The 72089-nt window shown below is 42.1% G+C and overlaps 1 long non-coding RNA gene across 1 annotated transcript; it reads left to right on the forward strand.

Moving 5' to 3' along the window:
* The first annotated feature begins 7724 nt into the window (after window positions 1-7724).
* On the forward strand, window positions 7725-17698 carry LOC138748207 (uncharacterized). Its single transcript, XR_011347869.1, has 3 exons — window positions 7725-8072; window positions 15370-15485; window positions 16638-17698. It is a non-coding gene; the product is annotated as an uncharacterized lncRNA (long non-coding RNA).
* The last annotated feature ends 54391 nt before the right edge of the window (window positions 17699-72089 follow it).

Genomic DNA, 72089 nt, shown 5'->3' on the forward strand with positions numbered 1-72089 from the left:
AGGCATTGCACTAACCGCCAAGCTAACAGTGCTGCTCATTTAATACTTCCAAAGCCAAGCTTGACTTTGTTCTACAGGTTCATTCAAAATTATGCATCCCTGTAAAGAAGTCCACACACTGTCCACTGAGGGCCCTATTCTTATTAGAGTTTCCAGATTCTCTCGGGAGCTTGACAGTGTCATTGCTGAGGATGCTTTCCTCTCAGAAGAATAAGATTGTGATATTAGTCAATATGTGGAAAGTTAAAATTTTCTAATATCACAATCTTATGTTTTCTTCAACTGTCTGCTGTCTCTCTACAGATTTGCTCCTCCAAATCTCGAATATTGGGCGGTCTATAATACAACCCCAGTAGATAAGCCCTTAGGTCTGACTTGCCTGAGCACAGCTGTAATATTTTCCCTGACAAGCAATGCCTTTCCAACAAATTTTGTTGCACTGTGGGGTAAAATGACCGGATCCCTCCCTTCACTAATTTCTTTCCCCCACTGACTGTGCCACCAGTCTGGACCCCAACACAATGGTTTCCCCAAAGACTACAAATGGAGATGTCAAACTCCACCCATGCCACTTGAATGATGCATACACCCTTGCCATCCCCACCTCTATATCCTTGTATGCAGATCTCCTTCCACTTCCACTGCTTTGCTTAGGCCCTGATCCTTAGCTCACATCCTTACTCCTGGACACCTGACCCAATGTGTGATCTTTCAGATATCTTTCTGACCATTTCCATTCTCTCCTCATCTTTGGTCTTTGGCGATTATCCCCTGAGTCATTTAATCACAACTGATTATCCCTGATCTTCCCTTTCATCCTTTCCGACCCAACGCATTTTCCCTCTTTTAATAGTTTAGCACTAGTGGTTCAGTTCGGAATTATTGCAGCAAAATTGAAAAGGTGCCCAATTTTCTGATTGCCATAACAGGCTTTAATCTTGGATGAATCATTGTCATTTGATTTCTGTGGTGATCACTGAGGAAGACTTCTTGCTGCAACCCACCAATTAAGGTGGCCCTTATATTCTTACTCTCTTTATCACTTCCTGTTCAATCGATTGCCTACCCATCAACTAACCTCATCTAATTGCAAACTTGATCCACTGCATTAGGTGTATTCAGTGAGGTGTCCTCTTTATCGAAGAGAGCAAATGCAGATTGGGTAACTGCTCCACCAATGTTTCCCTTTCCTCTATAGACAACATTTGCTGGGAGTTGGCGTAGCAGTTAGCGCAATGCCTTTACAGCACCAGCGATTGGGTCCAAACCTGGGTTTGAATCCTGCAGTGTCTGTAAGGAGCTTGTACGTTCTCCCCGTCTGTGTGGGTTTTCTCCGGGGGCTCCGGTTTCCTCCCACCCTTCAAGAACATGCTGGGGTGTAGGTTAATGGAGTGCAAATTGTGTGGCACTGACTAGTAGTGCTGTATGTCTAATTTAATAATTTTAAAAAACATCGAGGGACAAAGGGCTTGTACTGTCCTGTCTCGTTCCCTAATAGGAGATGAGGAGATCCAGTATTGCACTCTCCCTAGTTGGTACATCTATATATTGATTTAGAAAATTTTTCTGAACACATTTGTCATACTCCAAGCCATCCAGTCCTTTTACAGTCTAGGAGTCCCACTCTGTAATGTGCTGTAATGTTTGATGCTCTAAATCAGCTAATCTCAACCTATTTTAGCTATGGCCTCTTTCGGACACTGGTCAAGGTTTATGGGCCCCTTCCCTGTGAAGCAATTAATTTTGGTTGGTTTCTTCTGTACTTTTCTCCTACCGAATATATTTAAAAATTTAAATATTTTATGATTTTAGTCCAAAAATGTGCTGTATCCCCATGGGATTTGGGGGTGGGGGGGGAGGGGGGTTGCATTCATCCTCCCATTTAGAATGGCTGGTCTAAATCAAAGAATTATTGTGGACCTGTTCCATCCACTGCACAGTATCTTTAACCAACTACCATTTATGGAAAATGGCATGTCTGGGAGGAGTGTACATCATCTGTTCCATGAATTTCCATACTTTTATTCACTTGGTCACTGTGCTGCATGTCTAAATAATAAAAAAAGATCATTTGAATGGAGAGCTGAAGTATTTTAATGCTTTCCGACCCACTCCCACTGACTCTTTATTCTTTTACACTGAACTGACACACTGTAAAAAGCAAGTTAGAGGAACAACATCTCATCTTCAGACTTGTCACATGATCATCTTTGGACCCCCACAGTGGATTGAATAATTTCGGCTGAATGGCCTTTCTAGTTAGTATCAGGACTGGGCAGTTTTGATGAAAGATCATTCAGTTGCAATGTTAGCTTTAGCTCTGTTTCTCAATCCACAAATGTTTGTCAAGCTAAGTACTTCCTGCACTCTGATGGCACTAACACATAATCCAGGGATGGCTTGACTAATTTCATCCACTCTCTGATGGAGAGTTACAAAGGAAATAATGTCCTGCAGTTGGGTCATCATCCCAACTCCTGCATGCTGACCAAGGTGTCTACCTGAACATAGGCCTACATTTGGTTCCTATTTGTTTACAAAAGTTTAATCAAACCACAACAGTGCAAACTATATCCAGAACAACATTGAACACATTATTTACATTGTTGGAAATTCACAATAAGCGATAAATCAATGTTGCAGACAAAGTTATTGTCCAGATGCGATAACCGTCTCACAATTTACATTTTAAAATTAAATTCCTGTTGTTACTGTTCACAATGCACTTGATCACCTGGGGGGCCTGCACCATTCCCGGAATTCACCTACCACCCTCTCAGATACCACATGTTCCCAATCTAAAGCTCCGCGGCCCCGGACAAACATTTGGCCTCCTATCGCTTTAAACTTTTCTTGTCTGTGACCCTGTCAAAATGTCTTTTACATATTGTGAATGTACCAGCCTTGACCACTTCCTCTTGTAGCTGCTTCCATCTACCCACCACACTTGCGACACCTTGTGTGCCAACATGGAAAATTGTGCCGCATGCTTGGCTGAATTTCTGCAGAAGTGCCAAGTCAAATTTTCAGAGTTCCCTGACACCAACCACAAATTATTTCACTCAAGGCCTGTGATCACATTTCACTCAAGGCCAATTTTTTTTTAATCGCAGTACACAAAAACTGTGATGCAATTTTAAATTTAGACATACAACACGGTAACAGGCCATTTCAGTCCATAAGTCTGTGGCGCCCAATTACACCCATTTAACCGACAATCCCCTGGTACGTTTTGAAAGGTGGGAGGAAACTGGAGCTCCCGGAGAAAACCCACAGACACAGGGAGAATGTACAAACTCCTTACAGACAGCGCGGGATTCAAACCCCAGCCCCAATCGCTGGCGCTCTAATGGCATTGCGCTAACCACTAAACTAACCATGCCTCAATCTAATATGCAGTTTTAAAGCAGCCATTTCTCAACTTCTTTTTGAGCTACACCCCCCCACCACCAATTAAGACTCTGCTCAAAGTTTATGAGCCTCTTTCCCTGTAAAGCAGTCAAGTTTTGGTTTCTTCCATACTTCTTTCCTATGTTACGTGAGATGAAAAGAATACAAGGCTATTACTTAAACAGGCTATGACCCCCAGCAGGGTGGGGGGAGGGTGGCACAAATAGCACGGGATTTGAACCCCAGCCCGGATCACTGGTGCTGTAACAGCGCTACGCTAACCGTGTTATCCTTTAAAAAAGGTAATCCTGCAAATTATAGACCGGTGAGTCTTACATCAGTGATGAGCAAACTATTGGATAGGATTCTTACTGATAGGATCTATGCGCATTTGGAGAAGTATAGTCTACTCAAGGATAGACAGCATGGCTTTGTGAAGGGAAGGGAAGGGAAGGGAAGGTCATGTTTCACGAGCCTTATTGAGTTTTTTTGAGGAGGTAACAAAAGAAATTGATGAATTTAGGATGGTAGATGTGGTCTAGTAAGAAATTTGACAAGATCCCTCATGAGTGACTCATTCAGAAAGTCAAGAGGCATAGGATCCATGAAACCTTGTCTGTGTGGATTAAACATTGGTTTGCGTGTAGAAAGCAGACATTAGTAATGGGCAGAAAGTATTCTGCTGGAAGTCAGTGATTTGTGGATTCCGCAAGAATCTGTCCTGGGACCCCCAGCTCTTAGTAATTTTTATAAATGACCTGGATGAAGAAGTGTAAGGATGGGTCAGTAGGTTTGTGGATGAAACAAAGTTCAGAGGAGCTGTGGATGAAGCTGAAGGTTGTTGTAGATTCCAAAAAGATATAGACAGGATGCAGAGTTGGGCAGAGAACTGGAGCTTAATCCGGATAAGTGTGAGTGCAGGGTTAATGATCAAATGCTTAACAGTGAAGAGGAACAGAGGGACCTTGGGATCCAAATCCATACTTCTCTCAAGGTTACCGTGCAGGTTGATACAGTTAAGAAGGCCCATGGGATGCTGGGTTTCATTAATAGAGGAACTGAGTTCAAGAGTAGAGAGGTCATGTTACAGCTCTACAAATCCCTGGTGAGCCCACACTTAGAGTATTATGATCAATTCTGGTCACCTCATTATGTAGATGCTATGGAGAGGCAGCTCAGGAGATTTTCCAGGATGTTGCCTGGATTGGGAAACAAGTTTTATGAGGCAAGGTTAGCAGAGCTGGGACTTTTCTCTTTGGAGCGAAGAAGGATGAGAGGAGAGCATAGATAACCTTTGGTGGATAACCAAAAGCTTGTTTCCCTGGGCAGGAGAGGCAAACACCAGAGGGCATCTGTACAAAGAGAAGGGAGGTAAGTTGACGGGAGACATCAGGGGTGTTTTTTTTTTAAACGCAGAGAGCTGTGGGTGCCTGGAATGCCTTGCCAGAGGTGGTGGTAGTGGTGGAGGCTGAAACATTAGGGGCATTTAAGAGACTCTTAGGCAACGGATGAAAGAAAAATAGAAGGTTGCGAGGTTGGAAGAGTTTAGTAGTATTTGGTATGAATATATAGGTGGGGTTGAAGGGCCTGTATTGTGCTTTTCTATGTTCTATTCCTTCCTTTGTTTACATTTCTTTCTTTTCCATGTTTATCTTTTTCTTGAGTACAGTTTTCTTTTACACTAATCAGTAAGTAGAAATTCTGCTTGACCTGCAGGATAAAAGAATCTCAGGTTTGTATGTGATGTCATGTATGCACACTGACAATAAATCTGAAGTTTTGAACTTTGAAGGTTGTTCAGGAGACACATAATTCTGGTGCCACTCATAAGACCCAGATTTATTGGAGTGATTTTGGAAGTCTATAATTTGAAAGGATGATTTTGAGATTAGTAGCAACATTTTAAAAGATGGGGATTAGTTGGTAACAATAACGGTGCTTGTGCTATGAGTCATGCAGAAGGCTGAACTAATCATCTGGAGACAGATTTGCCTGGTAACTGAGGAATTTAAGTTCAGTTCATTAAGTTAACATCTGGAATAAAAAGCCATTGTCCATAATAATGACCAAAAAATAACTGGGTGATAGTAAAACACATTTGGTTCATTTCTGAGCTTTGGAGAAGGAAGTCTTCACTTCTAGCCACACAATCTATGAAGGAGCCCAGACCATTGGCAGCATGGGTCAATGACAAAACGAAACAGCGAAATACTGGGCATTATGGATGGCCCAGAAAACAACTTAGTGGTAAAAATCCTCCACAAACTCTAATAATGGTGGTGGCAAAACCGAATGGGAAACCATGCATTGACATGGGTTTTCACAGGGCAAAGGCTCTTCAAAGCCAGTTCAGTCTGTGGGAGGTGGGCCAACAGAGGCATAATAGTGTACATTTGGGAAGGATTGGGCCTAAAATGGATCCTGGATCCCAAGAAATCTCTTTGCATGAGGTTAAATCTTGTGGTGCTGAATTTACACTTGTATTTGAGACTTTTCACTGATAAATGGTGAATGGTTTACTTTGGCTTTATTGAACTTTTAATTACAAAGACGAACTACAAGGTAAAAGCTGTATTGCACAGAAACAGCCTCTTTGTCCCACCATGTTCACGCTGATCTGTATTAGGTCCATATTCTTCAATGCCTTAACCATTTAATTGACAATGTATACTCTCAGACACAGTGATTGATGAATAAAGGACCTTGTGCAGGATACACTTAAGGTAAACTTGCAGGTTGATTCGATGGTGAAAGAGGCAAATACAATACTGACATTCATTTCAAGAGGAATAGAATACAAGAGCAGGCATGTGATGTTGAGACTTAATAAGGCACTAGTGAGACCTTAGTTGGATCATTGTGAGCAGTTTTGGGGTTCTCATTTAAAAATGGATGTGTTGTCATTAGGGAAGGTTCAGGGAAAGTTCTCAAGGATAATTCTAGGAATGAAAGGCCTATCATATGACATTTGACAGCCTGCACTCGATGGCATTTAGGAGAACAAGGGAGGATCTCATTGAAACATTTTGAATGTTGAAAGGCATAGACAGAGTCGATGTAGAAGGTTGTTTCCCATGGTGGGAGAGTCTTGGACAACAGGGCACAACTTCAGGATTGAAGGGGATCCACTTAGAACAGAGATGCGGAGGTATTTCTTCAGCTACAGTGGCTACCCTATGCCTGAAGAATTTCTTGCCACATGCAGTTGTGGAGGACAAGTCATTGAGTGTATTACACTTGTATTTGAGACTTTTCACTGATAAATGGTGAATGGTTTACTTTGGCTTTATTGAACTTTTAATTGCAAAGTTCATGATTAGCCAGGGGATGATGAAGGCCGGACAGTGGGAACGAGTGGGAAAATGGATCAACTCATGATTGAATTACGGCGCGGACTCAATGGTCTGAATAGCCTATTTCTGGTCCTATGTCTTATGGTCTTAATGGTATCTGATTCCACTACTTCCTTTGACAACACATTCCAGAAAACATTTGCTCCCTCAAATCCTCTTCAAACTCCTTCTGGTCACCCTCAACATTTACCCTCTCGTTTTTGGGAAAAGGATTTTGCTTCTTGGCCCTTATTGTGCTGCTTATAATTGTATATACCTCATGCTCCCCTGCTGTGAACACTCAGCAGGCCAGGCAGTAGCTATGGAAGGTCAAACAGTTAATGTTTCAAGGCTTGGTACCCTGCTTCAGAACTGGGAAACAGAAACAAATTTGTCTTTCCAGCCGCCGAGGAAAGAATGAGCGAAACCAAAAGCCATCGGGTGAAACCAAATGGATTAATGTGGCAGCTCGCACCAGATCATGCTGCTTTGATTGTGTTACGAGTCATTTTCAGCAGGGCTTATGGGACATCCGCAGCAAACCCCTGTTACAGCGCCAACGGCCCGAATTCGAATCCGGCACTGTCCGTCTGCGTGGGGTTCCTTCCGACCCTTCAAAAACATATGGGGATTGTAGGTTAATTGGTCAGCACGGACTCATGGGCTGGAAGGGCCTGTCACCGTGCTGTTTGTCCACGTTAAAATAAATCAAAAAGAAACAAGCTGACATGATGAGAGAAAAGCTGATATACACTGTGTGTATATATATTTTGCACCACCAGTAAGTGGTAATTCTGCCTCGCCCACAGAGAATGAGAGTGTCAGGTTGCAGGTGGTGTCTAGGACAGGTAGCACCCGATTTACGGCCGTGGCGGGAACTTCCCCGCGGAGTACCGCAGTCCTTAAAGCAAACTTTTAAAATCAAATGTTGCATTTGACAAACGAGAACAGGGACACGGGACACGTCAGAGGCCAAAATGTGCGCGCTTACTTCGGTTCGTCGGCGTCCCGGGGTCCAGTGGCTGGGCGCGGCCATCTTGAGTGCCGTGCGCATGCGCGAGTCTCGGGTGGGCGCCTGCGCGGTGGGTTCGCGTAGTGGAGTTTGGATGCGCGAGAGTTAAGTGCCTTGAAGGGACACGGGCTTAGTCTAAACACCTCTCTCCCGCAATGTGTGTGGGCAGGGGAGAGTTGCATCCGTGTCAAAGTCGGACCCCCCCCCCACCCCACCTGCCCTTCAGACCTCCCGGAGCCCCCGGCTAACCGGAGCAACGGACGCCCCCGACCATCCGAGCCCCTGACACCACGAATCAGGTCCCGACCGCCCATCCCCTGACGCCACGATTGACACAGGTACATACCCCCAACCAAGAGTAGTTTGCGTGTAATAGTCGACCTCCTATATTTTATCCTATAACTTGGTCCATAAAATTCAATTTGTCCACATTTCTGTGGGAGCTTGTCACAATTACAAATTAAATGTATTGGGTGCATTGTTGAGTTCTGCATGTTCATCAAAGTGTAATACACAAAGGTGCTGGAGAAACTCAGCAGGTCATGTGTCATGTATCAGAAGGGTAATACAACATTTCAGGTCTGAGCCCCTTGTCGAGGTATGAGCAGAAAGCAGACGGGCACCTGAATAAAAAAAGGTCGCTTTGTAGGTTTGGATTTGAACCTTGGGTTGCCCATGACTGAAGTCAGTGTGGCTGCAGAAGCACTGGAGGCAAATCCATGGATGCTCAGGGACTTTGAAGGGACTCTCTTTTGCTTCTCTTTCTCGCACAGTAAAGGGCGCTGAGCAATTTCTTCAGATGGTGAAACTTTGCCCACCTTACTGCAGACTAAATACATTAATATTACATCTGTTTTATTACATGTCAATAAAAGAATCTTGAATGTTAATTTTCTCCAACACTTTTGTATATTGCACTACAACCACAGTGTCTGCAGACTTTCCTGTTCCACAGCATGTTCATCCAACTATCATTTTTTAATATATTATTTCATTATTGCTCCAAGCTCCCAAGTGCTCAAGTAGAACTTGGGCTTTTTTTTTAGTAATTCACTCTTAATGCAGGCATTTTGATATAATTTATTTTACAGTCACGGAACTGGAATTTCTGTTTCAATCTCCTTTTTAAATATTTTAGATGTGTTTCTCTCATCAGCTTATTTACTTATTTATTCTGCCTCCTGTTCTTGTTCACTGTAATTTTCAAAGTCTGGGGAACCATTATTGTGATTATGGTTAAACAAAGGTATCCATGGCAATGCCATGTCTTAACAACAAGTCAATTAACTCAATGACAACTGTGACATTAATTATCAAGTTGGTGCACCAAATTGCACCTTTGTGATTAAGAGCTAATCAAGATATTTAAGGAGTGTTCAGCAGTAAATGAGCACCTCTCCTCTTGGCCCAGTTTGTGCTGCCAAATATACATATATGCCATAAGTAGAGTTTTTAATGGCTTTCTTTTGCAGGCTTCAATATTTATTTCTCCCAAGGTACAAGGAAGTTATTTGCATTAACCTTGTGCAGGTTTTCCTGAGATCTAATTGTTGAACTCTTGCTCAACTCCTTGAAGCATCTGCAGTGTCTGACAGACATGGGCTCAGCTGGGAGGAGGCACACCATTTTTTAAACAACTAATAATGTTTGGCAGAACATTTCTGTCCTGTGCACTGATATTGCTTTTGGCTAAAGTACATCCTTCTTCATTTTTAAAATTTAGACAGTAATAGGCCCTTCCAGCCCACTAGTCAGTGTCTGGCCAAATACACCCAGTTGACTTACAATCTCCTGTATATTTTTGAAGGGTGAGAGGAAACTGGAGTTCCTGGAGAACGCGCGCACAGACATGAGATGCTCATTGATCAGTTAAGTTCTTCTTGTATCCTGGAAACACACGAGAAAGTATAGATGCAGGAAGTGGGTAGCACAGTTGGTGTAGCGGTTAATGCAATGCCTTTATAGTGCCAGCGATCAGGACCAGACAGGGGTTTGAATACTTCACTGTCTGTAAGGAGTTTGTACATTCTCCCCGTATCTGCATGTGTTTTCCCTGGGAGCTCTGGTTTCCTCCCACTGTTCAAAAACATACCGGGGGTGTAGGTTAATTGCGGGTAAATTGGGCGGCACAGACTTGAGAGCCGAAATGACCTGTTACCGTGTTGCATGTCTAAATAAAAAAAAATCTGTAGTTCGAGCAGTAGTCGTGGGAACAAAAGAGTAAGCAGCGTTTTGGGTCAGAGCTCTTCATCAACCCTTCCAGCATTCTGCTTTTTGTTTCACTCCTCACTCCGTTGTACAGGCACAGACTTATTACAGTAGAGAAAAAGTCTTGGAGCAGCAAAGAGCTAGAGGAGATTTCAGAGATAATGATAGGCAAGTAATGAAGGTTCCTGACAAAGGGCCCAGACCTTCCTATGTCCCTAAGGATACTGCTGGGTTTCCCCAGCATGTTTGTGTACTGTACTTTGTATCTGCAGACTTTCTTGTTTAAACTTCAGGATGGACAAGATGTGGTGTGAGTTAGGGCACCGAGAGTGGAGCTTTGGCTGCCTTGAGACTGAAGAAGATTTTATCACATGTATGAAGAGAAATGAATGCTCAGGATAATGAAGGCAAAATTATTAAGGCTAGTCCCAGCTCAAAATGTGGGATGGCATGTTAAACTTCTGGATCTTCAACAGATCCCTTCTTTATTTTTAGGTCTGCACATTTGAGTCCATACTGGTGGTTTCTGGATGCAATGTGAATGAAATACAGCAGGTGGTGTTCAAAGACCAGTTAATTTGATGTTTGCTGCCTTCCAAGTGGGTGAGATGGTTCTGCTGCCATCAGAGAGCCACAAGACTCGCACCACCAGGTTCAGGAACAGTTGTTACCCCTCCACCATCAGACTCCTCCACACAAACTCAATCAGATTTAAGGACCCTTACTTATGTACTTTTATTTTGTCTTTATATTGCAGCTTGTTTACATATTTGTTTTAGATTTCTCCATTTTAGACACATAACTTTTCTTGAGTACGTTTCTTCTGCACTGTAGAAATTCGGCTTAGCCTGCAGGAAAAAAGAACATCAGGGTTTTATGTGATGTCATCGCCTTCCCAAGATCGTGTTATATGGCGAGCTCTCCACTGGCCACCGTGACAGAGGTGCACCAAAGAAAAGGTACAAGGACTGCCTAAAGAAATCTCTTGGTGCCTGCCACATTGACCACCGCCAGTGGGCTGATCTCGCCTCAAACCGTGCATCTTGGCGCCTCACAGTTCGGCGGGCAGCAACCTCCTTTGAAGAAGACCGCAGAGCCCACCTCACTGACAAAAGGCAAAGGAGGAAAAACCCAACACCCAACCCCAACCAACCAATTTTCCCCTGCAGCCGCTGCAATCGTGTCTGCCTGTCCCGCATCGGACTGGTCAGCCACAAACGAGCCTGTAGCTGACGTGGACTTTTACCCCCTCCATAAATCTTCGTCCGCGAAGCCAAGCCAAAGAATATATGTACTCTGACTGACAATAAATCAGAACTTTGTACTTTTTAGGTGGCAAACAAGGGAAAGTATGGGAAGACTTTTAATAAAAACTTCTGGAGGCCCATTTAGCCAGATGAGATTGACTGGCTTATACATTGCTTGTTATCACTCATATTAATAAAATGTGGACACAGCTTTTTCCTGAATGTCAATCTGGAATAGTGGTTTTCAACCGTTTTCTTTCCATTCACATACCACCTTGAATAATCCCTATGCCATCGGTGCTCTGTGATTGGTAAGGGATGGCTAAATGCAGTTTATGTGGACTTTCCAAAGGCACAAGAGGAGCAAAATATGAGCTGCTGGTGGAACTTGGTCAGATAGCATCTGTGTGGGGCAATGACAGTTGACATTTTGAGTCAAGACAGTAGGGTTGGTATCTCAGAGTTTCTACGAAGCAGTCCCTGAGGAAAGTGGTCTTTGAGGCCTTTGACATTGATTTTATTGCAGCACCCCTCTGCTACTGCTGTCATTTTGGGGGTAGAGTGTTGGAGATAACAGAATGTTCAGTCCAGCAGATATTATCTTAGTGCAAGGTGATGTGCTTATTCCCAAAAGAATATGGATCTTTCCTGAAGCCAACACACTAATGGAATTGTGAAGAAAACATGTCAGTGCCTCTGTTTCCTCAGGAGTTTGTGAAGGTTTGGTATGACATAGAGACCCTTCCAAATTTCTTTAGATGTGTGCTGACCGGCTGCATCATGGTCTAGTACAGGCCTGAGCATAAAGCCCTGCAAAAGGTAGTGGACACAGCCCAAGACATCACAGGCAAACCCATTCCCACCGTCAAGAATATCCACAGGGAGTACTACAGTTGGAGAACAGCAGCAATCGTCAACGATCCACACCACCCAGCACATGCTCTGTTCTCACTACTGCCATCAGGAAAGATGTATAGGTGCTACAAGTCTCGCACCACCAGGTTCAGGAAGAACTGTTACCCCTCCTCAACAACAAACTCAATCAGGGACTTATTAAAGGGCTCTGACTTGTGCACTTTATTGTTTATTTTTTACTTCTCTCTGAAATGCACAGTCAGTTGTTTACATTTGTTTCCATGTGTACATTGTGTACACTTTTATTTTTGCATTACCAATAAGTGGTAATTCGGCCTGGTCCACAGGAAAAAGAATTTTAGGGTTGTATGTGATGTCATGTAAACACTCTGACAATAAATCTGATATCTAAAAATCTGAATAAGGAATCTCACAGGGGCCAGTGCAAGGATTAATGTTATCATGAGACCATGTGGTTGTTTCTTTGACATGGGAAGTTGTTGATGATGACAAGAGAGGATATCCTTTGGAGTTAGTTTTCCCTGCTCCCTCTGCCTATCATGTTTTCTGACCCTGGCATTGAAGTAGCCTGGTATTAGATTTTCTGCCACTGGGACGTGGAGCAGAATTTTCTTGAGGTCTGTGTGGAAGTCCTCCTTCATCTCTGCTGCTCCTCTCAGGTTTGACAGATTGTGATGACCACAGTGTGCTGGAGTGAGCCAAATTATCTTGCTGAAAATGGCTGCATTGCTGCTGTAACGGCAGCGCTGCCCCTGTTGTGGACCTGGGAAAGTAGAGAGTAGAGATGCAGTGCTCCTCTGAGGGGTTCAACCACCTGTTAGAGGAGCCGACGGTCTTTCTAAACTAAAATCCTGCAACCGGAGGGCCTGCGTCCACGATGCTGGCGACTATGCTTGGCAGTAGCCATGAGAGGTTGCAGACTCTGGAGAGGTACTGGACCCAGTGCAGGGCACCAGAAATGAGAACATCCCCCTCCATTGAGAGGGAGATAAAGAGGAGGTGACCCTACAGGATGGTGACCTCGGCAAGAAGGGCTCCCGAAGGGCCTCGGGTGCTGAAGGCTTCCTGATTGTGTCAGAGGTTTGGATCTGGAGCTCGTGTCTGGTGTCTGTTCAGCTGTAGAGGCTGTGTGAGCACCGGAGGTGAATGCACGAACACTCAGTGTCTCCCAAGGGACTCTCTTTTCCTTCTCATTCTCTCGTACTGTAAGGGGCACTGGGTGACAATAATGGCAACTCTGCCTTATGATAGGCAGGGGCAAGTTCGTGTAATATTACATGTTTTGTGCTATTATATGACAATAAAGGAATCTTGTCACCTTGCTTGTCACTGACAGACTAGCTCAGTGTTGATGGCAAAGTTCACCTTGTTCAGTTGAGTTGTGGAAAGGAAGAGAGTACATATGCACTGCAAAAACCTGTTGTTTCCATCTGTATATGAACATGTGGTTTAATTGAACGACCACCCTATAATTCACACTATTTTAATAATGACTTCTTTCTTTGGCTTGGCTTCGCGGACGAAGATTTATGGAGGGGGTAAAAAGTCCACGTCAGCTGCAGGCTCGTTTGTGGCTGACAAGTCCGATGCGGGACAGGCAGACACGATTGCAGCGGTTGCAAGGGAAAATTGGTTGGTTGGGGTTGGGTGTTGGGTTTTTCCTCCTTTGCCTTTTGTCAGTGAGGTGGGCTGTGCGGTCTTCTTCAAAGGAGGTTGCTGCCCGCCAAACTGTGAGGCGCCAAGATGCACGGTTTGAGGCGTTATCAGCCCACTGGCGGTGGTCAATGTGGCAGGCACCAAGAGATTTCTTTAGGCAGTCCTTGTACCTTTTCTTTGGTGCACCTCTGTCACGGTGGCCAGTGGAGAGCTCGCCATATAACACGATCTTGGGAAGGCGATGGTCCTCCATTCTGGAGACGTGACCCATCCAGCGCAACTGGATCTTCAGCAGCGTGGACTCGATGCTGTCGACCTCTGCCATCTCGAGTACTTCGACGTTAGGGGTGTAAGCGCTCCAATGGATGTTGAGGATGGAGCGGAGACAATGCTGGTGGAAGCGTTCTAGGAGCCGTAGGTGATGCCGGTAGAGGACCCATGATTCGGAGCCGAACAGGAGTGTGGGTATGACAACAGCTCTGTATACGCTTATCTTTGTGAGGTTTTTCAGTTGGTTGTTTTTCCAGACTCTTTTGTGTAGTCTTCCAAAGGCGCTATTTGCCTTGGCGAGTCTGTTGTCTATCTCATTGTCGATCCTTGCATCTGATGAAATGGTGCAGCCGAGATAGGTAAACTGGTTGACCGTTTTGAGTTTTGTGTGCCCGATGGAGATGTGGGGGGGCTGGTAGTCATGGTGGGGAGCTGGCTGATGGAGGACCTCAGTTTTCTTCAGGCTGACTTCCAGGCCAAACATTTTGGCAGTTTCCGCAAAGCAGGACGTCAAGCGCTGAAGAGCTGGCTCTGAATGGGCAACTAAAGCGGCATCATCTGCAAAGAGTAGTTCACGGACAAGTTTCTCTTGTGTCTTGGTGTGAGCTTGCAGGCGCCTCAGATTGAAGAGACTGCCATCCGTGCGGTACCGGATGTAAACAGCGTCTTCATTGTTGGGGTCTTTCATGGCTTGGTTCAGCATCATGCTGAAGAAGATTGAAAAGAGGGTTGGTGCGAGAACACAGCCTTGCTTCACGCCATTGTTAATGGAGAAGGGTTCAGAGAGCTCATTGCTGTATCTGACCCGACCTTGTTGGTTTTCGTGCAGTTGGATAATCATGTTGAGGAACTTTGGGGGACATCCGATGCGCTCTAGTATTTGCCAAAGCCCTTTCCTGCTCACAGTGTCTAATACGATAAAAATCCCCTGTATCCAGCATCTATGGGCAGTGATAGATGCTGGATAAGTGAATTTTCTGGTTGCTTGAGATTGCATGTTGCGTGATTGGCGAACTAATTGCTGGGGGCGCCCATTTTAAAGTTACGTATCTTTTTACCTATTTATTTTCTAATTTTTTTTTGCTAGTTGCTGAATTCTAGATAATGAGGATTTTACTGTACTCCTTTAACAAGGAGAATCATTCAATGGATTTTGGCTTCCAATACATTGTAAATGAAAGTGCTCTCTAAAATGCATGATTCTTCACAAATACCCAGCTAATAGCTCATTTAATAACACCATGTACGCAGTGGTTATCTGACTGTGCAATTAATTCTGTGGATCTGTTTGCCACACAGCTGAAATAATTGTCAGTACACTGGTTTATAAAAAAAACTGTCTGCTGATTAATTAGCCATAATTTGTTTCATCCTATAGAACCAGCTGCTGCAGAAACAACCTACACCACCAGTAGATGATGAAATAAACTCAGTCTTTTATTGTTTAACTGAGCTCAGCCATTTATAGAGTGACTCACACATGTACAAGAAGCAGTAAGTTGCAGTCAGTTTTTTAATGAAAGATTTATAACTCTGGCCCTGTGTTTCCAGATACTATACACAAATTATTGTATAATTAACACATCTGCAATGTCAAATTTTTATTGCCCTCCTTAACAGTGATCGCAAATTAATCCCATTAATCTATGATTCCTCTCTTCAGAGAGGGATATGGCATCTGGAAATGGGAGGAATTACTGATCTCTACTGAGCAGGCAGTTTTGTATATTTTCAAACCTTCGGGAAGTCCTTTTTTGGGGTAGGATGTTCTATGCATCAATGGATATCCTTGCTACATTCATCCTTGTTCCTGCATTGAAATATACTTCAGGTACATTAAAAACAAAGACTAAAAAATTGGATACAATAGCCATCACCTCTTTTAATGAACAGGAACTATGCAAGGTGGGGTAGAGGGAGGGAAGAGAGAGTGAGAGAAACAGAGAGGAGGGAGAGAGAGAGGGGAACAAAAGAGAGAGAAATGCTTTGTTCCACAGTGCACTAAGTACAGGTACAGTACAATGAAAACACTCTCAAGGGTAAAATTTTCCCAAGACATCTTCTGCTTTAGCATTTGTTATAAAAGTACTGATTGGATAATGTGCAAAGCTCATGAGATGTTAGGAGGGCAAACAACAGCCAATGGTATTTTGGCATGGGGCGAGGAAAGGAAGCATACACCTATCTTCAGAGAGGCATATGCATCTGCAAATGGGAGGAATCAAAGTTCAAATTTATTGTCAGAGTACATACATCACATCACATGCAGCCCTGAGATTCTATCTCCTGCGGGCCAGGCAGAATATCTAATTACCGGTACCTGTAACTTATACTCAAGAAGAAATAAATGTAAAACTGATTGTGCAAATACAGAAAAAAATAACATGCAAATTAAGAGTCCATAAATGAGTCCCTAATTGAGTTTGTTGTTGAGGAGTCTGATGGTGGAGGGGTATCAACTCTTCCTGAACCTGTTGGTACGAGTCTTGTTTCACCTACACCTCTTTCCTGATGGTAGCAGTGAGAAATCCAGGATCCAATTACAGTGGGGTATCGAGGCCCAGGTCTTGGAGTTTGCTGATCAGTTTTGATGGGATGATGGTGCTGAATGCTGAACTATAGTTAACAAGCATCTTTGCTGTCCAGGTGATCCAGGGTTTTGTGCAAGAGGCAGTGGGATGGCATCTGCTGTAGACCTGTTGCGATGGAAGAAACATTGGAATGGACTGGAACCAGAATGGAATGAACCCTGGAGGATAAATAAGAACAGGATATCGGGACGAGGGAAGCTGGGACATGATGGGCATGGAATGGCGGAGGTGGATGAATGAGGATGAGAAGGAAATGGCATTAGTTGACACATAAGAGATTGAAGATATTGGAATCTGAAGCAAAACACAATCTTCAGCAGAGAGCGTTATACTATATTAGGTGAGCTTAGGCCAAATGAATCCTCTCTTAGTGACTGTTATATTGAATATTATTAGAGGTTTAGCGCAATGCTATTACAGCACCAATTACCTGTGTTTGAATCTGGCGCTGTGTGTAAGGAGTTTGTACATTCTCCCTGGATTTGTGTGGGTTTCTTCCTGGTGTTCCAGTTTCCACCTTCCAAACAGATGGGAGTTGAAGTTTAATTTGGGAATAATTGGGCAGCGTGGGCTTAAAATGGCCGGAATCGGCTTCTACTTTGCTGTAAATAAAAATAAATGAACACTTATCAACTGATCAACAAAACTTTCTATGACTTCCTTGCTGACACAACAGCAAGCAGACATGAGCAAGTTACAAATATCAGGAAACTTCTGGTGCTATGGTGGGTGGGAAAGGTCACTGGAGAATCAGGCTGTATGTAGTTGAACCAAGAATGCAGCCCTGCAGTAACGTGGAACTGTGTGGTAAGTACAGCCCAACAATAACAGTCACCAACTCTGGTGCTGTCCACAGAAGCTTTATCCCCAGATACTATGAATGGCAGTTTTACTGAGGCTCCTCGATGTTGTCCAGTTGTCAGAACCCAAACTGAGAACTGCTTCGCAGTGTCGTATCACAGTTAGCTATCAGGAGTATTATCAGAATTGCCATTGGTTACTGGTACAATTGCCATGAATTATTTTGAGTTAGTAATAGATTGAAAGGCTCCCAACCTGTGCATTCCTCCCTCACCTCTGGTCTTCCTTCCTTCCGTCATTGGGTGATGTCTGAGTTCTTGGAACTTCTCACACTGCCACCTGCTGGCAAAAACACTTGGACGCAACAGAGCCAATGGATTTTAAGGTGCTTGCGGGAACTTTTGTAGATCAAGATGTCTCATTGTCAAGCCTCCAAGAACACCTATTCTCTGGAACAGCTTAACATCTGTTCTCTGAAGCAGCTGAAACTAATCCTGAGGTAATCAAAGGTGCTACCTTCATTTTTATTCCTGCATTTCCTCTAAAAACATAAAGCAAATGAGAGATCATGCAGGGAGTCCCTTCATTATATGCGATTTACTGCTGATCATTGTCCATTGAGAAGCAGACACATTCAAGTCAAGTTTATTGTCATGCTCCAAGTTGCAGTGAAAAAATTTGTTTTGCGAGCAGTCTGGCGAGGCATCCTAAACTTTGCGCAAAATCCAAAACACAGTGCAGAAGTGCATATAGAGCGAGAGCTCAATACTATAGAACAAAGGCAACACAATTTTACCAGCACAATGAGCAAAGGTGTAAGTCACCCTTTTAGGTTAAACTTTTTTGTTCCTATTTTCTCACTTCCTGCTAATTTATCCATGATCCTGTCAATCTCAGAGCTCATGGGTCAGTGATTGCAAGGAAATAGTAAACTGAGACATTGAATTAGTATGATATTTTAACACATGCATTGCCCCCCCAACCTCCAAACGTGAACACAATCATGAGCACACATGCTAACACATGGACGAACATAATGTGCAAACTCGAACACACCTATTTGTGCACACACATAAACATCAATATGCATCCACACAAATGCACTAATAAACACCAGACAACCTTATTCCAATGTGGCCACAAACAAATTACGGTCAATTACTCCAAAGGTTCAAGTAATAATACATTAAACATACCTGGTAAATTTTACCTTCTAAACAAAGGGTCGCGATTAGCATTGTCCGGCATCCCTTACATTAAGAAAGAGAAACAAAGGAGAGTCACTTCAGAGACATTGAGTGACCATGGATTTACCTCCAGCTTTCCTGCAGCCAGAAAAACTGTTTGATCCATCCATTGGCTACCCAACTCCATATCCAAACCTCTAACCTGATCAGGAAGCCTTTAGCACCCAAGGCCCATCTGAAGCCCTTCTTGCCCTCTCGAATCCTGGTTCTGATTCCTGGTTGCCCTGAGCCAGTCTCCAGCAGCCCACAGCCTGTGCAGTTCCCCCGACCACGTTGCCCGCATCCTGTGTGGGTTCCTCAGCCACTGAGCCCTTTGGTGATCTGCTGCTGTGGTCACTGTCCTGTAGGGTCGTCTCCTCCTCTTCTTCTCAATGGGGGGGGGATTGTTTTTCCCCGTTACTGGTGTCCTACATTGGTCCGCTGCTCCTCCCAGAGTCTAAAAACCTTCATGTCCACTACCAAACACAGGCACCGCCATCTTGAACACATTTGCAAGATTTTACTTGCAATCGCCGTCTTCTCCTTTTACTACGGGTCTATGGAGCTGCCAGCATTAGGATCGGGCATTTGAACCCTTCTGTGTCTCCATTCCCTGCTCTCTTGGGTCCACACCAAAGGAAGCTCTGTCATAACAGTAGCCCTGGCAGCTCCGCCATTTTTTTCCACTCATTTAGTCAAATATCTTGCTTATTTATAGGTCTCGTGGCATAGACACTATCATGAGGAAAATAATAGCAGCTCATTATGAATCTAACAGAAGAAGAATTAGTTTTATTTTCTGTTTCTTAGTGAAGGTCTTTTAGAAGAAACACATTATGTTCTTTTGATTGTATCAACTCTGTTGCCCACATCTCTAACACATACTATTCATGGTAACAAAGCCTGCACCTGTGAACTGCACACAGGAGTCTCAGCAGCTGTGATTCATAATTGGGAAATATCATTTCCTGTGCCTCACTGGAAGCTCTTGTTACATATGGTTGATAATGGCTCATGTCTGCAGAACCATTTGTTCCTACATGCTGAAAACTGCCTGCTGGCTATCTCCAAACGCCACATAACACACTAAAGTACTGCAGTAACTCTCTCTCTCTCTCTCTCTCTCTCCCTCTCCCTCTCTCCCTCTCCCTCCCCCTCCTTCTCCCTCTCCCTCTCCCTCCCTCCCTCTCCCTCTCCCTCCCTCTCCCTCCCTCTCCCTCTCTCTCCCTCTCTCTCCCTCTCTCTCCCTCTCTCTCCCTCTCTCTCCCTCTCTCCTCTCTCCTGATGGCCAGTCCTGAATTAAATGAGTTCAAATTGGATTTTTCATTTTGTAGCTTTGAAATGTCTGGCTGCACCTGTCGCTTGTATAGATGCCAGTAGCTTTTATTTAAACAACAACAATGGTTAGTGCAACATTGTTAAAGCACCAGTGTCATGGGTACGAATCTGGCACCATCTGTAAGAAGTTTGTACATTCTCACTCTTTCTACGTGGGTTTCCTCGGGGCACTACAGTTTCCTCCAACCCTATGGGGGTTGTAGTTTCATTGGGGTATTTAGGCGGCACGGGCTTTTGGGCCTGTTACTGTGCTGTATGTCTAAACTTAAATTTAAAAAAAATACGTATCACAACACAAACTATACATAGAACTACATGTAAACACACTAATTACATTGTTGGAAATTCACGGTGTTAAATCAGTGCAGCCCCTCTGTTAGATACTATTTACATTTTTAATTAAAATCTAGAGGCTTTGATAGCTCAGTGGTTAGAGCACTGGTCTTGTAAACCAGGGTCACAAGTTCATTCCTCTCTGGGGCCTCATTCTCAAGTGGCAACTCTTTCTTCCTTACAGTAGACAAAGTTAAAGAATTTAATGTATGTTACATTCTAAATGTAGTATTAGGTGACAATAATGGAACCTTTACCTATATCTTGTTATTCATGCAATCCCCTGGGGAGCCCACCATTTCTGGAACTCGCCCACTATCCTCCCGAGTGCCATGTGTTTCAACTCTAACATCACATGGGCCTGGACGTAACCTTAAAGAGGGGCAGGCAGTTGGCTCGCCCTGAACCCTTGACTGCTCACCTCATCAACCTGTGAACGACCAGCTTGACAAGGCCCAGCAACAACCCCACAAGGAGAACCTTTGAGCTCCAGATCCCTCTGTGGTGATTCACCACTAGCCTAATTCAGGGGGTGATCGCTGTACCTGCAGGAAGATAACCGGAGGACAGAACACACCTGGTCGGCTGTCAATCAGCCGACTTGAATAGACCTAACTCCACCCGGCCAGCTGTCAATCAACTGCCCAGGCTATAATCCTGAGCTGGCCCCTCCTGAGCAGTCACTCCGGAGTTACCAGTGCAGCTACCACTGTAGCAGAGACTTTTAACTGATTAAATTGTGATGTACTGCTGCAGCAGTAAGCAGACACAAAAACTCAAGAAAGACTGTAGAACAAGCTTCGGCATTAGGGGCTGCAATCCCCAAGGAGTGGACTACCTCTATAGTTCAAGCCAGGGAGTAGAATCCAGACACACTCCGATGTGGTAAACACGAATCAGAAGAAACTCGTGGTGCTCCACACAAAGTTGGATCCCCGTGCCTTCCAGGCCCTCAAAGGCTGCACAGAGTACCCGGAAGCGATGGCTACCCTGGAGGCCATGTTCAAGCCCCCAACAAATGTGGTCTACGCCAGATCCCTCCTGAATATTCGGGCCCAGCAGCCAGATGAGACAGCCAAAGCCTACCTGGGAGCCCTGCGTGAGCTAGCTCGTCCGTGCCTGGCAGAGCCTGGGGTGAACGAAAAGGAAGTCGAGAGATTGGTCAAGGACGCCTGTTCTCGAGGTCTGTGCTCGAGAGCCTCCTGCCAGAAGTTACTATAAGACGGTATCTACACCCTGGCCTGAACTATAGAGGTAGTCCACTCCTTGGGGGCTGCAGCCCCCCATGCCGAAACCTGTTGTACAGTCTTTCTCGAGTTTTTGTGTCTGCTTACTGCTGCAGCAGTACATCACACACTCCACCCCTTCTGCACTGGGTGGTCGTAGATAAGTGCAGCCCAAATTTGAGGAGCACCCCTTTTAAGGTGGGCGAAGAGGAGCTGTAACCTCTCACACTCCATATACACGTCGCGCACAGTCTCTTCCCAGCCACAGAAGTGACAGGAGGCCGGGGTGTGGGTGAACTGACTCAGGCACCACTCGGTGCAACACTCTCCATCTCAGTCCATGATGTAAAGGGAGAGGACTCCCACATACAGAGACCTTCACTGAAGACTCCGTTTGCCACCTGGTGGTAAAACTGACTGCCACAGTTTGTCCAAACAGCAGTCAAGGGCAAGGAAGTGGAAAGTGTGCAGGAGCAGCCAGAACAGGGACCATTTCGGCATGCCCTGGAATGGCATGGCACGGATCACCGCTAGGTGGTTTATGTTGTACCTGACTGTCTCCCGAAAAAGACATTGGGTCTTGGGTCCAATGAACATCTCTAGCTAATCTGCGGTCAACAGAGCAAAGATCGCTCCACCCCTATCCCCCCTCCACTAAGGCCAGAGCCCCCTCTACACCCATCACCATGGAATGGGAACCAACCCCTCCAGAATAGAGCATGCCCCAAACCTGCAACAGATCATGATACAATGTGGATAGCTCCTGCAAAGCAGCACGGCTGATATTCGCCACCAGGGCTCAGGTGCTCTCCTGAAAGCAGCATTCCTGGCAAAGGAAATAAGTAGCTAACGTGCCATCGAGGAGGGGGTTTAGTGTACATGTATCTCTGCAGCGCCCTGAAGCAGAGAGCCGGCAGCTGAGCACAAACATGCACTAGCGACTGCCCGCCATCCACGATCGACAGACTGAGGACCATTGTAGAAATCCAGTGCCTACTGTTTCCCCAGAAGAAGTCCACCAACTTACTCTGGGTCATGGCAACAAAAACCATGGCTGGGACCCAGGGTGACCAGCACCCAAATCAGTAAGAGGCCATTACCTCTATGTCCTGCCAGTTGGCTAGACTCTTCATTGGCACTCAGGTAGACTTCCAGGTACAGGAGACATGTAATGCTCCTCTCAAAGATTCTCATCTCCGTCAGAGAGTTCACTTGCCACTGTCTCACCAGAAGGCTGGATCATTCTGCAGAGGATATGGCTGAGAAGACCTTCTGGCACTCATACATCCTCTGCCAATCATCGGGGTCAGTGACCAAGAGGAGGAAGTCATTGGCGTAAGCCAAGTGGATGACTTCCAACACTGGCTTGAGCAACACCAGACCTGTCATCCACTTCTGAAAAAGGCACAGGAATAGAGTACAGCTCCAACATGGGTCATCCCTGATGGATCCCATCTGCTGAAGCAAAAAGGCACCTTCAAGGATCTGTTGACCTGCTTGGTCTAGTTTTGCTATTTTTGGTACACAGTCAGCCAATCTGTTTGCTAATAGTTTAGCTATTATCTTATAATCTGTGTTAAGTAGAGATATTGGTCTATACAATGCTGGTGTTAGTGGATCTTTCTCCGTCTTTGGTATTACTGTAATTATTGCTGTTTTGCATGAATCTGGTATGTTTTGTGTTTTTTCAATCTGGTTCATTACTTCCAGGAGAGGAGGAATTAATAATTCTTTAAATGTTTTATAGAATTCTATTGGGAGTCCATCCTCTCCCGGTGTTTTATTGTTTGGTAGTTTTTTTAATATCTCCTGTATTTCTTCTATTTCAAATGGTTTTATTAATTTATTTTGCAGGATAAACTGGATTTATTAAAAAAAGATGAACAACGGACAATATCTGTAAATTCATTAACTTAATCCATGCAGTACAAGGAAAAAAAACTCCAACAATAGTGGTTGCTTTAGATGCAGAGAAAGTCTTTGACAGAGTAGAATGGAATTATTTATTCAAAGTACTACAAAAATTCAACCTACCAGAGAAATATATTAATTGGATTAAAGCATTATATAAGGGACCAATGGCGAAAGTGACAGTAAATGGATATATATCAAAACAATTTAACTTAAGCAGATCAACAAGGCAGGGATGTCCACTATCTCCCTCACTATTCGCGTTGCTATAGAACCACTAGCAGAACTGATAAGAACAGAAAATAAAATAAGAGGGATAAAAATAAAAGAAAAGGAATATAAAATCAGTCTATTTGCAGATGACATTATAATATACTTAACAGAACCAGAAATATCAATAGAAGAATTACATAAGAAATTGAAGGAATATGGAGAAGTATCAGGGTACAAGAGCAACGCAAATAAAAGTGAAGCAATGCCAATGAATAATGCGATTTCACAAAGTTTAAGAAAGAATCACCATTTAGATGGCAAACACAAGCAATTCGATACCTAGGTATACAACTAAATAATAATCTCGGCCATCTATATAAACTAAATTATCAGCCATTAATGAAAAAAATACAAGACGACTTAGAGCACTGGAAAGACCTACGACTAACACTGATAGGAAGGATAAACTGTATTAAAATGAACATCTTTCCAAAGATAAAATACCTATTTCAATCATTACCAATTCACGTAAAAGAGAAATTCTTCAAGGAGCTAAAGAAAATAATAAGGAAATTCTTATGGAAAGGGGGGGAAACCAAGGATAGCACTAGATAAATTAACAGAATGGTTCAAACAAGGAGGCTTACAACTACCAAACTTTAAGAATTATTATAGAGCAGCACAATTAAGATACCTATCAGATTTTTATCAAACAAGGGAAAAACTAGATTGGACCAGATTATAACTGGATAAAATAGGGGAGAAGATACCTGAACATATACTATACAAGTGGGATGATAAATTGGTGCAACGTAGGAATTCACCAGTATTGCACCATCTGCTCAACATTTGGAAGATTATTCACGTAGAAAGGAATAAAATAAATGATCAACTACCAAGTTAATACTGACACAAAATCAACTAATTCCTTTCACAATAAATAACCTTTCCTTCAGAGAATGGGAGAGAAAAGGGATCAAAAGAATAGAAAATTGTTTTTCGGGAAATAAATTATTATCTTTTGAACAAATGAAGGACAAATATAATATAACTCACGATACAATGTTTGCATACCACCAACTGAAAACCTACTTGAAGGACAAATTGGGAAACAGTCTGAGGTTACCAGAAGGAAGTAATTTTGAATATGTGATAACAGACACAATGATAATTTAAAAATCTATAACAAACATGTACATCAAACTGCAAGAAAAGGAGAACGAGGAAACCAACTGTAAACCTAAACAAAAATGGGAACAAGATCTAAACATAAAGATAAAGAATGAAACATGGGAAAAGCTATGCTCCGGAACTATGAGAAATACAATAAACATGAGGTTACGCATGATACAATATAATTGGTTACACAGGCTATACATCACACCCCAAAAGTTAAATAAATGGGACCCAACAGTATCAGACAGATGTTTTCGCTGTAAAAAGGAAACGGGAACAACAATACATGCAATTTGGACATGTGAGAAAGTGAAAAAATTTTGGGAAGATCTAAACCAGATATTAAATAAAATCACAAAAAGCAATATACCAAAAAAGCCAGAGTTCTTCCTTCTAAGTAATATAAGAAATAAAGAATTTGGACTTGATTTAGATGGAGCATAAAAAAGATTTATTATGATAGCCTTAGCTGTAGCAAAAAAATGTATTATGTCAACCTGGAAATTAGAAGACAACTTGAGAATACAAGAATGGTACATGGAAATGAATAAATGTATTCCATTAGAAAAAATAACATATAATTTAAGAAATAATATCACAATATTTGAACAAATATGGGAACCATACATGAAATACAATAGAGAAATCCTACCACGGACCTCCAGCACCTGAAATGACAGAAGGAGAAGACAACGAAATGAACTGACTCAGTATATAAAAGTAAAAGACAAAAATTTCTGTTTATTTTTATTAAGTGACGACATTGTTTAACGGGTTTAATGTATCTTATAGATTGAACTTTAAATACATGGGAAGGGGGGTGAGAGAGGGAGGGAAGGGAGGGGGGAAAAGGGGAGAAAATAACACTGTATATACTCAAGAGAAAAAATGTCTATGTATTTTGGTCAGTATGGTTTATAGTGTGAAAAATAAAAAAAATTTAAAAAAAGGATCTGTTGACCTTGTGCTGTGTTCAGAGAAGGTTTGATGAGTTCAAAGAGAATCAGGCTTGATAATGCGTTATTCACAAACTGTGGTCTTTATTTATGCACAGAGCATCTCATTAAAGGGCACTCAACCTAGACTAACCCACAATAATACACAAATAACTACACATCGGGTGGAAATAAATCACTGCTAAACATTTTCAATTCCTGATTGGAAATGCAAGGATTAAACATGCAATACCCACCATCCCTCTCTATCTCTAGCAATCATCACACACCATTTGACACTAAATTATTTACAATGAACAAGTATATCAAATGAACCTGATCTCCAGTGTCGCCGCTGCTCAGGATCCAGGACAGGCCCATCGCAGTCGGCCCTCCGGAGCTGCCTGTGGTCCACAGCCTGAAGTTCAGTGAAGGTTTTCATGCAGCAGCAGGAACAGAGAGTAAACTCTGTATGCTGCTTTTTCAATGTAGGGCCCATCCACGTGACCTGTGAGGGCCAATTGCATGCCAGTCTCATGTGTGGGTATTTCTAACTACTGATTGACACCTGGAGGACCAATCACAAGGGCCAATCATGCATTAGCCTCATGGTGGGCAGATCTAACTCTTGATTGGCAATTGAGGTGACTACCAACTAGATTCCCCCAGAGAGGTCAAATGACCATCCACAATCCACATTCTGACCAGGTTCCAGACAGAGGTCACATGAAGCTCCACAATCCACACTACACCTTGACAAAACAAGGTGAAACAGTTGAATGTGGGTCATGAAACGCGGCTGCTGTCTGAACGTACACAGGGTCCCAAGGAGGCAGCCATGATCCATCCTGTTGAGTGTCTTCTCCTGGTTGAGGAGGGAAAAGCAGCCAACAGACCAGCCTCAAGGGACAGATGGAAGCAGCTTTCCTATTGATAGCAATCATTCTTGGTGTCCCAATTAAACAGACAGTACCCTCTTTTTCAGTAGTTAGTGCCGTCTCTGCACTCACATTCTTACCCTTCACTCTCCTACTTTTAATCCCTGAGTCATTGAGATGTAATAGTCTGAATGCTCTTCTGTTTGGAAGTATTCTGTCATCTGAATCTGTATTTTTCCCCTGTACATTTGGTACATCTACTCTTCTATGGGTACAGAGATGATGAGCATTCAAACTCATTGCCTCAGCAAACTCTCAGAGATAGTGGGGGGAGGGTTGTGGTTAGTGTAGCGGTTAGCACAATGCTATTACAGTGTCATCGACCTGGGTTCAAATCCGGTGCCGTCTTTAAGGAGTTTGAATGTTCTCCCCATGTCTGCGTGGGTTTCCTCCCATCATCAAAAAATGTACGTGGTTTGTAGGTTAATTGAGATATTTGGGCTTGGGGGCCGGAAGGGCCTGTTAGTTTATAAAAAATTAAAATGAGAACAGAAATACTGGAAGGGCTCAACCAGTCAAGTGGAAAGGGAAACCAGGTTCCAGGTTGCTTAAAATGGAGTTCATCTGGAGGCAGATGGAGTTCAACCCCGAGAAGTGTGGGATGGTACATTTTGGAAGGACAAACTCCATGCAGAGTACAAAGTTCATGGTAGGATTCTTGGTAGTGTGGAAGACCAGAGGGATCTGGGATCCTTGTCCACAGATCCCTGAAAGTTGCCTCACAGAAGAGGTCAAATGACCATCCACAATCCACATTCTGACCAGGTTCCAGACGGAGGTCACATGAAGCTCCACAGTCCACACTACACCTTGACAAAACAAGGTGAAACAGTTGAATGTGGGTCGTGAAACGCAGCTGCTGTCTGAACGTACACAGGGTCCCAAGGAGGCAGCCATGATCCATCCTGTTGAGCCCCATAGAAAAGTAGACAGGGTAATTAAGAAATCTTATGGGGTGTTAGCTTTCATAAATTGAGGGATTGAGTTTAGGAGCTGTGAGGTAAAGATGCAGCTCTACAAAACGAGTTAGACCATTCTTGGAGAACTGTGTCCAGTTCTGGTCGCCTCATTGTAGGAAAGACATGGAGGAGTTGGAAAGGGTGCAGAGGGGATTTACTAGGATGCTGCCTGGTTTAGAGAGTATGCATTATGAGCAGAGATTAAGGGAGCTAGGGCTTTACTCTTTGGAGAGAAGGAGGATGAGAGGATATTACAAGATATTAAGAGGAATAGATAGAATTGACAGTCATAACCTCCTTTCCAGGGCACCACTGCTCAATAAAAGAGGGCATGGCTTTAAGGTAATGGGAGGGAATTTCAAGGGAGATATTAGAGGAAGGTTTTTTTTACCCAGAGAGTAGTTGGTGTGTGAAATGCACTTCCTGGGTCAGTGGTGAATTTCAAGAGACCACTAGACAAGTACATGGAGAAAGTTATGGTGGAGAATTATGTGGGAGGCAGGGTCTAAAGATCAGCACAACATTGTGGGCCGAAGGGGCACAGCATATTTAAGGGGGGTCATGGTCTGAAATCATAACATATTTTCCATGTTCATGTCGTCGGTAGAAGTATGGAACAAACCAACCAAACTTGACTGCTTCACAAGGGGAAAGGGACCCCATCATCTTTGAGCAACAAGGGGCAGTACCCAAACAAGAGGTTGAGAATGACTGGTCTAAGTGATGAGAAGGAGGGAGTGGACAAAGGGGAGATTTGAAGCGGAGGTTGATCAGGTCTGATTAGTAAGGGTGTCGAAGGTTATGGTGAGGAGGCAAGAAAATGGGATTGAAAGGAAAAATAGATGAATCAGAATTTATTGTCATGGGCATGTCATGAAATTTGTTATTTTGCAGTTGCATTACAGGTGAAAATATTGCTATAAATTGCATTAAAAATTACTGTTAAAGAAGGGAAAGTGATGTAGTGTCTGGTTAATCTGATGGCAGAGGGAAAGAAGCTGTTTTTGTATTGTTGGGTTATTGTCTCCAGGCACCTGTACCTCCTTCCTGATGGTAGCAGTGAGAAGAGGGCATGGCCTGGGTGGTGAGGGTCCTTGAGGATAGAGGCTGCTTTCTTAAGAAACCAGAGAAGTCAATGTTAATGCCATCCAGTTGGAGGTTGCTCAGACAGAAGGTGAGGTGTTGTTCCTCCAATTCGCGGGTGGTCTTAATCTGGCAGTCTGGCAGTTAAACTCCCAGTTATTAGTTGATGTTGCTGATCATTGTACCATTAGGTCTTCTTGTTTTTAAAGTAAGTGCTTGGCTTTCTTAATTGTATTGCCTTTGGGGTGATAATGGTGAATATGAGAAATGGACGGTTTCTGAATACAGAGAATTCAAATTGGGGTGATGTCAGGATGCAGTTTTTCATATCTGGAATTGGGAACAAATTTTCCCTTCAAAATTTCTGTTTAGATTGGACTGTTGAAATTTTCCCATTCTGAGTTTGATAGATTTTTGTTGCTGGAGGCTACTGGTGCATACATATCAGACCTGCATGCATTCACCTTAAACTCACAGATTGGCAGAACAGGCTCAAGTGGCTGATATTTTAAAAAAGCCAAATAATATTTTTCAAATAAGTAAAATTCAGGACATTCAAATCAGTTTTACCCTAACAAATCGTGTTACAATGTATTCCCATTTTCAAAGGCCTGCTTGTCATTGGTTATCATTTGTACACAAACATTCCCTGGAGTTCTCATAAGGATTCAATCCAATTAGTGGGTAGTAGTAGGACAGCACTAAATGGTGCCCTTCCTTACGGAGGTCAGACTGAGATTACATCAAGTACAGCATATCCCTCAGCACATTGTCCATGAGCTTTGGATGAATCAGTTTGCAGTACTTGGTGATGGGCGGTGCTGTGATCTGGAACACCAGTCAGATTTGTGCACACCGGAAGGCATCTCCTATACAGTAGGTTGGATGATTTTCAGTAGCAGATGATGTGTGTGTGTGTGTGTGTGTGTGTGTGTGTGTGTGTGTGTGTGTGTGTGTGTGTGTGTGTGTGTGGGTTTGTGTGTCTCAGCCTGTATCTGTGTGTGTGCCAGTCTGTACTTGTATGTGTGTCAGTTTGTATCTGTGTGTGTGTCAGTGTTTGAATGTCAGTCTGTATCTCTGTGTATGTGTTAGTCTGTTCTGTGTATGTGTGAGAGAGAGAGCGTCCATGCCTGTGGGTGTGTCAGTCTGTACCTGTGTGTATGCTAGTCTGTATCCATGGTAACAACCTGTTCAGCATGGAGTCCTGTACTTCGCAGCCATGGTTCTGTACTGACTTCAGACAATAACTCAAAACCTCTTCCCTGATCTTCTTGCCAAGGTTAAATTCTGGAAGAAGATTATGGACTGCCTCAGCTCCTGTGCAGCATTAAGAGGGCAGCAAATGTGTGGACATTCATGTGAAATGGTTTGCCCTCTCCATCAGGATTATGATATCCAGTTGCTGATTTAGAGCAGTGAATGCCCCCTCTTCTCAGAGTCAGACTTCCAGCCTGCAGAGTGAACACTGTCCATGGGCATTTATGAAATCCAAGGTGTGGAGTCAGTCACACTCAAAACAAGGCTATGTCTTGCAGGAAGCCACCTGTCTGTTACATTGTTCCCTTCAGAAGGTACTGGGAATATGGTGCAGAGGAGCAGAGCAGAGGCATGCACCCAAACCTGGGTTAAGCATATTGATAAAATAAAAAAGAAATTGGATATATTGGCAGTTGTACTTCCTGTCAGTCATTGGAAAGAACCTGGTCATCGAGTTCAAGGACGGTCTATGTGGTGCAATTGTGTCCACAACTGTGCTCCAGGAAATTTTCCAGGTCATTTGCAAGTGGAGCAGTTTGCAGAATTTTTATATACAGTAAAACTGGGTAAGTGAATTTACTGGTTGCTTGAGGCAGCGTGTTGTGTGATTGAAGAACTTTAAACTTCTGTATTTTTTATTCATTTATTTTCCATGATTTTTTTTTTGTTGCCAGTTGCTTGAAGCTGCTGGTGTCTTAAATTCTGGATAACAAGTATTTTATGTAAAACTGTCCGGGAAAAAAAGTGGAAAAGAAGTCCTCAATGTGGTCTTCATTCTCATTGCTACCCTTGTGTGAAGCTGAATGTTAGGCCCTTAGTGTACAAGCATGTATCACTACACAAACTGAAATCCTATCTGTCCCCAGCATTGTGCATAAGAGCTCTGGCCATGTTTCTATCAGTGATGATCATTTTGGTCAGACCATTCCTCACGTGTGCCTCAATCACAAGTCACTGAGATAGTGTTCTGGATAAAATATCCTCAGAGCCCTGAGGATAAAGGAAACAGTTAATCCTCTGACTTGTTTCCCATAGCAGACTGTCAAGGTCACTGGCAGAATGTCTCATCACCAAAACCTGCAAGCTTGAACCAACAGCTTGTTTAGTTCATGATGAGGAAGGCTTAAAAGACTTCCTGTGTGAAATAAAGCTTGCAGTGCATTTCTTCAAATTCACCGCCTGTGTGTCCGTCTGACTAGATTCATCAGTCAGTCCTCATTGGTAGTAAATATAATTATGTAATGATGTGAGTAGTGGCTGTAATTATATATTTATACATCTCCCTTCAACGCTTCATTGGCAGGAACATAGGAGCAGATAGAACAATATTTTATACTCACCTTCCAACATCTACTTTCTAGTGATGAGGAACCAGGAGAAAGGTTAATAATGTTTAACAGTGGCACAATTCCCAAAAATTATTCAACAAGTAGATATAATTTTCAGGCATACAGCACGGTAACAAACTCTTCCAGCCCGCGAATCCGTGCCGCCCAATTACACTCAATTAATCTACAACCCAAGCAAGTTTGGAAGGGTGGGAAGTAACTGGAGCACCCAGAGGATACCCATGTAAAAATTCCTTGCAGACACCTCCAGATCATCATCCACAATTCCAAAATGATTTAGAGTGGTAGATGTTTACAATGGGTGGGCCCAATATTTTAGAATCAGTAAAAGAAATTATTGTCATGAACACATCACAAAATTCATTGTTTTGCGGTAGCTGGAAAGTTGCTATGAATTATATTAAAAAATAGTGCAAAAGAAGAGAAAAAAGTGAGGAAGTGTCTGTGGTTCATTGTCCATTCAGAAACCTGATGTTGAAGGAGAGGAAACTGTTTTTGTACTGTTGGGTGTTCATCTTGGGGACTCCTGTACTTCCTTCCTGATGGTAGAGTGACAAGAGGGCATGGCCTGGGTGGCGAGGGTCCTTGAGACACCACTTCTTGAATAATGTCCTGAATGGAATGAATACAAATGCCCATGATTATGTTAGCCAAGTTCACAACTCTGTAGTCTTTTCCTGTCCTATGCATTGGCATCTCCATACCAGGCACTGATGCAATCCCCAACCAGAACACTCTCTATGATACATCTGTCGAAATTTGCAAGAGTCTTTGGTTACATACCAAATCTCTTCAAACTCCTCATGAAGTATAGCTACTAGTGAGTCTTCTTCCTGTTTGCATCGACATGAAGGCCCCAGGATAGAGATGTTGACACTCAGGAATTTGAGTGTCCTTAACCCTCTCCACTGCTGACCTCTCGATGAGGACTGGATCTGTGGTGATACACCACCGGCCTACTGCAGGGGGCAACATCTGTACCTGCAGGAGTGTAAGGGGACGGGACACCACCTGCCTGGCAGTCAATCAGTCGACCTGAAGGGATCAAACCCCACCCGGGCGGGTGTCAATCACCCTCCGGGATAAAGCCTGTACCGGCTCCCGAAGCTCACTCAGAGTTACTGCAGCTACAGCCAGCCTGGCTCTGTGGAAGTCTTTGTGGATTAAAGCCTATTGTACAGTCTTTACTTTGTGTGTGTCTGATTCTAGCTAACAGCGCACCACAGGATCATATTCCCCTGAAGTCCATAATCAGTTACTTACTTTTGCTGACTTTGACTGCAAGGTTGTTGTGATATCATTCAACCAGCTGCACTATCTCCCTTCTGTCTGCTTCCTCATTGTTGTCTGTGATTTGAATTTGTTATTGAACAAAACAAACAACCCATCTAAATGAAAAGAACAGTTCTTTCATAACATGGTAACAACAATGCTGTAAATAATTAACATGTGTTTAATATTAAAGCAGCTGCTGGAGAACTGGACTGCTGAATTAGTAATATCTCAGCCATCAAATACAGAACCAGTTCATAAATATGGATAACATCATGCACCCTGCTTTAATAATACACAATAAATGTAGATTGAGAAATGTTTTAAAATGTCTTTCTGCCATATTTGGCATTGGGTTTTGTAGCTTGGCTTCTATCTGCTCCACGTGTAACACTCAGCGAGGGGTTATTATCTTGGAAATAGAAAACACCATCTCTTAATGAGCAAGGGCACCACTTATCTTCCATCAGATTATTACCATCAGTAATTATGCAAGTTATTGATATATTGTTCATGTATTATTGTAATTAGTCTGTTAACATGTCATTGAGATGTTTCCACAACCATTTCATTCCTTTGTAATGCCAGATAGAAAGAATTTGAAGAAACAAAAAAAATTTGATAATGTTGCCAACAGTTTTTTTCAAATATGAAGATGTGAATCAGAATCAGAATTTGTTGCCATGAACACGTGTCATGAAATTTATTGTTTTGTGACAGCATGATTCTGCATTACAGGTGCAAAAAATATTATAAATTATATTTCCCTAAATACAATATTTAAAAATATAATTAGTGCCAAAGAGGAGAAAAAGGTGAGGTAGTGTCCACTGTCCATTCAGAAATCTGATGGCGGAGGGGAAGGAGCTGTTTTTATAACATTGGGTGTTCGATTTCAGGCTCCTGCACCTCCTTCCTGATGGTTGCATTGAGAAAAGAGCATGGCCTGGGTGGTGAGGGTCCTACTTTCTTCAGACACCGCCCCTTGTAGATGTCCTCAGTGGAGTGAAGAGTGGTGTCCATGATGGCACTGGCCAAGTTCACAACACTCTTCAGCCCTTTTCCTTTTTCAAAGACTGTGCAAAAATTATTGACTGGACATTTTGAATGCTTGGTAGATGCTCAACAAAATAAATATTGCGCTATCATTTTGTGATGTCGGAAAGTACCCCTCTCCAAGTAATGTATAATTGTGCAGGCAGGCAGACAGGGATTCAGAACAGCTACTAGAAATGGCTTGATTGCATTCTTTTTATCTTGACTTTTTTATTGCACCAACCAAATTATTTGTGAATTTTATGAATCTCGGCATCTCTTTAAAAGTCTTACTTGGGGGAATTCATCTAATATACTCTGAAAAAAATCTGGTTATGTATCATGTTGCTGATTGTAATGACAAATCCATTCATTTATTTCATTCATTTAAGGAATGTGGGATTTTCTGGCCAAGCCAGCATTAAACTTCCCAACCCAAATTGCCTTTGAGCTGCATTCTTGAACCACTGCAGTCTTTGGGAGAGAGTTCCAGGACTTCAACACAGCATCAGTGAAGAAATGGCAATATATTTCCAAATAAGGATGCTGGGCATGCTGTTTTCATGTTTTAGCTGCATTTGTGATGAAAGCATATCAGCATGTCTCCTTCCTCAGGGGTTGTGGAACTTCAGTATGACATTGGAAACCCTGGTAAATTCCTTCAGATGTGTGGTGGAAAATGTGCTGACCAGTTTCATCGTGGCCTGGTATGGGGACATTAATTTCCCTGAGTGGAAGCCCTGTTAAAGATAGTGGATACAGCTCAGTACATCACAGGTAAGAAAGATTCTCTCTACTATCAAGAACATCTCCCTGGAATGTTGCAGTTGGAGCCCAGCAGCAATCATCAAGAAAGAGGGATAGGTGCCAGAAGACTAGCACCATCAGCTTCAAGAACAGTTGCTACCCTTCCAACATCAGACTCCTCAACAACAAACTCTGAGACTCATTTAAGGACTCTTGGCAATTTATTTATGACTGAATATTTATTTTTGTATCTGTATTGCAGTCAGTTTGTCTACATTTCTTTCTTTATTTACATTTCTCTCTTTTGTATATGTATTTTTCCTTGAGAACAGTTTACACTACCGATAAGTAGAAGTTCTGCTTGGCCTGCAGGTAAAAGAATCTTAGGGTTATATGTGATGTCATGTACAGTGCCGTCCATAATAATTGGGACAAAAACACTTTTTTCCTTTATTTGCCCCTGTGCTCCCAGTTTTAAATTTGTAATCAAACAATTCACATGCAGTTAAAGTGCGCATTTTACATTTTATTCAAGGTTATTTGTATACATTTTGGTTTGATCATGTCAAATTGCAGCACTTTTTATATATAGACCCCTCATTTCAGGGCACCATAATATTTGGGACATTTAGCTTCATGATTACTCAGGTATGTTTAATTGCTTCATTGGTGCAAAAGCTTTTGATCACCTTTGGACCCTGTAGTTGCCATTTTTCAACATGCGGACCAGAATTGTGTCAATGAAAGTCAAAGAAGCCATTATGAGGCTAAAAAACAAGAATAAAACAGTAAGAGACATCGCCCAAACCTTAGGATTTCCAAAATCAACTGTTTGGAACATCAGTAAGACAAAAGAGCGTACTGGTACACTCAGTAATCACAAAGGGATTGGTAGGCCAAGGAAGATCGCCTCTGTTGACGACAGAAGAATTTTCATCATAATGAAGAAAAATCATCAAATTATATCAGAAACACTCTTCAGGAGGAAGATGTGGATGTGTCAATGACTACTGTCCGCAGAAGACTTCATGAACAAATATACAGAAGCTAAACTGCAAGATGCAAACCATTGGTCAGCCACAGAAAGGATGGCCAGTTTACAGCTTGCCAAGAAGTATTTAAAAGAGCCTGCTGAATTCTGGACGAAGATCTTTTGGACAGATGAGACCAAGATTAACCTGTATTAGAGTGACATCAAGAGCAAAGTGTGAAGGCATAAAGGAACTGCCCAAGATACAAAGTGTGGTGGAACATGGTATTGCGGGCACGTTCCCCATGGAGCTGGGCAGGCTGGCTCACCTGTGGAACTGGTAGCCCCTCCCCCTAAGACCCCTAATAAAGGCCGAGAGCCCTAGTCTCCTCTCTCGTACCTGCCCTTGGATGAGCCAGCAGGATGCTGAGGTATGCTTGGATCTTTAGAATAATAAAGCCTTTGGCCCTTACTTCATGTCTGTGAGTGGTCATTGATCGCGTACCACCTTTGGCATGGTTTGCATCTTGCAGTGTAGGCACTGTTTTTCTTCCTTGGAATACCCATCCCTTTGCGATTACTGAGCTTACCAGTGCTGTAATTTCTACGTGGTCAAACCAAAATGGATACAAATAACCTTGAATAAAATCTGGAATGTGCACTTTAATTAGATGTGAATTGTTCAATTACAAATTAATAACTATGGAGCACAGGGGCAAATAAAGGAAAAAAAAAGTGTCTTTGTCCCAAACATAATGGAGGGCACGGTATGTACAATATATCTGAACTTTGTATTTTTGCCACGAATGAATAGGAATACCACTCTAAAACCACCATTTTGTTCGGGTGCCTGTCTACATTTTGTTCATTCCTTGATGATTTTCTCCAGCATTGTGTTTTGTTTAAATCTTCAATCTCAGTGTCTGTAGACTTTTGTGTTTTACTACTAAAACTATCAATGTCATTTTCTGCAGAGCTTTACACTGAGAATGCCAAAAGTGCTGATTTATGAACCTCACAGTTGAAGTTCTTGCTCTTCACCAGACTAACTCAAATAGTATTAGGGTGACCACAACAGCATTTTAATGCCAACCAAGAAAATGACAATGAGGAATTTCTGGGACCAAATCCTTGCTTTGGGGACAGGATTTATATTACAGAAACAGCTTTTCCCCATCTCATGAATGTTGAAAGCAAAGTTCAAACTTTGAACACTTGAGGTTCTAGATAGCAGAGACCATGGGTTTGGAAAGTGATGTCAAAGGAGTCTGGTTGTGGTGCACCCTTGTAGACACTATGTGTCAATGGTGGAGTGAATGAATGGTTGTGGATGATATACCGACCAAACAGGTTGCTATTTCCTGCATGGTATAGAGCTTCTAAAGTGTTGTTGAGGCTGCATTCATCCAGGTAAGAGGAAAGTATTTCATCACATTCTTGAATTGTAGATGATGGATAGACTTTGGGGAGTTGGGATGTGTTCTTGTCGCTGCAAGATTCCTAGCCACTGACCTGCTCTTGTAGCCACATTGTACATATGGATCATCCAGGTCAGTTTCTGATCAATGATAAACTCCAGGCTAGTAAAAGTGATGGTCAAACAATTGCATAATAATTCAGATTGTGACCTCTTGACCTGGAATTGTGGTCAAACAGAATATAGAATGGAGAATGATACCAAGAAGCTAGAATTAAGATATTAAGTCAAACAAAAAGAAAAGTAATGCACTTAAAACATTATTAAAATTTCCAATAGCTGTTAAATGAAACCCTATGCAGGAAGTTCTCCATTATCTGGAATTGAAGCATCCGCAGCCTCAAGCAACCAGAAAAAAATTGCGGAAAATAAAGTTAAAAATTACAATAAATAAGAACAAAATAACAGGTAAAATACATACATTTAAAATTGTAGAAGTAAATGTTCACTGAAATAACATATAAACCATTGGTGAAGATATGAGCAAATATTCAGCCAGGAATGCTTGGACGCACTTTGTACGTAGTAGCTGTTTGAATAAAGTTGTGTGAAACACCAACAGCGTTGTGCAGGTGAAGAGCAAGATGATGCTGCTCAACATTGGGGTGATTCTCTTAAAGTGTCCCCTTATCCCTGCTTAGTAAGAGTTGCCCCGGTCAGTGGCTTTATCTGTAAACCTGAGGGAGGGCAAGGGTTAATTATCTATAATGTTGTTGTTCATCTTTTTGGCGGCTCTGTGGAGGGGAGCATTCTCCAGATGCAGGGACAGTTAAGTGTTTTCAATGAAAGTGACTACAAATAAAGTAAAAATACTTTAAGATTTATATATTCATGCGAATGAATTTTGCTTGGTGTAAGTACAGTATAATATTTTTATCTTTTGTCTTTTAAACTGTTTATTCTTAATGAAGGTGGTTCAGTTAGGCATTGTAAGAGTAGTTCTCAAGCAACCAGAAAATACACTTATCTGGCTTCTACCAATCCCTAGATGTATGTACTGTATACCAGGGGTTTACTGCATTCTCCCATGAGACCTTATATTCTGTTTGGTTGTATCCTGTCTGATATGGAGGTAACAATGAACAGGACAGAAAAAAAACTCCAGAGGGTTATTAACTCAACCAGCGACATTATGGGCACCAGTCTTCACTCTATTGAGGACATCTACATGAGGTGGTGTCTTAAGAAAACACTATCCTTAAAGACTCCCACCACCCAGGCCATAACCTCTTCACACTGCTTCTATCAGGAAAGAGGTCCAGGAGCCTGAAGACAAGCACCCAATGGTACAAAAACAGATTCTCCCCCCCCCACCCGCACCCCTGTCATCAGATTTCTGAATGGACAATAACCCACAGATATGATCTCATTTTGTGCTATATTCTTGCACTATTTTTTCTTTATTTGAGATGTGATTTACAGCAATATTTGCACTGTAAACAACAAATTCGTTGGCACATTCATGACAATAAATTCTGATTCTGATTCTAATTCATAAGTTAATTTCTCCTGGCAAAAGAGGATGTTTCCTAACAAACGACAGAAGTGTTCAAAACGTCTGCAGTGGGTTCATTTTGTAATTCTGGACAAACACAGCAGCTTTGGGTTATTCAACGCTGAGCCGAACAATGAGATCCTATTTACAAAGCAACTTGGTTTTCTGCATTTTACTGAACATCACCCAATCTGGGTGATAACCCTATTTATACATTTGTTTAACTGTTGTAGTTTAAGGAAATTAAAGACACTTTAATTCAAAGTTATAAATGATTAAAGTGAAAGTTTTGATGGACAGTTGGGCCAGTAAACAAAGATATAGATTTAAGAAACAGGACGTGATGTTTCTCATTTCAATAAGCCATTATTTAATTCTATTTATTTAATTATTTTTTTTTACAACACAGTAAAAGCCCATTCAAACCTGTGCCACCCAATGGCACTCAATCTACAACCCCATGCATTTTTGGAGGGTGGGAGGAAACCGGAACACCCGGGGAAAACCCACACAGACACGGGGAAAACGTACAAACTCCTTACAGACAGCGTGGGATTTGAACCTGGGTCGCTGGTGCTGTAATTGTGGTGTGGACTGCGCAGCAGATTCAATAAGAGCCTTCAAAAGGCGTTGACAATATACTTGAAAAGGAGGAAAATTGTAGGGTGGCAGGAAGAACAAAATCTTTAAAAAGGATGTTAAAAGCCTTTCCTTTTTTCTGTATGATTCTGAGGTTATTGCATTGGTCCAGCATTAAGACCTGCATGAAAGCACGAATAAGACCTGAGTCTATGTATTTTTCAGAGGTTAACAGTGAGAAAATTAATTTGGGAATATGCTGAGAAGTAAATGAATGAGATTCTTCTATCCAAAAGGGGTTGGTGTGCTTTATTTCGAGACTTCAGCTGTTCCTAAATGATTCTAACATTTTCTATCTTTTCTCTCACCCAACCAATCATATACGTATAACCCTGGCATCTTGGTACAGATTCACATTAATAAAACATAAATATCCAACAGATGAGCCATCCATGTTAACCAGTCTGAAGCATGCTGTACAGAGGTGACATTCAGGAGTTTTGCTTGGGGGTACAGATCGACTTTTAAAGAAAAGAGCTGAAGGCATCAAAGCTCATCTTGCTGCCTTCCTGCATGGCCAGAGCTCAGTCGCCAGTGCTCTGAGTATTCTTCCTTTTTGGCACAACTGCATTCATCTTGATGAGGAATACGCACCAGATGTTACCTTGGACATGGTACAACTTCCATCATCATTATCCTTTCAGTGTTCTGTTTCAAAGTCAGAAGTTGCTTTTTAACTGACTCTGAAATGTAGGTTTTTGACCATTGTATCTGTTGCATCCTTTTATCTCATTGAATGTAAGTGTGCTCTAATGTTAAAGTTTACATTAATATTTGATTCAACAGTTATTTTGTAAAATGTTCAGGTCACACTCTGTATATGTCTGAAATGTATCTAATAAGAAGTGAGCCTTAAGCCTTAATGGCAGCATTTCGAATGTTGTAAGTCCTGAACACAATAGACGTAGCAAAGATGTTTCCCAAGGGAGGGGAGTCGAGGACAAGAGGGCACAACTTCAGGATTGAAGGGCACCCATTTCAAAACAGAGATGCGGAGGAATTTCTTTAGTCAGAGTGGTGAACCTCTAGAATTTGCTGACGGGCAGCTGTGAGGGTCGGGTTGTTGGGTGTATTTAAGGCAGAGATTGATAGCTTTCTGAATAGTTGGGGTATCAAAGGTTATGGGGAGAAGGCAGGGGAGTGGGGCTGATGAGAGAATGGAGCAGCTCATGATGAAATGGTACATCAGACTTAATGGACTGAATGGGCAAATTCTGCTCCTAGATATAAGGGTCTTATGGTCTAAAAATGTAGAATGTCGGACTTTGGCAGAGGTGGGGGGCAGAGTTCAGAGTTGTTTTGAAATACGCTGGAATAGGGGTCGTGGATTAGCATTGAATCTTTCATAACCTCAGGTTGCCACAAAGACCTTCCAGCAATGTAAATGTTTATGAGATTTCCTCAGCACAGATCAGGCCCTTTGGCCCAACTCGTCCATGTCTACCAATTTGGTATAATGGGCTAGTGCTATTTGGCTGCATTTGGTCAATATGCTTCTCAGCTGCAGCATATTTTATAGTGGTTTTATAGCGGTTTATAGCATATTTTATAGCGGTTTTATAGCGGGATACTTTGGGATAGGAATAATCTGGGATCTGGTAAAGTAATGTGCAGACAAAAACCAAGGCTATTGCTTTGGAATTTGGATTCAGCATCAAGTAGAAATTATTATTTGCAATAGTAGGAAGAAAGGAAAATAATTTAATAACAATGTTTTTATGTTGGTGAAAACACAGTGGCTTATTTTGGGATATAAGTCAATTAGTTGAAAGAATTCTGGTTGTGAGAAATGAGTGGAAAAATGGAGTCATCCAGCACAAAATTAATCTTTCAGCTCACCATGTCAATGTTCACACAGACCATCAAGTTTTAAAAAAATGTCAAAGATATACTTAATTCATAATTAAATATATGTACATATACACACACTATATATATTATATACACACACATGCATGTGAATATGAAATAATAGATATGAAATTATGAAGATAAATATTTGAATATATTTGTAACTAAATTCATTATATGTATTTAAATACACTCTCCTTTTCTCTCTCTTCACTTATGAGCCCTTCTTCAAGGTAACTCAAGTCTAAAACATTGGTTATTGTCTCTTTGCTATATAAACTACACTGTTTGACGTGCAGAGTTTCTCCAGCATTGTGTTTTTACCTATAATGAAAATACAAACCATTGGAGGTTGTCATTCAGTAGTTAATACACAGGTGACTTGAATGAAAGAACACTCTAATTTGCATAACTAATGATTGCATTGTCTTTATGGTCTCACCTATAAATTAACAAGACTTTGTAGTGCAGCCAGAGAGGTGAGTTTTTTTTAGAGTAACCTATTTGCTTACTTCGAACTGTCAGCTTTCCAAAATCAAAGCATGAAACAGAAAATGGTAGAACCTCCCAGCAAGTCAGGCAGCATCTGTGAAAAGATGCTGTGTTTTTTTTCTCTCTGTGTTCAGCATCTGCTATTCTTTTGATTTCCATTGAACTCTTGTGGAAATGCTAATCAGCAGGAGTGAAACACAAGTCTTCAGATGCCATGATTGTAATAAAAACATTGAAATGCAGGAGGAACTCGGCAAGCCTTGCAGTGTCCATAGAAGGTAAAGATATATAACCAACATTAATACAAGGTATTAATGAAAACAGGCAGATGTATCTGTCCATGTTCTCATGAGCTGCTGGCTTGAAGTTGCCAGCAAATTGGAGGAACAACTCCTTGTGTTCTGACTGGGCACCCTCCAAATGGATGGCATTAACTTGACTTCTCTGGTTTCTGTTAGCCTTCTCTTCCCCCATTTTCCCCTCTAACTCCTTTCTTCCAGCTTTGCATTCACAGAGCAAACCCTCCCTCCCCCCATTAATTCTCACCTTTCCTTTACTGTCCTCCTATCCATGTCCAATTAACACCATTTGCTTGTTGTTCTGCACTTCTCCCCCTTCCCTTTCTTTCCTTCAGATTATTTAATTATACCTTAAAGAATGATTCAGGCCTGAAACATCAGTTATTTATCTTTACCTCTTATGAATGCTGTGAGACCTGCTGAGTTCCTCCAGCATTTCTGTGTTTTTAATCAGCGGAAGACTCACCACTGGTTTGCATCTTGTTTAGCCCTATTTGTAGGCAAAAATCTGGGTGACACAGTTTGTGTGATGCTCTTACAGCACAATGACCTGGTTTGAATCCCGTGCTGTCATTAAAGAGTTTGTATGTTCTGCTTGTGTCTGAGTGGGGTTTCTCCGGGGCTCTGGTTTCTTCCCAACCTTCAAAACTTATGAGGTTATAGGTTAATTGGGGTATTTGGGCAGCATAAGGGCTCGAGGGCCAAAAGGGCCTATTACTGTCCTGTATGTCTTAAAAAAATATACAGGTTTGTGGATGATACCAACATTGTTGGTGTAGTGAACAGTGAAAAAAGGTTTTCTAAGGTTGCAACAGGATCGAGGTGAACTCAGAAATTGGCCTTAGGAATGCTTAGGAATTTAATGTGGGTAAATGCAAGTTGTTGCACTTTGGCAGGTTAAACCAAGAGAGACTAACATTGCAGGGCCCTGGAGATCACAGAGCGACTTGGGCATTCAGGGGTATGCTTCTGAGAAAGTAAAGATATGGGTGGAAAGGATGGTGAAGAATGCGTTTGGAAAACTTGCCTTTGTCAGTCAGGGCACTTGGGTACAGGGGCAGGGTTGTCATGTTACAACTGTACAAGGCATTGGTGAGACCCCACTTGGAGTGTTCTGGTCACCTAGTTTGAGTGAATATGTCATTAAGATAGAAAGGTTGCGGAACAGATTCTCAAGAATTTTGGCTGGAAGTGCTGAGTTTGAATTATAAGGAGAGGGTGGGACTTTGCTTCCTTGAGTGCAGGAGGCTGAGGGTTGACTTCATGGAGGTTTATAAAAGCAAGAGAGTCATAAATAAGTTAAATAGTCACAGTTCCCCCCCTCCCCCCAGGGGAGGGGAATCTAAAACTAGGAGGCATAGATGCAAGGTGGGAGGGGATCATTTAAAAGTGAACTCGGTTGTGTGTATATGGAAGAAGTATGATAGAGGGTGTGAAAGTCAGCCCATGCTGTAATAAAACAAACAGCAGAACCAATTGAGCATACAACAGTTTCTTTATTTGACCTTGGTAATGCTAGCGGAGGTGAGGGGTGATAAAGGGAAGTGTTTTGCAACTCGTTCTCTACACTGAACCCCACTGAAAGCATTGGAGTGTTCACAGTACTTTTATACACCTTTGGGCAGGGGATTATGTGAGACCTTCACAAGTTTCACACACCTGGGAATTTTGTGTTTACCAATTTTGTGTTTACATGTTATCCTATGGTGTCTGGAAACATCTGGGAAATGTCAGGGTGTCCTTTTCACAAGGTATATTGACATTCTTGTGGAGTTAGTTACTATCTCACTACAGCACAGAGAAGGTCATGTTAAGGCAATTATGTTCCTTCCATATTTTCTCACCTAATCCATGCACCCTTTGTTAAGCATATTTGTTAAATGTATTCTTTCACAAGGTCGATATAATTGTAACATTTAGAAAACTAAGAAAAGCGTATGGTTTGGAAGGATTTGGAGGGATATGGACTAAATGGGATTGGCTGAATCGTTATCTCGATCAGTTTGGATGTTGGACCAAAAGGTCTGTTTCGGAGTTGGGAAAATTCATGAGCCCGCTGTTTTATTCTCTCTACACCCATGACAATTCTAATGCCATCTGCAAACTTGTCGATGACACCACGGTTGTCAGCAGAAGCACAGATGGCAATGAGTAGGCAGGCAGTAGTGAGATAGGTCAGCTGGTTGAGTGATGTCACAACAACAACCTTGCCCTCAACATTAGCTAAACTAAAGACTTCAGAAGGGGGAAATCAGGTGAACACGAACCAGCCTCATCGAGGGTTCAGCAGTGGAAAGGATTAAGAACTTCAAATTCCTGGGTGTCAACACCTCTGAAGAGCTGTCCTGGGGCCTCCATGTCAATGCAATCATGAAGAAGGTTCACCAACAGCTATATTTCATTTGGAGTTTGAGATTTGGTATTTGCAAATTTTTACCGGTCGATGTACCATGATGAGTATTCTGACTGGTTGCATCATTGGTATGGAGGTGCCAATGCACAGGACAGATAACGAATACAGACCATGGTGAACTCAACCAGCACCATCATGGGCATCAGTCTTCACTCTATCAAGGACAGCTATAAGAGGCAGTGTCTTAAGAAAGCAGCGTCAATCATCAAGGCCCTCACCTCCAAGGCCATGCCCTCTTCTCACTGCTACCATCAGGAAGGAGGTACAGCAGCCTGAAGACAATTTCCCAGCAGCACAAAAACAGCTTTTTACCCTTTGCTATCACATTTCTGAACGGACAATGAACCACAGACACTACCTTGCTTTCTCTTGCACTAATTTATTTAATTAAAAAATGTAATTTACAGCAATATTTGCTCCTTTAATGCTGCCACAAAACATTGAATTTTGTGACATGTCCATGTCAAATAAATTCTGATTCTGACTCAATGAAACGGTTTCCTTCTCTTTCAGGCAGAGAATTCCAGATCAAACCAATTTGTGCCTTAAAAACACCTATCCTGCCTCATTTCTCCTCTTGGGTAAGTAATTTAAGTTGCTTGTAGAAATTTATTGGGTAGGTGATTAAGGTCGTGTTTGAAGCAAGCTTAGCTCCTGCTGGAAATAAAATCATCAGTCTGTAGAACTACACTTTCAATTTTATTCCTATGTGAAGATCAACACATTAATTTGTTTCAAAGTGGGTCCAAATCCTGTTCTATTTTCGACAGACCAGTGTTCATGAGAAGGAGAAAAATGAATTGAAACAGAATTGGGGGGGAAAAAAAACAAAATGGCATTTTCCACTTCCCCAGACCTGATTATATAAATTATTTTGGCAAGGTGATTCTTGACATGAGATAATTTATTCCATCTTTGTCTCCTCTGCATCTTCCACTCCTTTCACTCAAGTCATTTACAGCTGTAATTTCTTTTCAAAGTATTTAGCCTCAGAATGTAGCATCAAAAGAGGCATTCATTTTCGAAGCAGAATTCTTAACCAGTATACATTTGGAATCTTCTGATCGTTGCGGCAGCTTACGTGAGCTCTCCACTCTGATTACATGCTTAAAAAGTAGGCACAGCAGGTTCTGGTTTAATAGATCATCTTTTTATGATCCGATTGTACAAGTATAACCCGACAAAATAGGGCTCTTCGATCTTTTGGTGTAAAACACTGCAAACACATACAGACAAGTGATACATATGCACAATACATACCTGTAAATATATATAGATAAATATATTATTGTAAAATAAATAGTAGAATTACAGAGGGTTTGTATGTGGCTCTGGCTCTGATATTCCTGGATCTCTTTCTAGATGAGAGTAGCTGGAAGATGTTGCATGCCGGATGGGGGACCTCACTGATTTTGCGAGCCCTCTTTTGGCACATACCCAGTAAATCATGTCGATAAGGTGGAGGGAGATCCCAGTGATCTTCTCTGTTGCTCTTATGATCCTGTGGATCTCTATAGCAACAGTACCATACTGTGATGCAGCTAGCCAGATCCTCTGAATAGAGTTCCAGTAGTAGAAAGTTGACAGGATGGACCCTTGCCTGCTTCAGTCTCCTCAGGATGTGTAGTCACTATTATAACTTCCTGATGAGTGAGGAGATGTTGTTTGCCTCATTGCATATAGAGGCTTTACTCACTTGTGTCTAAGGAAAGATAATTTTGTTTATACCATCCTTAATACTTGCATCAGTTAGATATGTTTACACTATTCACATATTTGAAAGAAGATTGAAAGAAGTATTGTGTGCAGTTTTGGTCAAAGTACAAGAAGGATATTAATTTGATAGAAAGAGAGCATAAAAGATTTACTAGGACTTCGGAACTGATTTACAGGGAAAGATTAAATAGGTTCAAACTTGATTCATTGGTATGTAGGGGAATGAGGGGAGATTTGATGGGAATTTCCAAAATTTTGAGGGGTATGGACAGAATAAATGCAACTAGGCTTTTTCCCATTGAGGTTAGGTGAAATGCAAATCAGAGGACATGGACTAACGGTGAAAAGGAAAAGTTCAGGGGGAATGTGTGGGTGAACTTCTTCACAAAGAGTGGTGGGAGTGTGGAATGAGCTGCCAGCTTCTTTTTAACATTTAAGAAAAATTTGGACAGGTACATGAATAGGAGGGGTCTGGAAGGCTATGGATTGGGTCCAGGTCAGTGTGACTGGGCAGAATAATAGTTTGGCACAGACTAAAAGGGCCAAATGGCCCATTATCTGTGCTGTAATTTTTTAAGTTCTAAAACCTGGTTTTTTTAGATATACAGCACAATAACTGACCCTTGTGGCCCATGAGCCACAAATACCCCAATTTACCTACAACCCCCATACATTTTGAAGGGAGGGAGGAAACTAAAGCACCCAGAGGAATCCCATGCAGATTTGGGGAGAACACGCAAACTTCTTACTGACAGCGCTGGATTTGAACCCATGTCGCTGGGCCTTGTAATAACATTGTGCCAACTGCTATGCTGACTTTACCTCCCAAATGCATTCAAGGCTTCATGTCCTAAAGTCTGCACATCATCCAGTTCTAATATATACTCAGCTCTCCTCATCCAGATTTTAGGCATTCTGAGCAGGGACCATTTGATCTACATCAGTACTTCAGATTTTGTCAGTGATTTCAAACAAATAATTCTGAAATGATTCCTTGTGGGAACTTAACATGTTGGATGATCCAAGAACACAAACATACTCGTTGCTTGCAACAGATCTTTAATATCATGGCATGACATGTAGTAAAAACACAGAAATGCTGGAGGAACTCAGCAGGTCTCACAGCATTTGGAGTTTTGGGCTTGAGCCCTTCTTCAAGATATGAGCAAAAAGCAGGCAGCTGCCTGAATAAAAGGGCTGGGCCCGATGGGATGGAAAGCCAGGGGGAGGAGTACAGGCCAACAGACAAACTGTGATAATTGGACATGGATAGGAGGACAGGAGAGGAAAGATGAGAATTGATTGGTGGAGGGGGTGGCGCTGTGAATGCAGAAGTGGAGGAAAGGAGACAGAAGGAAAGGGAAAGAGAGCTTGAGGCACCCTTCAACCAGATGGTATTAGCATCACTTTCTCTGGTTTACACTCCCCTCCCCATCCCAGTTTCTCCCCTTCCCTTACCCCCATTTCTCTTTTCCTCTCCGAGGCTGATCCAGTTGAAACCTCCTTGATACAAAGGAGGAAGAATATGTTTCATTCTTTCATAATTTTGAGAACAGAACAATTGAAGGCAATGATTAAAAAAAGGAGGATAGGATAGATACATGCATAGCTAAACAGCTGGTTAGGAAGGAGGGTCAGGTACTTGGATCATTGGAATCACTTGTGGGGCAGCTGGGAACTGTACAAGAAAGAAATGCCACATCTAAAGTGGGTGGGCACCAATATTGCGACAAGGTTGGTGTAGTGGTTAGCACAACACTGTTTCAGTACCAGTGATCAGGACCAGGGTTCAAATCCTACGCAGTCTGTAAGGAGTTTGTACATTCTCCCCATGTCTGTGTGGATTTTTCCTGGGGGTTTGTTTTCCTCCCACTGTTCAAAACATAGGTTGTAGGTCAATTGGGTGTAATTGGACAGAATGGGCTTGTGAGCTGAAAGGGCCTGTTATCGTGTTGTATGTCTAAAATATATATATCTCAAGCAAGTCCTGTGAGCAGTTTAGAGAGCATGAGGCAGCTAAAAGGCACAACTGCATCTACTTCAATGCAGAAACTCATTGTTAAGCCATATGAACAGATTCAGTATTTTAACTTGTCTTTGTTAGAGATCCCACATATAAAATAAATGGTTGAATGAAGGGAACACCACACAGCTTAATGTTGCTGAGAATAGATTTTTCAGACAGAGGTGCTAAAGAAGAGGGAGAGCATCAGTCCTTTGAGATAGGTCGACCTGGGGACATCATGCATATGGGCGGTGATCACTTTGTGAGGATTAGTTGATGTTTTCTACATAGCCTTTAGTCGATGGTTGACAAGGCTCCACCTGATAGGGTAGTGCAGAATTTTAGTGTATGAAATCTAAGGTGAGTTGGCTAATTTCCTCCAAAATTGGCTTCATGATGGGAAGCAGAGGGTCATGGTGTTTTATCTGAATGGAAGCATGTCACAAGTGATAAAAACACAGGGATTTGTGTGGGGACCTTTGCCTGCTTCTGACATATTTTGCTGTTTTTGAAGGAGATGATTGACCACCAGGAACGACCACCCTCCACTACACATTAACGGCCCTGTAGTGGAGAGCACCAAGTTCTTTGGAGTTCACTGAACTAGTGACCTATTGTGGACACACACCACATCTCCTCACTTGTCAGGAAGGCTGCATTTACTGAGAAGATTGAAGCAGGCAAGGCTATGGCCACCATTATGTCAACCTTCTATTGAGAGCATCCTGGCCGACTGCATCACAGTGGGGTACGGTGGCTGCAGAGAAATGGATTGGAGGTCAATCCACAGGACCGGATGAGCGGCTGAGAGGATAAGTGGATTCTCCCTTCCACACTGTTGGTGCATGCACGAGAGTTAAGGGAGTGAATTCAATATCAGGGCACACATTTTAGCTCTTACCTGCCCTGATATAGTTTGTCAAATGCATCAAAAATCTGTGATAAAAGAAGATTTGATCAAAATGTTTGCTTTAAGACTTCAACACGCCACATGTATGGGTAAAATTTTGACTTTCGTCCATTCTGAGCTACGACCGATCCTTCAGTCCCAGTTACGGTCGTAAGCCAGGGAGTACCTATAGAGGGAAAATTGTGTGGAGCATGGGCAGATGGAATTGAATCTTGACAGGGTGTTGCATTTTGGGAAGTCAAATAGGGCTTGCATACATACAGTGAATGGTAGGGAATAAAGGAATTTTGATGAACAGAGGAACCTTAAAATTCGAGTCTATAGTTTCCTTAAGGTGCTAACACAGAATAACAGGGTGGTGAAGAAGGCACATGGTAAGTTTACCTTCATAGGATGATGAATAAAATGTAAAAGTTGGGATGGCATGGTGTTGGAACTTTACAATACACTGGTTAGACTGTGCTTGGGGTATTGAGTGCAGTTCTAGTCACCATACTAAAGGAAGGACGTGGTTGTATTGGAGAGAAGTGCAGAGGAGATTCACTAGCAAATTGCTTGCATTGGAGGAGTTTAATTGTTGGGAGAGACTGGAAAGACTGGCATTGTTTTTTCAGGAGTACAAGATGTTGAGGGATGACCTGATAAAAGTATACAAGATTGAGAGGCAGGTTGTCAGTCAAAATCCTTTCTTCTATTTGTGAAGGCATCACAAACAAAAGGGCATAGGTTCAAGGTGAGAAGTTGTTTTAAAGAGGATTGAATGGGGTATGATTTTTACACAGATTGGTGGATACCTGGAAGGTGGTGGAAGATGGGGTGGTGGAATCAATGCAATTTGTTTAAAAGGCATTCAGGCAGACACGATGAAGTAGAGCAGGATATGGATCTAATGAGAACAAATAGGATAGTGCAGATGGGCAAAAGGATCAGCATGAATGTGGTGTGCTGAATGGCCTGTTTCATCTTTTACTCTTTAAAAGTGCCCCATGATGGCTTTATTACCAATCCCTGGTCTAAATCATGACTTTGAAATGAAGGTCAAAAAAACACATCCATCAATGCTTTCTGTCTACCTGCTAGTTCATAGCTCCACCTAAACTTACTTTAGTACTACCCTGATCTGTGGAACCAAGATCCTTTGTAACTCCTAATTGATATCATCCCTTATTAAAGTCACCTACTACTTTTCCCTTTTTACACATCCTTCCTAAATGTTGAATATGCCTGGATGTTTAATTCCTAGCTTTGGTCACCCTGCAGTCACATTTGGATGTGGAAATTCAATTACACTTACACTTTGCTTTAAATTCAGACAGCACATAATAGCCTGAATACACCTGGGATTGTCTGATCTCAGAAGCTGAGCAGGTACAGGGCTGGTCAGTACTTGGAGGGGAGACTGCCTAGGAACACCAATTGTTGTAGGACAAAGTGGCAACTCTCTTTCTGCCTTATAGGCAAAAGTTAAAGAATTTCATATATGTTACATTCTAAATTATATGACAATAATGGATCCTTTACTTTTATCCACCTGATGCAGAATGCATACAGATAGAATGCTTTCAGGATTGACTTTGAAACTTATTTCCATACACTGAGCTATTTGCTACCTGGCTTTCTTTTTATTTTGTTTCATAATTCATTTTTTTTCTCTCTCTCTCTCTAAATTTCTACACGTGGAGACATTCTGACTCATTGCATCACTGTCTTGTATGAAGTTACTAATGCACAGAACGAGGGAAAAAAAGACTCCAGAGAATTGTGAACTCGGCCAGTGCTATCACAGGCATCAGTCTCCACTCTGGGGAGAGTACATCTAGAGGAAGTGGTGTCTTAAGAAAGCAGCATCTCTCCTCAAGGTCCCCCACTACCCAGGCCATGCCCTTGTCTTACTGTTGCCATCAGGAAGGAGGTGCAGGAACTTAAAGACACTCAATGGCACAAAATCAGCTTCTTCCCCTCTGCCATCAGAATTCTGAACAGAACCACAGACATGACCTCATTTTTTTCTTCTTTTGCAATAATTTATTTATTTTATATTTGGTATGTTCTAAATTCTGATTCTGAATGGAAGTAGTTCAGAAGAAGAGAGTGGGGAGACGTTGGCTGAAATAAGAAAATTCAATGTTCATAGCTTTGGACTGTACCTTCTGCTCTTGTCTCCCTCCTTCCAAATAGAGCAGCGATAGGAATTCTCTTGTTCTTGCCTTTCACTTCACCAGCTTCCACATTCAATACATCATCCTCTGTCATTTCCACCAGCTGCAACTAGATCCCACCACCAGACACATCTATTCCTCCACTACCCTTTCTTTTCTTTCTGGGGTTCCCAGAGGATGTCTGCTCATCCTCTCATCTTTTCCATGTCCTTTCCCGTACAACTCCAGGAAGTGCTCTTTCACTTGCTGCCTCGCCACTATCCAGAGACCTAAGCACCCTTTCCATGCCAGGCAAAGATTCACATGCATCTCCTCTACAGCATTTGGTGCTCCCAATGAAGTCTCCTCAACATTGGTGAGACCTAGCATAGTTTTGGGGACCATTTCACAGAGCAATGGCCATCCTGAGCTCCCAGATGTATGCCACTTCAACCCCTTGTAGCATTCCCACACCAAACTGGCTATCCTGGGCTTTCTTCTGTGTCCAAGAGAGGTCCAAATAAATGAGAGGAACAGCACCTCATTTTCTGCTAAGGCAGTCGACAGCCCAATACAACCAGATGCAGATTGGATGACCACTTGTGCTCTGTCTGTTGGTCAAAGCTTAAACTTCTAGTAGTCAACCAGTCAATTCCCTTCACTGTTCCCATACAGGCATGTCCATCTTCAGTCCATCATCAGGGTAAGTCTAAATCTAAATGTGAAATGTAAACACAAGATTGTAGCGTCTTCAGCTTTGGTGCTTCACCAACTAAAACTGGGATTGGACATTGACCACTGCGGGATCTGTTATGTGCTGAGGTTCCCACATTCACACCAGGCAACTGAGGCTGGTTGGACTTGGCTCTGGATTCCAGAAGTTGGGAAAATCACTATATTAAAGCAAGTTTCTTCTTCCTGATGTTGGGAATTTGGGGCGGCTTTGGTATTAACGTGATTTTCCAAGCTCCGAGTGCAGTGTTGCGACAAGATTGTATATGCCTTCAAGTGTTTTTATTGGTTGTTAACTCACATTCCTGCACTCTCTTTACAGCCCTGCTTTTGTGGGCAAATTTCATTTGCAAACTGGCTATTTGTTGTGAACCTAATATCCATATCAGCATTTTACAGCACATAGCAAAGGACAAAAATGACTAAAACGCTTGCTCTTGGGGCAAGGCAGAGGGTTTTGTAAGAATACCAAGGGAGCCCAGCATTTCAAAAAAAAGTAGCATAACCCTTGAAGCTGCAAGGAATAGAATGAAGAAAAGAAAATCTGTTTGAATCTGATAACTTGTTTATTTTTAGATGGCAGCTTTGTGCATGAGTAACAAAATCAAATGGAATATTCACTTGATATCTGGTTAACTAATGTTTAGAAGATGTATTCCTCATGAACAAAGCTAATTGAATAGGGTTCTAAGGACAAGTGTTGTCACAGAAATTTGCTGCAGTTATTTTTTCTTCTTTTTAAAATCCAGAAAAGAAATCAATTATAAAACACACCTGAACCTTATTTCCTCCACAGAAATCCAAATTACTCAGCAACTTATCGCTCACTTTTGCAGGCCTGGTATTAAAGAAAACAATCAGGGCTGTGGGATTAATCTCTGACAGCTGCCTTATCTTTACCTCACACCTTTTGTTATTGTCTGATGAGCTACTGCTTTTCCCTGTCACATTGTACCATACCTCACTGGTTCCTTTCATTTTATCATCAGGAACCGGGCAAGGGACCTTTCAGTTTATTTAAAAAAAAACCTTTATTTGTGAAGAACAAAGAAGTGAGGAGAAGAGGCAAACAATGAGGTCACACAATCTCCTTTCTACCAGAAGTCACTCACCTGTTATTTGCGGGGGCTATCAGTCTGTGCGAGTTGCGTGGCTGAGAATGGGATTCTGACAATACACTCTTTTAAAAAGCACACTGGTGGATATCAGCTGCCAGACAGGATCTTTGCATTCTGATAAGTGTATGAAGTGCCCTTTCCTACACCGGCACAGCTTAGCTGAAGGGAGAGTTGGCCTTTTCACACCGCGGTAAACGACTGGGCTCTGAGACCTAGGTCAGGGATACTCTCAGAGCCTGGCCGAGTTCACCCGCCAATCCCCTTGTGGCAGTGCAAATCAACAAATGACTTACCATGAGAAACCAGCAAGAGTTCAAACATAAATGATAACTTTGTAGAATGCAGGGAAAGGGGTGGGGAAAGCAAGATGCTGTTGAATATTAAAGCATGCATTTGAGAAGGATATCTGCAGAGACACAAGTGGTGCCTTGAAATCAGGTGGCTTTTTTGTACCTTCTGTTCTGAGAGACAATGGAATGACATTTCCATAAAATTTTCAGGTGCCCATGAAATAACTAGTAGATATGTTAAGCACTAACTTAATTGAATAAATTAACTAAAATTTCAGTTGTAGATTCCCCTTTGTCTCAGTTCTCAGGAAGTTGTTTCCCATGTTCATAATTTGGAAAGTCCATGTTTTGGGATGTAGAATAAAAAAGATGTGTACTTTTACCCCCTGGAATTTGGAATAGAATGCAGTTTGGTGAATGTATTTCACTGTACAGAATAGTTCTAAAGGAACCTTTCTGCAGAATGGAAGTTCCTTCATAAGAATAGTTTCTGCTTACTTGGCACACAGGCCACCATTATGTCCACCTTCTATAGGAGCAATATTGGGAGCATCCTGGCCAGGTGCATCACAGTATGATATGGTTGCTGCAGAGAAATGGGTAAATCCACAGGATCATCAGTGAGGAAGAGAAGATCACTGGAGTCTTCCTGCCTCCACCACCCCCACCTCCCTAGCCCGCAACGTGATCTACAGGGATCTTTGTCTGAAGATCCCTGTGCAAGATCATTCCACCCTGCAAATAGCATCTTTCAGCTGCTCCCATCGGGGAAGAGATACAGGAATATCAGATCCAGACCAACCAGGCTGAAGAACAGCTTCTTTCCTTGGGCAATGAGATTGCTGATCAGCCAAAGAATTTGCTTACAGTAGCCATCCAAGATTCTCGTATACACAGAAACAAAAAAAAAAATTATTTATTTGTACAGATGAAATATTTGTCCTGCATATGTATTGTTTGTCTGTATGTGAGATATGTCTGGCTATGTGTCTGCAGGTTTTGCACTGAGGACTGGAGAACGCTGTTTTGTTGGGTTGTACTTGTACAATAAGATGAGAATAAACTTGACTTGTATAGTTTCCAAGGCATCATAAGAACGTTATGAGACAGAAAACACAATCTGCTGGAGCAACTCAGAGAGCTGAGCAGCATTTGGTGAGAGAAAAAGAATAATCGATGTTTTGGGTTGGAACCCTTCATCGAGACATCTTACCAAGTTTATGAGATACAGTGTGAAGTCGCGCCATATGAGAGAATTTTGAGGAAATTGTACAGAAGCTTGATGAAAGAGGTAAGGTTAAAGCAATGATTTGCAGAAGTAGAGCAGAGTAGAGGAGTTTTAAAGGAAATTGCAAATTCAGGGCTGAGTGATTTGTAAACACTGCGGCCATTTTGAGGGCAAAAAATAATTTTAGTGTTGACAGAAATATTACCCTGGGAAGCAATCCCATGAATACATTGAGGCATAGAGCTGCATAGAACAGAAATGCACCCCACAGCCCAACTCGTTCATGCTGACTGTGGTCTACCCCAGCCATTCTCTATGGAGGGGGCATACAGGTGATACAGAACATTTAAAGTGGGGGGGGGGTACAGACTGAAATCAAAATATTTTTATGTAGACGCGAGGAAAGAAATTCAGAAGAAAATAACTAAACGACTGCTTCATAGGGAAGGGGGTCCATAACTTTGAGCAGACTCCTAAGGGGACCATAGCCAAAAAAAGGTTGAGAATGGCTGGTCTATCCTCATCCCATTTACCTGCATTAGGGGTTTATCTCTCTCTGCACCTTTCCTACCGAAATCTTTGTCCAAATGCTTTTTAACGTTGTCACTGTTTCTGCCTCAACTTCCTCTGGAGCTTGTTCCAGATAACCAGTACCCTCTGGATTGAAAATAATCCTTTAAAATTCTTCCCTCTCATCTTAAACCTAGTTTTAGACTTCCCTAACCTGGGAAACAGATTTTGTCTATTTATTCCCCTCTTAATTTTATAAACTTCTCCAAGGATATAACGAGTGCAGGGGATAGAGAAGGCATGTGCATACAGTGCAGTTGGATTTCCAGAAGGCAATTGATAGGGTGTCTGACAAAAGACTTCTGCAGAAGATCAGGATGCACAAGAGCTATGGGTAATGGATATAAGATTGGTTAACTAATTGAAGGCAATGAGAAGGGATAAATGGGTGTTGGCAGTCAATGGTCAGTGGAGTGCCGCAGGGATCAGTGCTGAGCCTGCAATTGTTCACAATATATGTAAATGGTGTGGAAAAGGGTACCAAGTGTAAAATTGATTGAGTAGCAGGGCCTGACTTGATAGACCAGATGGTATGTTCTATAAGGTCACCCCTCAGCCTACTTTTCAGAGACAACATAAGCTGCCTACCCCAATCTCTCCTTGTATTCCAGGCAATGTCCTGGGGAATCTCTTCTGCACTCTCTCTGTTGCTACTGCATCCTTCCTGTAGTGTAGTGACCATGAGTGAATGGAGAGCTCCATGTGCAGTCTGGCCACTGTTTTGTACAACTGCAACATGACAACCTAACTCTTGTACTCAATGCCTTGTCTTGTGAAGGCAAGCATGTTCCCTACCAAGTCCACCTGTCTCAACATTTTCTGGAAACCATGAACTCACATCCCAAAGTCGATCTGTACATCAACACTCTGATGGTCCCTGCCATTTATCTATATGCCCTGCTAGCATTTGACACTCCAGAATGTATTACCTCATGTGTCTAGATTCAATTCCACCTTCTACCACTCTACCCAAATTTCTAATGGATGCATGTCCCTCTGCATTCTTTGAGCACCTTCCCTGCCATCTATGAGCCCAGAAATTCTTCTTGTCTGATATTTCATTTCCCCTGTCTTATTTTATTGTGTGCTTCAACTGGTTCTCCCACACATTTTTTATTCCAGACGCCATTCATCTACACTGGGGGTAGTTTACAACAGTGAATTCAGCTTACCATCATGGTATTTGGATGTGGGAATAAACTGGAACACAAACCCACACAAGCATGGGAGAGCATGAAAACTGGACACATCTGGGTTCCTGGAGCTGTGAGAGAGCAGCATGAACCACCTTGCCACTCTCCCAGTTTATAAGGAGTGCAGCATCCAGACATGCATTGCACAATGGTCCAGGTACATAAGCAATAGGAGCAGGAGTTGGCCATCTGGCCTTTTGAGCCTGCTCAATGAGATCATGTCTGATCTGATGATCAGCTCATCTCACTTATCTCCTATTCCCCTGATTCCTTAATTCCTCTGTTATGTAAAAATCTTTCCCACCTTGTCTTAAATATATTTACGGAGGTAGCCTCCACTGTTTCAATGGGCAGTGAATTCCACAGATTCACCACCCTCTGGGAAAAGCAATTCCTCCTCATCTCTGTCCTAAACCTACTACCCTGAATCTTGAGGCTATGTCCCCTAGTTCTAGTTTCATGTGCCAGTGGAAACAAGTTACCTATCTCTATCATATCTATGCCTTTCGTAATTTTATATATTTCTATAAGATCACCTCATTCTTTTGCATTCTAGTGAGTACAGTCCCAAACGACTCCATCCCTCCTCAAAGGCTAACCCCCTCATCTCTGGAATTAACCTGGTGAAGCTCCTCTGCACTGCCTCCAAAGCCAGTACATGCTTCCTCAAGTAAGGAGAGCAGAACTGCTCACAGTACTCCAGATGCAGTTGGACCAGTACTCTGTATAGTTGCAACATAACCTTCCTCCTCCTAAATGCGATCCCGCAAGCAAAATGAAGGCCATTAGATATACAAAGAACCCAGTCAGTAGATCAATCAGTGACCAGTGAATTGGTGATTATCAAGATCAGTTAGATATTTGTGGAATTATTAGTAAAAAGTCTATGCAGCCGACAGTGGTTTTTATAAGACAGAATACTATACAGGAGCCAGAGATTGGTTGTATGGAGTTTATTCATTTTTAGTATTGGAGCTCAATCAAGTATGTGCTGGGTCTTTATCAATCGCACACTTTTCTCTCCTCCACACATTATCTAGTCTCTTCAGAGTGGATCAAAATTAATTGGAATCTAAATTGGAATCAGAATTTAATGTCATGAAATCCATTGTGTTGCAGCAGCAAATCACCGTCCAAACATTTATATAAATCACCTTACAAAGTAAATAAAAAGAGTGCAAAAAAAAAAGGAATCTGATGGCAGAGGGGAAGAAACTGTCTTTGCGCTGCTGAGTGCTCGTCTTCTGCTCCTGTACTATATTCCTGATGGTAGGAGAGTGAAGAGGGAGTGGCCTGGATGGCGTGTGTCCTTGAAGATAGAGGTTGCTTTCTTAAGATGTCCTTAGCTGAAGGACATTAGAGGGTCAGAAATTCATGCTAGAATCCAAAATACTGTATCAATAGCAGGTCCAAGTGATCTCTAAATGAATAAAAAACAAAAAGACAATGGATTAAAGAAATAACACCAAGCCTGTGCGTCAGAATGCAAGGGTGGTCAGGACTGCAATAAGTACTCATATCTGCGTTGTCAGAAGTTTCTGGAGTTCTGATTGGTGAGTGGTCGCGTTCATCGGGACCTCCAATGGTCAGGTAGCCGGGGCCAAGGATTGAGAGATTAGAGTTGACTTTTACTCGAGTGTACACGGTAATTGTTCATAGCGGAGAATGAGCTAAGCTGTACACATGACACTTGCTACCAGCCAGGAGTGAATTGTCAGCTCGAACCCAATTGGCTTCATGTGATATTTGACAGATACATAATACAGAGCTGTACAGAATCAGATAGAAATGAATTGCTAGCTTTTACCTAGTGTGCTCTTAACAAAATTTGACAGTGTTATATGTGACGCATCAGCACTGACTGCAAGAGAATTGTCAATGTTGTCCAGGCTTTACTGTACAGGGACTGATAAAAGGTATACATGAGCCCCAAACTATCAGACATAAGTCAGCTTTCACATGTTCTTACTCGAACAGTGAACAACCTGACTTCAGTCACCTTGCATCAATGTCATTTTAATTTGCAACTTACTGGATTTCCAGGGTTGTCTGTTCTTTTCATTATTTCCAAGGTAGATTCTCAGTTAAAGTTGTGCCTAATTATATCGCTGCCAAACACCTTGAAATATTTTACTGTGAAGCAAAACGGAGGAAGGCAAAGATCTTAAACCAAGCAGCTCTAATTGTGTCAATGATAGCTTGAAACTTAAATAATTTGTCTTCAGCTCAACTACAGGTGGATATAATAAATAAAGCAGCAGTTTGTTCAAATATTATAGATTTAAGCAGTTAAGCAATCCAATTATATAATGGATAATTTGTAGCAACTGAGTCGCAGTGCCAAATGAAGAACGAGAAAATGATCAGACATAGTCGAGTCAAAGTTCAATAAAAGTCGGTTTACTCAAACAGTCGCGCACAACTTCTTAAAACCCAGTATGTTCCAAATTACGTTATCACATCGTGATATCATGATGTCACTTGGAACCACCTGAACCGGTTCAATTAAGCCTCCAGTGAGCTGCTCCAGCTTCTAGATTCTGGACCAGCCATTCTCAAAGTGGTGGGGGTGGGGGCTCTACGCAATGCCCCCACTCCACTCTCGGACCACAACACATTTAAGTAAAAGCCTTGCTTTCACCTCTTGTAAAATAAATATTTTTTATGTAGTTGGTAGAAGAGAAGTACAGAGGAAGGCAAAGCTTGACTGCTTCACAGGGAAGTAGGACTGTAAACTTTGAGCAGAGTCCTGGGCTGGGGGGCTGCTCTGGACTATTGAAGCAATTTTAATGTGCAATTGTAATTCCGTTAAATGGTTTTGTTTTGGTTCATTTAACCTTTCATATAATTTTGTCTATCCTGACTTTTTGGCCATTTTGGTTAGTCCCCTCGGGTTGTTGCAGAGAAAACAATTTTGCTTATCAAATGTGAGATACCAGCCTGCATTTTCTGCAGAGTTCAGCATGGAGAAGAGTGTGTCCTAAATTTATGCAGAACTGCGAGACATTATTCCTTTCTGTTTCCCTGTCCGACTCTCTCTGGTAATTGCAACTAGATAGACCAATCAATAACTTTTAATACAGTTTTGTCCCATATCAGGCTTTCAGCCCTTCATGATCAACTTTCCTTTGGCAAAATAAGATTGCTTGTTGGACCTTTTGAGTAGATAAAAGGCCGATTCACTTTAAATAACAAGATTTAAACCTAGTTAAACAAGAAAATCTGCAGACACTACAATTGTTCTTTACACAAAAATGCTCGAAAAACTCTGCATTGTCACAAAGCCCTCTATATGTAGCAAAGGTGAAGATACATTTTGGGCCTGAGCCCTTCATCAAGGTATGGGTAAAAAGCAGGCAGGCGTCTGAATAAAATAGAAAGGGGATGGGCAGTGGGAGGAGGGCAGGGCCACAGGCAAAAGGTCATAAGTGGATAAGAATGGGAAGGCACGAGAGAAAAAAGCTGAGAAGTATTAGGGGAGGGGATAGCTTTCTGCATGGAGAGGGAAGTGGGTGAAGAGCTGGAGGAAAGGGAAGAGAGGGATAGGGAAGAGAGGGAGACATGAGAGTGGCCTAATGGAAACTGGAGAAGGCAATGTTAATGCCATCCGGTTGGAGAGTGTCCAGATGGAATATTGGATGTTGCTCCTCTAATTTGTTGGTGGCCTTGGTTTGGTTGTGCTTCAGCTCATGAACAGACGTGATAACGCAGGAGCAGGGCGTGGAATTGAAATAGGGTGGTAAATTGGATTAGTAAGTATGTAGATGATACTAAGGGTGGTGTTGTGGACAGTGAAGGTTATCAAAGCTTGCAGTGGGATATAGGACAGTTAGAGTTAGCTGAAAGATGGCAGATGGAGTTTTATACTGATAAATGTGAGGTGCTACACTTTGGTAGGACTAATCAGCAAAGATCATATACGTTAAATGGTCGGCAATTGAGGAGTGCAGTAGAACAAAGGGATTTAGGAATTCTGGTACATAATTACTTGAAAGTGGAGTCACATGTAGAGAGGGTGGTGAAGAAAGCATTTAGTATGTTGGCCTTCATAAAACAGGGTATAGAATACAGGAGTTGGGATGTCATGTTGAAGTTGTATAAGGCATTGATGAGGCCAAATTTGGAATACTGTGTGCAGTTTTGGTTGCCGAATTATAGAAAGATATAAACAGAATAGAGAGAGTGCAGAGGAGATTTACAAGATTGTTGCCTGGGTTTCAGGATTTGAGTTTCAGGGAAAGGTTGAGACTTTATTCCCTAGAGCATAGAAGATTAAGAGGTGATTTGATAGAAGTATTTAAAATTGAGGGGGACAGATCAAGTCAATGCGTACAGGCTTTTTCCATTGAGAGTGGGGGAGATTCAAACAAGAGGACGCGGATTGAGATTGAAGGGGGAAAAGTTTAGGGGAAACATGAAGGGGAATTTTTTCACTCAGAGTGTGGTGGGAGTGTGGAAAGAGCTTCCGGCCTAAGTGGTAGATGTGGTTTTGATTTTAATATTTAAGGAAAAGTTGGATATGTATATGGACGAGAGAGGTTTGGAGGGATATGCACCGGGTGTGGATCAATGGGACTAGGTGGGAGAAGATGTTTGGCATGGACTAGAAGGGCTGAATTGACCTGTTTCTGTGCTGTAATTGTTGTGATGGTTATATGGGTGGCTACTGGGAGGTCCCTGCTGTTGCAGCAGACAGAACAAAGGTGCTCAATTAAAGGATCTCCCAGTTTGCACCCAATCTCTCCAAGGAGATTACAACGAGAGCACCAGATGCAGTAGATGACCCTGGCAAATTCACTTGTGAAGAGTTGCTTCACTTGGAAGGGCTGCTTGGGGCAGAATGAAAATTACAAAGTTATGCCAGAAGACCTTTCTCATTGACTTTGTTGTAGTCATAGTGTTTTGAATTCTGATTAAAGGATAATTAAACTATATCACACAGAAGAGCAAGAGCAAAGAATGCAGATGCTGGAATCTTCAGCAAACAAAGAATTGCTGGAGGAACTGAGTGGGTCAGTGAGTATCCATGGTGGAAGTAGTTACTCACTACTTTGGGGCTGGATTTGTAATAGGACATATACAAGACAGATGAAGGTGATCTCCAGAAGACTACAGAACCTATTTAGCCTGAATTAAGAAATAATAGAGTTTCGACTAGCACAATGAACAATCCAAGAGAACCCATAAATGTTGGAGGAATTCAGCATCCATAGGAGGAAAAGATATATTACCAACGTTTCGGGCCGAAGACCTTCAGGTATGAGCAAAATGCAGGTGGGGAGGAGGGAAGAAAGGGCAGGGGGAGGAGTACAGACCACAGACAAAAGGTGATCATTGGACCACAATGGGAAGATAGGAGAGGAAAGGTGAGAGTTGATCGGGGTAGGATATTCCACTGGGCACCCTCCAACCAGATGGCATTAAAATTTACCTCTGATATCTGTCCCATCCCTCCCTTTTTCCTGCTATCTCTATCTCCCCTTTCCTCTTATTCTGTCTCTCTCTCTCTCTTTCTCTCTCTCTCTCTCTCTCTCTCCCTTTCCCTCTGACTCCTTTCCTCCAGCTCTGCATATCACCTTTTGCCTGTCAGCCTGTGCTCTTCCCTCTGCCACTTCTTCTTCACTACTCCCCTGCTTTTTAATTCAGACACCTGTCTGCTTTTACTCATACCTTAAAGAAGGGCTCGGGACTGAAACGTCGGTTATATATCTTTACCTCCTATGGACGCTACGTGACCAGATGAGATCCTCCAGCATTTTGAGTTTTTTAACTACAAGCACAGCACCTACAGACTTACGTTAAACAATCATCTAAAGTGAAATATGAAAGTCTGAAGACATTGTAATTGTCGTAAAATCGCACAGGAAATGCTGGAGGAACTCAGTTGGTCTCGCTGCGGCTAAAGGAGATAAAGATATAGAAATAGTGTTTTGAGCCTGAGCCCTTCCTCAAGATAGAAGCAAGAAGTAGACAGGCATCTGACTTAAAGACTGGCAGGGGTAGAAGAGTCTAGGCAAAACAGATAAAAGTTGATAATTGGCTAAGATGAGAGGAAAGGTGAGAATTGATCTTGGCTTTGTGAAAGGAGACAGAGGGAAAAGGGAAGAGAGAGAACTAAAGTGAAGTAGACGGCAAGAAGATTAGGGTGGGGATTTTTCAGCGGAACTGGAGGTCGATGTTAATCCGATTGGAGGGTGGCCAGATGGAAGATGAGATGTTGATCCTTCAATTTGCTGGTGGTCTCAGTCTGGCAGTGCATGAGACCATGGACCAACAAGTCAGCAAGTAAAGGAGATAGTGAAGTCAATGTTGAAGCTTTTGAAGTGTAATTTCTGTTACAAGTTAAGAAACTAAGCAACCAGTCAAAACTTAGCTTGGTTTCAAGCAAGGAAGGATATGGTAATTAGTTGTATTAAATTAGTAGGGGAATAAATATTGGTGGTAATAAAGAGGGGAACCCTCTGCTTTGATTACGATGTCATGTGGATTTTATATCCAAGAGCACAGATGGAGCTCAGCTGACATTTGCAGTCCAAAGGCAGCTTGAATTTCTGAAATGGAACTTGAAGGCTTTCTTTTTTGCCAGTTTAAGACCATTACCACTTAACTCCAGATGGCTCATGATGAACTAATACATCGGATGAGATTGAATCTGACTCATGGTGGTGGTACAACTAATCCACCCAAGGGTGAAGCTACAAGGGCAGTTTGAGCATTCAAATGACGTGTGAAAAGTAATAGGAGATTGGAGAGGTTCGGTAGGACATCAAAAATTTGGCAAACTTCTACAGGTGTCTAATCAAAAGTGTGCTGACCGGCTGCATCACAGCCTTGTATGAGGGCGTAAAGCCCTGCAAAAGGTAGTGGACACAGCCCAGTACATCACAGGCAAATCTCTCCCCACCATCAAGAAAATCTACATAGACTCTGCTGTTGGAGAGCAGCAGCAACCATCAAGGATCCACACCTCCCAAGATATGCTCTGTTTTCACTACTACCACAGGGAAAGAGGTATAGGTGCCCAAGACTCACACCTCCAGGTTCAGGAACAGCTGCTCCCCCTCCACCATCAGACTCCTCAGCAACAAACTCAATCAGGGGCTCATTTAAAGACTCTTATTATTTATTTATTTATTATGTTTAATTTTGTTTATGCATAGCCATTTTGTTCACATTTCTTTCTTTGTTAATACTTCTCTCTTTTGTATATGTATCTTTTCTGGAGTACAGTTTTTTTTAACACTGCCAATAAATATAAATTCTGCCTGGTTCGCAGTAAAAAGAATCTCAGGATTGTACGTGATGTCATGTATGTACCCTGACAATAAATCTGAACTTTCAACTTTGAACTTTGAATTATGCTGAAGGTAAAACATGTTGTATTAAGGACCATGGAGTCAATGAACTCAAGTTACACACTAACTACTGCATTCTATTTTTTTACTCATGGATATTTGTGCTTTGGATATATTGAATTACCAGATCAGTTTTTAGTTGAGACATCTGAAAAGGTAGTTCAGATAACTTGGGATGGTTTCTACCATTATAGCGGCAGTGAACTGGGTTTAAATCTCGCGCTGTCTGTAAGGAGTTTGTACGTTCTCCACGTGTCTGTGTGGGTTTTCTTCGGGGGCTCCAGTTTCCTCCCACCATTCAAAACAGACAGGGCTTGTAGGTTAATTTGGTGTATGATTGGGTGGCATGCACTCATGGGCCGAAAGGGCCTGTTACTGTGCTGTATATCTAAATTTGAACATTTAAATTTTCATTGATGATCTTACCCTGTGGCAAAATCCATGGATCCACTTGGTGTGCAAAATATTTGTCTGAATTCCCTGCTTATCTTCATTACCTAATTTCCACCCTCTGGCTTTTCAATGCTTTCAGCATGTTAACGATTTGGCTGACTCCACTTAATCATTCCCTGTGAAAAGCAAAAGCCGAATTCTGTGCCCAAGAAAAGCAGTGTGAGCTGCTTCAATGGCTATCGCCCAGTAGCACTAACATCTAATGTGATGGAATGCTTTGAGAGGTTGGTCATGGCCAGAATTAACTCGTATATAAGTAAAGATTTGAATTGACTGCAATTTTTCAATCGCCACAATTGCTCCACAGCAGATGCAGTGTCATTGGCTCTCCACTGTGGTGAGATCGGTGAATCTCCTCCTCAAGGATCCGTGCTTAGCCACTGCTCTACTCACTCAATATACATGACTCTGTGAATAGGCCCAATTCAAATGTCATCTACAAATTTGCTGATGGCATCACAGTTGTTGGCAGAATCACAGACGGTAATGAGGAAGCGTACAGGAGTGAAATAGGTCAGTAAGTTGAGTGGTGTCACAACAACAGTCGTGCACCTAACGTCAGCAAAATGAAGGAATTAATTGTAGACTTCAGGGAGGGGAAATCAAGAGAACACAAACCAGTTTATCATCGAGGGGTCAGCAGTGATGCAGGTAAAAACTTCAAATTTCTGTGTGTCAACCACTCTGAAAACCTGTCCTGGGACTTCAGTTTTGGTGCAATCGTGAAAAAGGAGTTTGAGGAGATTTGGTATGTCACCAAAACTCTTGCAAATTTCTGCAGGTGTACCATGGAGAACATTCTGACTGGTTATATTACTATCTGGTACAGAGGTGCCAATGCACAGGACAGGAAAAAAAACTGCAGAGTTGTGAACTCTGGTAAAAGGCAAGGAATGAGGTTCTGTTCCTGAAAACCAAATATTAGAATCTGAATTTATTGTCATGAACAAGTCATGAAAATCAGTGTTTTGTGGCAGCGTCATAGTCCAAACATTTATATTATAACCATCTTATAACATTACTGTAAATAAAAAAAATATAAAGTAACAGTACACGAAAAATAAAGCAGTGTCTTTGGTTCAGTGATTATTCAGGAATCTGATGGGCGCGGGGAAGAAACTGTCCTTGTGTTGTTGAGTGCTTGCCTTTAGGCTCCTGTACCTTTCTCCCGATGCTAGCAGAGTGAAGAAGACATGGCCTGGTGTTGGGGGTCTTTGAGGATGGAGGCAGCTTTTTCAAGACACCTCCTCATGTAGATGTCCTCAATGGAGTGAAGTCTGGTGCCCGTGATATTGCAGGCCGAGTTAACAACCCTCTGGAGCATTGCAACTAGGCAGTGATGCAACCACCTCAGAAAGAAAAGCCACTGGCTAACCTTCTTTGTGATTACATCAACGTGGAGGCTCCAGGACAGATTCTCGGAGATGTTGCACCCAGGAATTTGAAGTTCTTGACTCTCTCCACTACTGAGCCCTCCTGAAGTCCACAATCATCTTCTTGGTTTTGCTGACATTGAGCGCAAAACCATTTAACGAGCTGATCTATCTCCCTCCTGTACGCTTCCTCATTCCCGTTTGTGATTCTGTCGACAACTGTGGTGTCATTGGCAAACTTGTAGCTTGCCTATCTGCAATTTATTGCACACATCTTCAGCTGCACAGTTGAGGAATGGCTTCAGAGAATTACACTGATTGTGGAAAAAGTATAAAAATGCTGAGAAAAATCAGCAGATCGGCAGCAAACTGCAGGAACAGAAACACAGTTAATGTTTCAGGATTGAGTTCCTTCAACAGGACTTAAAAAGAAGGAAGCACATTGATCTTTGTTCTTCATCATACTTAACAAATTGATGACATACTGAGAATCACTTGACTGAGTATGGATTAATATAAGCAATGTAAGACACTTAAAGTCACGGCAAATTTTACTATGTTTTAAACATGCAAGATATTAAAGATTCACTCAAAAAAACATGATTTGGATCCATTTCCACTAATATTCTAAGTTTTAAATTTCTAAATTTAGACATACAGCAGAGTTACAGGCAATTACAGCCTGAGAGTTGAGTCAAAGAACCTTGCAAATTTCTACAGGTGTCCCGTGTAGAGCATTTTGTGCAGCTGCATCACTATCTGGTACGGAGGTGCCAATGCACAGGACAGGAAAAGGCTACAGAGGGTGGTGAACTCAGCCAGTGCCATCACGGGCATTAGTCTTCACTCCATCAAGAACATTTACAAGAGGTGGTGCCTCAAGAAAGCAGCCTCTATTATCAAGGACCCTCACCACCCAGGCCATGCCCTCTTCTCACCACTACAATCAGGAATGAGATAGGAGCCTGAAGCCGAACACTCAACGGTACAAAAACAGCTTCTTCCCCTCCGCTATTGGATTTCTGAATGGACAGTAAACCACAGACACTGCCTCGTTTCCTCTTCTTTTTGCACTCATCAATTTATTTTTGAGATGTAATTTTCAGCTTTAATATTTTCACTGTAACATTGCTGCAAAACAACAAATTTTGTGACATGTTCGTGAAAATAAATTCTGATTCTGAAGTCACAGGTAAACGACCATTACGTTTTTCATTGAATATATCAATTATTTTTAAAATAGTAAAGCTCCAACCAAATATTTATAGAATTTAATACAACAAAGTATGAACTAATATTTATATATATATATATATATATATATATATATATATATAAATGCTATGGTTTTAATGCTGAATTCTGATTTCTATTTTATGGTGGGCACACAAAGAGAAACCTTGGTCTCAATGATAATGTCCTGTTACTGCTATCTATTGTTTAAAAGTCATCAGAATAGTGTCCTTGTCTCCCGTGTTTTAAGTCTAGTGTTGATCTACAACCAGAATGGTCAAGGACAGGACCCCAACCATACAGCATTGCTTTCCCCCTCCACTCTCCCTCCCTACTTCAAATCAAAGGCACCATCTGTTGTCACAAGTGTTCACATTCACCTTTTCCCTCTTATCTGCACTCTCGCAGGGAAGTGCTCTGGAGGCTGTTTGAAGCTGACAGTCTAATCTAACTGCTGATACCACGTTGCTCTATTCATTCTGCCCCTCAGGCTTTGGAAACTATTTTTATCAGGTGAATGAAAGATAGACAAAAAAAAATCACCACAGGATTATACTCTGGTTGATAAAAAGGTAAAGGCACCTTTTCTGTCGCACCAATTTTAACGAAGCAATTGACTGCGTTTTTTTTTAAATTTTTATTAAACAATCCTCTAAAAGTATTAGTTTGTCCTTTGTGCTTTGGACACTAAAATAGGTATTTTTAAAATTGTTTCCTACAACTCAATTTACCCCACATTTTATTTGTAGTTAAATTCAGTCCCAAAACTTACTCAGAACTCAGTGTGAGAAGATGAAATAATTGGAGTATGTTGATAGCAATTCCCATTCTTCTGAAAATATTCTTCAAAAGTGATAAATTGCAACAGTGTTTCATAAAATGTAAATATTAATAAATTCTAAAAAGCTGATTCTTGTCTTTTATTTCCTGATGTGTAAGATCACTATGTATTCTTTTGACTAACTGCGTCTTTATTGTAAAAACACTCCAAAATGCTGGAGGAACTCAGCTGGTATTTTCAACATCCATTGGAGACTGACATGACAGCATTTTGGTGTGTTTTTACTGCAATCACAGCATCTGTAGACTTTCGTGTTTCACTCTTTGCCTTTATTGTGAATGTTGAACTGCACCGATAGAGGCTCTGATAACTCCTGGTCTTGTAAACCAGGAGTCACAAGTTCATCCCTCACGGGTGCCTCATTTCTGTGAGGGGCACTTGACAAAGTGGCGACTCTCTGTCTGCCTTACGGGAGACAAAGTTAAAGAATTTCATGTATGTTACATTCTAAATGTAGTATTACATGACAATAATGGAACCTTTTCCAATGTCAGTGTTTTCCATCCTGATTTTAATATAGGAATTGATTTGAAAGGGGAGTTAAACTTTCATCCAGGCTGCTTTGAATGTGACCTGCTCCGGAACCCTTCCCGGGCAGCAAGGATTCACTGTCCTTGTTCAATAGCATCTGAATCAGAATTTATTGTCATGAACATGCCATTAATTTTTTTGTTTTGTGGCAGTGTTACAGTGCAAATATTTCCATAAAATCACACTTAAAAATAAATAAATTGATGCCAAAAATAAGAGAAAGTGAGATAGTGTCAGTCTGATGTCAGAAGGGAAGAAGTTGTCCTTGTGCCACTGGGTGTCCATCTTCGGGTTCCTGTATCTCGATCCCAATGTCATTGAGGATAGAGGCTGCTTTCTAGACACACCACCTCTTGTAGATGTCCCCGATGGAGTGGAGATTACAGATGGGGAGCTGTGAGAAAGATTCCCACAGAACTCTCTTCAGAAAGGGGAGGAGAACATCTTCAGGGTAGGCAACCCTCAAAGAGATTTCAGATTTTTGCAGTAGAATGGAGTAGAACACGGCAGTCTGCAGATACAGTGGTTGAAGTAAAAACACGAAGCTGGAGAAACTCAGCAGGTCAAACAGTGTCCTTTACACAGCAAAGATTCAGATACAGAACCAATGTTTTGGGTTTGAGCAACTCTGGCAGGTTCTCAAGGGTTTCCCAGCACTGCTGGACTAAATTCATTGATTCTTTTGTTTAATGTTGGCCAGTCAGTTGGTGAATATGGCTCATGGTGGACAGGTTGCCTCCTGAGAGGATCAAATTTCAATAAACCATTTCCCTGGTAAATGAAAGGAAGGAAAAGCCTGGGAACTGGGGCTCCCAGGTAACACATTTTCTATATTACACCATTCTCAATCTGAAGATTCCCTTAATTACCCTTTGTACTGTTGTACTGGATCACCTTCAGCAGAAGACACGTATCAGTTAACTATTTGTGCCTTGTTGCTAAACAAAATGGCTATGAGCATCATCATTAAGGCTGCCAACCCTTAAGGATTACCCTGTAAATTGCAGGCATTGAAATCTCCAGGATACTCAGGGAAAATAAATTGTAGTGACATTAAAAAGATTGTGCTTTAAAAAAAAATTCTTTGAACTCCTTCAAATGGCAGACATAAAATTAATATAGGTGAGGAAGAAGGCGAGACATTGAACCATAGAACACTGTAGCACAGAAACATTTCGTTCGGCCCATCTAGTCTCTGTCGAGCTATTCTGCCTGTTTGGGGGATGTAAAAAATTGAAGAGAATGTATTGTGGGTAATGTACTGGAATGGACTGAAAATTGGCTGACAGGGTTGAAACAGTGCAAATAATTATTTTGCTATCTGGAAGGCAAACTATATTTTAAAATTTATACATTCAGCACGGTAACAAGAGCCTATGCTACCCAATTGACCTACAACCCCAGGTACATTTTTGAACGGTGAGGGGAAACTGGAGCAAACCCATACAGACACGGGGAGAATGTACAGACTCCTTACAGACAGCACATGATTGGAACCCCAGTTGCTGGCTGTGTAACAGCATTATGCTAACCACCACACTAACCGTTCCACCTGGTTATTTATCTAATTTCTAATTTGGAGATACAGCACAGTAACAAGCTCCTCCAGCCCACGAGCCCATGTTACCCAAATATGCTCATGTGACCTATCAACCTACCAACTCTGTACATCTTTGGTATATGGGAGGAAATCGGAGTGCCTAGAGGAAAGCCACTCAGACACTGGGAGAACATACAAGCTCCTTGCAGACAGCGCTGGATTCAAGCCCAGGTTGCTGGTACTCTAACAGCATCAGACTAACCGCTAACCAAACTGTGCTGCCCCGAGGGTACTTCAGGGATTCACGCTTGGATCTCAGCTGTTGGTTAGTTACATCTATCAATGAATTGGATGAGAGAACAGAATATAATATTCCAAGGTTTTTCATTAATATTTCATTTATTTTAGAAAAGCAATCCCCAACCAAATAGTTACAGAATTTAATGCAAACAAGGTATGAACTGAGGTTTGCTGACAACACTAAACTGAGTGGGATTATGAACTCTAAGGCGAATGCAGAGGCCTTGCTCAGATTGAGAAAAACAGGAAGGTGACCTATGATCTAAGTGATGTAAAATTTGGAGGTGTTGGTGGTTAAAGAGACATGTACACCAGTCACTGAGGGCAAATATGCAGATGTGGTGAGCAGTTCAGAAGGCAACTGGAGTACAGGAGGAAGGATGTCTTGGCACAATGATACAGCATCTTAGGAAGATCACGCTTGGAGTATTGTGTGCAGGGCTTTGGTCTCTATATCTCAAAAAGGATGCACTTGGCACAGAGGGAATGCAGGGCAGTTACATTGGTCTGATCACTGGAACGGAGGGACTGCTACATTATAAGTTCAGTAAGCTAGATTTATAAACACAAACAGGCTTTATCCACTGAAGTTAAGTGAGATCAGAACCAGAGGACCTGGGTTAAGGTGAAAGGTGACATGCTTAAAGAAAACTTCTTTGCACAGAAGTGGATGAGAGTGTGGAACGTGTGGTGAATGCAGGCTCAATTTTGAACTTTAAGAAAACGTGGATAGGTATATGGAATAGAGGGATATAGAGAGCTCTGCTCCAGGTTCAGGTCAAAAGGATAAGGCAGAATAATAGTTTGGCACAGAGTCCATGGCTGAAGAACCACTCTCTGTGTTGTCGTGTTCTATGGTGCTGAGTTTTGAAGAATGAGAGGGGATCTAATTAAAATTTACAAAATCCTGATAACACGAGACCAACTGGAAATGAGGCTTAGGACCACGTATTTGGGAGAAAGGGGAAGACATTTAGGGACGTGATGAAAATAAATTCCATCATTCAGAAAGTGGTGAACCTGTGGAATTCTCCACCACAAAGGGCTGTAGATGCTAAGTTACTGAGTACATTTAAATAGAAGGGATACCTTTTCAAAAATTTTACAAAAGGGTTTATTGGGGCTTGGGCCTACTTGGTTCGGGCTGTGAGTCGGAGGAGTAAGGAAGCTGGATGAGCTAAAGGTGTAGATTGACATGTGGAATTATGATGTTGTGGCCATTAGCGAGACGTGGTTGAAGGAAGGTTGTGACTGGCACTTGAATGTTCCAGGATTTTGCTGCTTTAGATGTGACAGAGTTGGTGGATTAAGAGGGGGAGGTGTGGCATTACTTGTCAGGGAGGATATTACAGCAGTGCTGAGGCAAGATGGACTGGAGGGCTCGTCGATGGAGGCAGTGTGGGTACAGCTGTAAAATAAGAAGGGTGAGGTTACTATTATGGGGGTATATTATAGGCCTCCAAATGGGGAAAGGAAACAAGAAGAGCAAATGTGCAAGGAGATAGGTGAGATGTGCAGTGGAAATAGGGTGGTGTTGGTTGGGGATTTCAATTTTCCAAACATAAATTGGGAAACACAGTCAGTAAAAGGGCAGGATGGCTTAGAATTCATGCATTGTGTTCAGGATTGCTTCTTGCAGCAATATGTTGAGACGCCAACTAGAGGGGGAGCGGTGTTAGATCTGTTGTTTGGGAATGTAATGGGGCAGGTGACTGAGGTAAGCGTTGGAGAGAACCTTGGATCCAGTGATCATGCGTCCATTAGCTTTAGCTTAATGATGGAAAGGGATAGGTCGGGTCTGAGGTTGAAGGTCTTTGAGTGGGGGAAGGCCAGATTTGGAGAAATGAGAAGGGATTTACAGAGAGTTGTGTGGGCTGATCTTTTTGCCGGAAAGGATATAGAGGAAATTTGGGGGACATTTAGGGGTGAGATTTTGAGAGTACAGGATCTTTATGTACCAGTCAGGCTGAAAGGGAAGACTAAAGGTTTGAGGGAGCCATGGTTTTCTGGTATAATTAAGAAGTTGGTTCGGGACAAGAGGAAGGCCTATACCAAATATAAAAAAACAAGGGATTGAGGAGATGCATAGTTGTTACTTAGATTGCAGGAAGAACCTTAAGAGGGAAATTAGAAAGGCAAAAAGAAGGTATGAGGTGTCCATAGCTAATAAGGCAAAGGTGAATCCTAAGGGTTTTTACAGATATGTGAACAGTAAAAGGAGAGTTAAGGATAGAATAGGTCCACTGGATGATGGGAACCGTATGAGATGGGAGAACTATGTCAGGAACTGTATGAGATGGGAGAAATATTGAACAATTTTTTCTTGTCTGTATTCATGAGGAAAAGGGACTTTGGGCTCTACGAGATAAGAGAGGCAAAGGGCTTAGTTATGGAAAGGATAGGGATTAGTAAAGCAAGAGTTTTGGTTAATTAAGGTGGATAAGTCTCCTGGTCCTGATGGGATTTTTTCCAGGACTTTAATGGAGGTCAGGGAACAAATAACGGGGGCACTGACAGTGATGTTTCAAAGATCACTGGAGGATGGG

The sequence above is a fragment of the Narcine bancroftii genome, chromosome 1, assembly GCF_036971445.1.
Source record: "Narcine bancroftii isolate sNarBan1 chromosome 1, sNarBan1.hap1, whole genome shotgun sequence".
Lineage (NCBI taxonomy): Eukaryota > Metazoa > Chordata > Chondrichthyes > Torpediniformes > Narcinidae > Narcine > Narcine bancroftii.